The 72,089-nt window shown below is 37.4% G+C and overlaps 1 protein-coding gene and 1 long non-coding RNA gene across 2 annotated transcripts; one reads left to right on the forward strand and one right to left on the reverse strand.

Moving 5' to 3' along the window:
- Positions 1 to 10,588: 10,588 nt before the first annotated feature.
- Positions 10,589 to 29,676, forward strand: LOC137851805 (opsin-5-like). Its single transcript, XM_068672959.1, has 5 exons — positions 10,589 to 10,676; positions 11,712 to 11,874; positions 13,248 to 13,375; positions 14,305 to 14,639; positions 28,932 to 29,676. The coding sequence occupies exons 1-5, from the start codon at positions 10,589 to 10,591 to the stop codon at positions 29,541 to 29,543; spliced, it is 1,326 nt and encodes a 441-aa protein (XP_068529060.1). The 3' UTR covers positions 29,544 to 29,676.
- Positions 29,677 to 34,719: 5,043 nt separating this feature from the next.
- LOC137851048 (uncharacterized) lies at positions 34,720 to 37,013 on the reverse strand. Its single transcript, XR_011092971.1, has 3 exons — positions 36,776 to 37,013; positions 36,616 to 36,687; positions 34,720 to 35,398 (listed from the first exon to the last, which is right to left on the reverse strand). It is a non-coding gene; the product is annotated as an uncharacterized lncRNA (long non-coding RNA).
- Between the last annotated feature and the right edge of the window lie 35,076 nt (positions 37,014 to 72,089).

Here is a 72,089-nt window from a genome sequence, read left to right on the forward strand (position 1 = left end):
TCTGAATCCATTTATTTATTTATTTATTTATTTATTTTTAAGGGAAAAAATAAGAGTAAATTATATGATCACTTTGCAATGTCTTTCTTGTTCCAAGGGCACTTATTATTAGCAATGAACACAGCTCCCAGCAGCTATGCCTTTGGACTGTAGCATGCTTTAATGTGTCTGAAGTGAACCATATATTGTCTGTGCTCAGCAAAAGTTGAGTTTATTCTTGCTAGGGCTTTTCAAGATCAGCAATTTAGTTGATGTCAATGTTTTTCCTGGCAGTAAATTCCTGCAAATCATTCCCTTGCCAGCCCTCTAAATCTGTTTAAGATCCAAATTTCATGTTTTATGAAGATGGTCATATTCAGTAGCAGCTAACACAGTCTTGTTGATGATGAAACTCCTGACTTCCTTGCTGAAAGAAAAGTTTTAAATCCAGAAAGTCGTTAGTAGGCAGAAAAAAATAATAATTTAAGGAGTAAGTGAAATAAGCAGAATAGAGAACTCTGTGCAAACATTCCACTAGGCTAAAGATTATTATTCCTCGATAATTTTGTTCATGTCAGGCCTAAATACGTTCTTTTGAAATATTCATGTTAAGAGAGTTGAGTTAGTCTAATGACTAATGTATAATTACATTAGTTCCCTCCTGTTTTGGTATAAGAATTTAAATATCCAGAGCTTGTACTCTATCTTGTAGGTTTTGTTCTCCTGGCTCATACTTTGTAGAGCAGAAGGAATAGGTTGTTACTTGTTCCAATTCTTCTCTTTGCTGCTACATAAACTAGGATTGTAATTACAAACTGAAACACAAAAACAGTTGTAAGAGTACATCCCCTGTGTATATTGAAGGCATGGGTGGATGGTTACAGGAAAACATTCTAGTTTAGAATGAGGTGAGCATCCTGCAATATAATCAGAGCTGGACACCTCATTGATAGGCATGCAGTCTCCTACTGTGAGGAAAAAAAGATTAATTTTATCCTTCAAAGGATCTGAAGAGGGTTGGATTTTGTTGCTTGTAATCTCACTGTCTGCCTGCTTGCCATATGAGAAAAGGTAGAGGTAGGGTTCAATGATTTCCTGTTAATGAGTTTGGTGGTACTGATGAAGAGATGAAGTTGATGAATCTGTAACAATACTGCTTAGATTGGTAGAGATCTGAGAAGTACATAATTTTGTAAGAAATATTTGTTGGTTTTTACCTGTGAATATAAATACATCTGCATTCTTTCTAGTGCATCCTAGAAGTTTCTATATGTTCAGCTCCATGTGTTTGTAACCTTGTGTTTTAGACTGTTCAGCCTATTTTTTCTGACAACAAGTAAGGCATTTAAAAATAGAGCTGGTAGGAAATTTCCTTGGAAATTTTCTTGCAAACATGAATGAAACATTTTGATTTCTTGAAAAGCAAACTTCTTACCCTTTCAGATACATCTTCCCTGAATTGGTCATGCCTGAGTTTTTTTTTTTGTTTTTTTTTTTTTTTCCCCTAATTGTGGTATCTTGTGTTCCAAGCTGTTCATTTTGATCCATTTGATTCCTTTTGATTCTTCAGCTGTTTTCTGCACCCTATCTTTGCTACTGTAAATAATATCAATTTACGGAAGGTGGGATTTTACCTTAACAATGAACAGAGGTGAAAAAGTTGTTCTTTTGATTGTATGAATATTTTCTGTATTATTTCTGAATAAAAAGTTGCTCTAACAATGTGAAAAACAGGAAGTGAAAGTCTTCAAAATTTAGAAAGTGTCAGGAGAAAAACAACTCAGTGTTTTAGTGTTTGTTCCTTTATGATTATGATTAGGGTGCTTGAAACAAAATTTACCAAAACATCAACATTTTCACTATGTCTGTCCTGGAGGTTCTCAGTCCATCCCTTTTCAGCTGCTTTTCTATACTACACTGCTGGAGTGCCAAGGAGATATAAACCAATGTCATAATCTTAAACTGAAGACAGGCCTTTTGTGCTGATGTTTTATCTTATATTAATACTGTAAGTTCGTATTATTTTTGTTCCTTTATCTGCTGAATAAATTTGGTGTCAGTGAGCAGATGTCTCTGATGTAGCAATGAAGCAACTGCCATGCAATCCTGAGTTTTTATTTGTTCTTCTCTTCTTTCATTTCATCTCACTTTCAGACATGACAGATGACTAAATCAGCTTCAGCTTAATCTTTATAGATACTATTCCTCTAGTTAAAACATGCCCTTTCTTCATCCAGCTCCATTAGATCTCTGAGGGAGTGCTTTTACCTAAGGGTCTGTGCTTTGTTGTTCTGCTAGTCATAAGCACCATACATCCCCATCATATATCTCTTGCATGACGTGAAGTTCTGTGTGAATAAAATGGAAAAATATCCTACCTCAGGCAGAGTTCTTTCAGTGATTTTGTAAAGCATCTACATATATCTTTTAAGAGTCAATGATCTTCTGTAAATGCTACTAAACATTCACATCCTTTAATGAAACAAACACTTGATGATTAGAACAGAAAATCTTTCTAAAGAGTTCATGTGCTCTACGAATAAATTTGAGCATTATTTATTTGACAATTTTTCTGTTATTCCTCTTTTCCCCAAAGACCAATAGGAGAATTTAATTTCCCCGAGAGGAATCAATTGTTTTAGGCCTCAGTATCAAATTAATTGTTTCTGTCATTAATTACAATGCTCAGATGAACAGCTAAAATCATAATTTAATGATCTGACAAAGAGATTATAACAATGAGAATATATAAAGAGAAAGTATATATATATTTTCCCTTAAGTTCTAGTACTTTGTAATATAGCTATGTGCAAATAATTAGAAAGTAAAACTTGACATTTTTTCTCCCGTTTGCTAGGAGGCCCCAAGATATTCAAATAAAATCTCTACTTGAAATTAGTTCGGAGAGTTCTTCAGCTAATAGTTGTTGGTAAAAGTACAGTGGAAGTATTGTCCATATTGTGTTGGTTAAATATATAATCCATGAAATATTTTTCCTGTTTTTAATTGGGTATAGCTATTTTATGATATAAAATGGAAATTTATTAATTAAGTTGGCAATTCAAAATTCCCTTTGTACTGCTCATATAATGGCCAGGTCTGCCACTGATCCACTGCAAGCAGGTAAATGACTATAGAGTAATAGTCTACTGTAACTATAGAAATAATCACCTGAGGAAGCAGCTTGTTAACATCTCCTACAAATTTGTTTCAGGCACCATAGTGCTTTGAATTTTGTGGAAAGCAAAATAAAACACTCCAACAGAGATATACCTTGAATTTGGCCAGAATTTTTCAAGAACTTAGTGCACTGTTTCATTGGTGGTTGTAAGTACTACTGGCTTGGTTCTTTAGTAGTGTTATTTGGCATATGTATAGTTATTTTGCTAGAAAGAACAATAAAAAAAATCAGTGTGTAATATATCAGGTTTCTAAAATGCTTATCTGAAGGAACTTGAAAAGTAGCAGAGGGGGAAAAATATCTTTATAAACTGGATAATCCATAGGACTGCTCCTGTCTGACTTTATTTTATTTATTTATTTATTTTTCCAGTAGTGATTTAGAAGAAATCTTTGCTTTGTTATAAACAGAGACAGATCAAACAAATACAAAGGCATACACCTATGTTCATCAAACAGTCCACAGTATTAGGAAAAAAAAAAGCTTAACAGCAACAGTAATTTATGCTTGACCAATGAGTTCCCATTGCAACTCTGTGACTGAGAAGAAATATTAGTTTTGCATATCTAAATAGGGAAATATTAAATAGGAGAAGTTAGGTACTGCATTGATTAAGATTTTTTAGGGAGTTAGAATCCTTGTCCCACAGCAAGAGAAATACAGACTGTAGAAACGGGAAGGAGCCAGGAAAATCTTCAAGAGTGATTTAAAAAGTTCCCTCATAAGATAATTAAGAAACTCAATCTATTTAACCCAGGTGATGAAGACAACTGCAATATCCTATGCAACTGTGTATTTGGGGAGCAGATTTCTAATATCAGAGTTTTTTTTTTTTGTTTTGTTTTGTTGTTTTTTTTTCAGTGCTTAAGGGTAAAATATAAGTCAGTGTTTGGCAGCTGATGCTAGACAAATTCAGGTTAGTTATAAAAAAAGATGTAAAAAAATCCATATTGAGAATAATTAACCTTTAGAAAATGTTGACTAGGGATTTAGAAAAGTTGACTTAAAACTATAAGCTTCTGCAAAAAGAAATTATAATGTGCTCATGCTTTGTAATTCAGGGGGCTGGTCTGGAGGTTGATGGTTCCTTTGCTGATTACAGTATATGAGTTACAGAAGTGTAAATCAGTTGAAGACCTAGCTCCTATGTATAAACTGATATTTGAAGACCCTACTCTGAACATGGAACATACATTCTTATAGGTTCGTATAGGTTTGTATGTGGCTTTTTATTTTTATTTTTATTTTTCCATTTATTTGTTTTATCTGAGTGCTTTATCTTCAGATTCATAAAGGAGCAATACTGAAACAAAGCGTTTATTTCTCATTTCCTCCTGTTCTGCTCTGGCTGCATATACAAGCACGATTTATAAAGAAATTTTGAAATTGATAACTGCAAGAATATTAAAATGTGATTTTGCTAGTATATTTTACATTAAAAATTGATTGTGGGAAGAGAAAAGGCAGTGAAGAGAATAGATGATGAGGTTGAGGAGAAATAACCGTGATTTAGGGGGATGCTTTACTGGAAAAGAGAAAATGAGAAGAAATGGGACTCATCTAGATCAGACCTTCTTTGTCCCATCTTATCAGTTTATTACTTTGAGTATGAGAAATTATATAGAGAACATAAGATGCTTAAGACATAGCTTCTATACAAAGCCTACTTTTATCTCAAATGTAGACAATGCAGATTTCTGCCTTGAAATAAATAAAAGAATTTGTGCAAATGTAGACCAATTCATTAGTTGAATAATCACAAGAAACATCAATAGATGCACTGAACAGGCAAATGCAAATTTATTTAATTTATTTTGCATTTTACTTTTAAAGTGACTAGTAGTAAATCTAGGTAATTTTACTACCCTTTTGCCTATGAAATATTATGGAAGTGTCTGTAATTTCATTTATTTTTTCTTAATACTGCAAGGAATTGTTCACATTCACTATTTTGATGGTATGAGCAGCAGATCAACTTGTTTAATTTGTCTAGTCTATAGATATCTGGAAAAAAATGAGGGAAATTCTAAATGCACCTCTAAGTCCTAAGGCTTGGTGTTTTTTTTTTGGTGGACCCAGGAATTCATAGAATCATAGAATATCCCAAGTTGGAAGGTACCCATAAGGATCATTGAGTCCAACCCCTGGCACCACACAGGTCTACCCAAAAATTCAGACTATGTGACTCTTAAACTTCAACAGGCTTGGTGCTGTGACTACTATGTGAGTTGGTGGACCCAGGGCTTGATGATCCTTGTGGGTCAGTTCCAACTCAGATGTTTTATGATTCTGTTATTCTAAGACTTACTAAGAGGCTAATCAATTGAGATGCTGGCAGACTCACTGGGAAATGACTTCAAGTCATGGACCCCCTGCACAAAACACAGGGGTGACTGTTCCATCTACTTTAGAGCGATGACAGAAATGAACAGCTGTCCACTGCTACTGTAAGCACTTATTGCAGGAAGGGAAGAGACTTCTCAGGTAACCAAACTGCAAATATCTAGTCATTCACAGAGTATAAATCCATATGGAATACAATGGGTAACCTCCATGAATTGCAGGCATTGAGGTAAAAACTTGTAAATAAGTGGTTTTCCAGGTAATTTTGCAGTGTTGAAAAAAAAAAAAAAAGAAAAAATTTGGGTTGTGCAAAAATTTCAGTAAAGCAATCTGCTTTCAAATCTTTTGAAATAAAACCAAAGTAAATCTTGAAGTAATGTGTCAAGTACTATTAAATATAGCATTTCATTATTTTCCTTTTTTTTTTTTTTTTTTTTTTTTTTTTTAATCAGGACATGCCCAGTGTGGTGGGATCACGTAGAATCATAGAATGGTTTGGGTTGGAAGGGACTTTAAACATCTTAAAATTCCCTCCCACCACCATGGGCAGGGATACATCCCACTAGATCAGGTTGTTCAAAGCCCCATCCAGCCTGGCCTGAATATTCAACCTGGTCTTGAACATTAACAGGGAAGGGGCATCCACTGCTTCTCTGGGCAACCTGTTCCAGTGCTTCACCACGCTCTGAATAAAGATTTTTTTCCTTATTTTCTCATCAGCTTCTGCTTCTTTTTTCTCTTCCAGTATAGCCTAGTTTGCTAGGTCAAAGCATAAATGTTAACAGCAGCAGTGTGCATTTATGTAACTTATAATAACCATTTCACTAAGTGTGGATGAAAATAAATTCCGTTGGACCCAGTTGTTCCCTGGATAACTGTGACCTAGTCAAGATTGATGAGACTTTTTGTTGTGTGGACGAAATAAATACTGTTTCACTCTGTCAATTCTTTATTCTCAGTCAGTTCTTTTTCTAGCAAACAATAACCTTTCTCTTATATTGTACTGATAATTTATTTTTAAAACTTCAGAAAGGTGGTTTCAGCTTAGAAGACATGGCAGTATAGCAAGTAATCTTCTTTATCACCTTTTGAGAGACAAAACTAACATGTTTCTGTTGTAACTTGTCACTAAATTGTCTTTGTTTTGTTCTGTATCTGTACCATTTTAGAACCATAAAAAGGTTTGGGTTGGAAGGAACCTTAAAGATCATATACATGTAATTCCATCTCCCCTGCCATAAGCTGTGACATGTCACACTAGACCATGTTGCTCAAAGCCTCATCCAGTCTGGCCTTGGAACATTTCCAAGGATGGGGCATCACAACTCCTCTGGGCAACCTGTGCCAGTGTCTCAGCACCCTGTTAAATAAAAAAATTATTCCTAATATCTAATCTAAATCTACCCTCTTTTAGTTTAAAGCCATTCCCCATTGTTCTATCCCTACACTGCCTGATAAAAGTCCCTCCCCAGATTATCTGTAGGCCCCCTGTAGGTACTGGAAGGACACTACAAGGTCTCCCTGGAGCCTTCATAGGCTCCAGCCCCTTGATCATCCACCTTAATGGGTGCTTCAGCCCCTTAGTCATTTTCATGACCATCCTCCGGATTCATATCTATGTCTTTTTGTTGGGGGTCCCAGAGCTGAACACAACGCTCCACGTGGGGGACTCACAAGAGCAGAGAAGAAGGGGAGAATGACCTCCCTTGACCTGCTGTCCTCACTTCTCTTGATGCAGCCCCAGATACAGTTGGCCTTCTGGGCTGCAAATGCACATTGACATCTCATGTCAAGATTATCATCCACCAGCACCCCCAGGTCTTTCTCCTCAGGACTGTTCTCAATCCATTCTCTGCCCAGCCTCTATTTGTGCTTGCATTGCTCCATAACAGATGCAGGACTTTGCACTTGACCTTGTTGAACTTCATGAGTTTCACATAGGCCAACTTCTCAAGCCTGTCCAGGTCCCTCTGCCCACACCATATATCTTGGTGTCATCAGCAAACTTGCTGAGGGTGCACTCAGTTTTACTGTCCATATCACTGACAAAAGTGTTAAACATCGGTCCCAATACCGATCCCTGAGGAACACCACTCTACTGATCTCTACCTGGACATTGAGCTGTTGACCACAACTATTTGAGTGCAACCGTTCAACCAATTCCTTACCCACTGAGTGATCCATTTGTCAAACACATCTTGCTCCAATTTAAAGACCAGGATATCATGGGTGACAGTGTCAAATGCTTCGTACAAGTCCAGGTAGATGATGTCAGTTGCTCTTCCTTTATCCACCAATGTTGTAACCCATCATAGAAGGTAACCAGATTTGTCAGGTGAAGCCATGTAAGCTGTCACCAATCACCTCTTTATTTTCCATGTGCCATAGGATAGGATAGGATAGGACTATAGAATCCATACTTCATAAACATATCTTTACTCAATGTATTCTGCCCATAGCAGGCAGTTGGAACTATGTGATCTTTAAGGTCCATTCCAACCCAAGCCTTTCTATGATTCTATGATTTTAAGACCTAAAGGTAATTTATTGATTTGTCGCATCAGAGCCCTTGATATGTATCTTTGATTTTTCTTGCAGAAATAGCCCTTGCACATTCAAGGATAAGCTACTGCACACATGACACAATGCTCTTTGACTTCTAATTAGTCCTTCCAGCAAGCATTATTTATAGAAGGTGGAGTGACATGATGTTGGAGATGAGCATGATTTCAATCCTGTGCTCCAAAAATATGGCCATTTATAACCAGAATGAAAAACAAATTAATTTCTAAAAGAATTTTCCATAAGGCTGAACAATGATAGGATCTCAATGCATCCATGCATGCATGCATAGCCAACTTGCTTTATGATTGCATGCTGAAATGACAATGTAAGTGAACAAAATAAGCGAACAGAAATTTGTATATAAAAATGTTTATTCATACAAGTGAATGAGTAGTTGAAGTCTAATACATTTTTATGGCAGCTAATATCATGACTTCACTTTTATGGCCATGACAAAAAAAGAAAAATCTGTTGTTTATCAGTAAAGATTTCTGTCTGCTCCTTATTCTTTCATGTATTGTAAAATCATGCAAGTTTCTGTCTGTATGTTCTGATAGCTTTTTTTTTTTTTTTTTTTTTTTTTTTGTCAAAATTACAGATAGTAAACCTTTTTAAAAATGGAAAATGAGAAGATTTCTGAGATTTTTTTTTTTTTTTTTTTTAATTGGAACATAGTAATTTGCTTTATGTCACACATCTAATGGATACAGGTGATTAAAAAGTATGGAGAACCAATTTAAAAAAAAAAAAACAACTCATACAGAACTACGTATGATGCTTCTTTAGTAGAAAAAATAAATTATTATTTAAAGGTATTTGAAAATTATTATACTTCTAGTTCTGTCTTAACTTAACTAGGTTGCTTTTATTTGAATCTGATATCACTTCTATCTTTTTATATTTTGTTATTTTACTGACAAAAGAATTAACATGTTTTTATTATGGACAGAAATGCTGGATTTTTGGCAGTTCTTGGCCTTCACATAGTCTCTTCCAACTTGCGAAGAGATTGCCTCAGGGAGAAGGCAGATGAATGTCCTGTCATTATTTTTGTTATTTTCTCTTGAGGGCAGTCACATGCTGCAGCACTAGCCACTAGGAAAATGGTAAAGCTGAGGCTTCTAATACGAAATCTTGCTGTCGCTGCTTCTGCTTAATGAATAGAAGAAATATTGGGAAAAGGATTAGAGTATAAACATTATTGCTGTTATGCAGACGGCCTAAAATTTCTTCTGATGGAACTTCTGGTGAACAAACATGTAAACCCTTTGGTTTCTGTAGTGGTGTCCTGGATTTAGCAACTGAGGAAATAGGGATTGATGGACCACTGAGAGAATAAGCAGCCTATGGGAAGGTGGACATGATGAATTTAGGTAATCAGCTTTATTACACTGGAAGAATGTAATGCAGCTATGAGATCATTATTTAATGTGGATATACACTGGTTAAGTAAGAATCAGAGGGTTGTAGAGCTGTGTGAATTAGATGCTGTATTATTTTCTAAGGTGACTTCATGTCTCCAGATGCTTTTTTCTTTGACTTTTTTCATGCCCTCAAGCCAAAGGCCTAAAGCTGTCCTTCCTACTTCACTGGGAGCTGTTGTGCTGAGTGTGTGTTGAAAGAGTGTGGCTGGTTGCAGTGATCACACAAAAAAGACTTTCTTTTTGCAACAAGAAACTCAATGGGAGCTCAGAGAAAGTGAGATGTGACCAGCAGTGGAAATGTGTCATTATCCGACTAAGGTTTGTGAATATGTTTAGAAGATTTTGTTGAACTTTCATTGCCATATTTTTGTAATAACTTCAATTTGCCAAGAACAGCTCCAGATAATCTCTCCAATACTCCTAAAATAATACAGCAATGGCATCTGTGAGAAATGAAAAACAAACCAACAAAAGATTCACATCTGATGGACTTTTTATTTATTTATAGTTCTAGGAGAAAACTTCAACTTAGGTATTCTCCCTTAAATTAGATGATGTGTTAAACCCTTTGTGTGAGTGCATCTATGAGGTTAAGTATTGCAATATAAGCAGTTAGTGTCCTTACTTTGGTACTGCCGTTCTTCATATGGACAGTAAGGTCTGGACTGGGTCACAGGGCCGGCCCCATAGCAGACTCCTTGAATAAAGGAATGGCAGATGACAATAAATGGTAATTCTGGCATTTTTCTGAGTTACGCCAGTAACTCAGCTCAGACCAATATAAATACAGTTGGCAGAAGCTCTTTTTCATTAATGTAAATGTTTTCACAAAAGAATTTGCTAGGGAAAGCTGAGCAATATGGGCAGTTTGTGTCCATTGCCTCTGGCATATTCACAGGGAACCACTGAAAAGAACCTGGCTCTGTCTTCTTCACACCCTGTATTCAGATAAATTAACTCCTAATTCAAAAAATAAAATTAAATTCTCCCCATCTTTCCCCCAAAGAACACCTTGTAGCCCTGTAGAGAGCTTGCAGGTACAAGCTTAGATATTTAATTTTCAGTTTTTAATACTTTTTTTTTTCTTTTTTCCCAGATGGGCCCATTTTTTTCTAATTCAACATTCCAGTCCAAAATAACTGAAGAAGCTGATATTGTTGTTGGCATATGTTATATGGTATTTGGTAAGTATGATAATGATATTGTGTTTGGTGGTGACTGTTTGTCAGTGTTTGATGAGAATGAAGCAACATTAAAGGTCAAGTTTGTTTCCAACAAAGATGAACTTCTATGTTTTCATGAAAGGGGAAAAGAGTATACGGTAACATCATTAAAAAGTTGTAGCCTGTGTTTTGTGTTAAGAACAAAAACTTTAATTAATATTATAGGAAGATAACGCTGGACAGGAATGCTCGATTTCAAGGCCCTGGCAGTTCTTGGCATCCATAAAATCATCATTAAGTCTAAACAAGAGATTGTCTTTTTCCACATATCATTGCAAATCACTAAACAGCATATCCTAACTCCTTATAATACCTGAAGCACAACACCAAAAGCTGTAGTCATAAAGTGACTACACTTTATGGGAAAAGTGCCAGAAAAATCAGGGTTATAGCTGACATCCATAGACAACGCATTAAAAAGTGAGATTTCTGCGAAATGAGTTATGCTGTTATCTCCTCCCTAGTCTTGGTCTGACTGAGGAAAAAAAATTCAGATCCAATCCTAATTGTATCGGTCACTATAACCATAAGTCAGAGGAAAGGAAAGGCAACACTGGCACCTGGACAGCAATGGCCACCCTGGCTAAGCAAAGCTGATGACTGGTACTTCAGAAGATGGTGGAATGTCCTAACAGGAAAAAAGAACCCTCCCTGGATTTTTTCTTCTCTGAGGCAACCATCATTATTATCATTATCATTATCATTATCATTATCATTATCATTATCATTATCATTATCAATCATTATCATTATTATTATCATTATTACTACCACTACTACTACTACTACTACTATATAATATAATGTAATATGAAAAATAATGATAATAATAATAATAATGTAAAGAAGAAAAAAAATCACAAATATAAAAAGAGACAAGTTTATCTGATAAATATTACCATGATTGTAACACATTATTCCAGGGCAAGAAAAAAAAAAAAAAAAAAAAAGATGGCTAAAAGTAAATGTTTCTTCATATTGTGTGTTTCTCTGCAGGAATATGCTCTTTGTGTGGGAACAGTATTCTCCTATATGTCTCCTACAAGAAAAAGAATTTGTTGAAACCAGCAGAATACTTCATTATTAACCTTTCCATCAGTGACCTTGGTATGACTCTGACATTGTACCCTCTAGCTGTAACCTCCAGCCTTTCACACAGGTTTGTTCACTATGCACATGATATTTAACATCATCTGCAAGCTCTGGAGGTCTGTGTCAGTGGGGAAGACTGAATTACTCTGCCACTTTTCTTGTCATAACAGTGGAAAATAATAAGAAAGACTGAGAGGAGTATGCTATGTAACAGCAACTTTATAGACTGCTGGTATTAATTAGCATTCATGTCTATTTGAGGTCATTATCATCTTGATTTCTGCAGGACTGAGATTTTCCAAACACTCACTGTTTGTTCCACTAACTACTGCATTTATTCTTCATGGGCAGAATGATGGTGATTTTTTACTTTTATTTATTTATTTTTATTTTTATTTTTTTTAAAGTTAGGCAGTGAAATTTAGTAGCATAAAAAGAAAACCCTGAATTCTTGAATTTACTGATGATCCCCAAACGCAGTAGTAACAGTGGCAAAGAGAAATGTAATATTCTGGATTATTTTTTAAGCCAACTCTCTGAATTTAGAACTCTTTCATTCCTTTACCAATTCGGTCCACTTACATGAATTCAACCTATAATCACTGAGAAACGTTTGTTGTTGTGGTGGTTTTTTTTTTTTTTGTTTGTTTGTTTTGTTTTGTTTTGTTTTGTTTTTTTCCTTCTTTTCTTTTTAATCTTCTTTAAAGTTTGGTATGCTGACTAATTAATACTATGTCTTCAAAATCTAGAATGTGACTTTTGACAACTGCTACTACAAATCATGCATGTGTCTGAATAGAAAGTGAGGAGACATAGATTCAGTTCAAACTTCTATTCCTCTGGAGAACATTCACAAGAGAATCTGTTGATTTTGATGAAATTTAGCTTTCAAAAAACACCTAAAGTTAGTGGAGATAATAGTAAAGGGTATTAATTTATGACCTTGGCCTACTAGTGATAAGAATCACAGTCACACAGAATGGGCAGGGTTGGAAGGGACCTCTGAAGATCATCTAGTCCAATCCCTCTGCTGAGCAGGATCATGTTGTGCAGGATGGCGTCCAGGTGGGTCCTGAATATCTCTAGAGAAGGAGAGTCAACATCTCTGGGCAACCTGTTCCCCTGCTCTGTCACCCCCACAGTAAAGAAGCATTTTGATTTTTCTTTTCAAAATGTTTATCATTAAATATTATCATTGTTTTGTTTAAAAAAAAAAAAAAAAGATCAAACAAGAATCATAACAATAAAAGGACATGACTACTTTACTGGCTGTCCTTTCCACTGAGTATCTCTTCCGTAGTTGATCATTTTGCAACAAGTAGTTTGGTCATAAAGTTTATTATTATTTTTAAGGCTACAAGTATATATACTTCTACCATGTAGTATTACATTTAAGAAAGAGATATCATCAAAGTATTAAATTTCTTGGTTATTTACCAGGTGGTTGTATGGGAAACACATTTGCTTGTTCTACGCATTTTGTGGGGTACTGTTTGGGATCTGCAGTCTCTCAACACTGACTCTACTGAGCATTGTGTGCTGCCTCAAAATTTGTTTTCCAGCTTATGGTAAGCTACTGTTTCTGTCTTAGATTTTTTTTTTTTAATGTGAACATAGACTACCATTTCTGGGTTGCATATCCTAGTATGTTTTTATAGAAGAGATCTTTTGCATCCAGCCAAGTCTTTAATATTTCTTCTTATAGGAAAAGCAATTTTTCTCTTTTTCCAGGATTAGACATTACTAATAATCTTATCTCTAAGTCAGGAAATAAATATGTTTCCACTGAGTTTTTTTTTTTCTTTCCTGAACTACTGTTGTATGGATTTTGCTGTTCCTTTGTCCTGCTTCCCTATTAAAAAATAAAAAATAAAAATAAAAAAACCTGATGTGTACTTGTAAAGAATCCCCCATTTCAGGTGTTCTTTAGCCTAGAACTACTTTGAAAGTTGTGCCCAAAAAAATACCAAAACATATGTCATAGGCTTGGTTTCGTTGTCTTGTGATTATGCATTTTTCGGTGCTCAACACTTAGTCTATGTGAGCTCTACTTGCAGAACAAGGCTCTGCTGTACTGAGTGCTAATCTGTTCAGAGCAAAAAAAACTTTACAATCATCAAAATGCTTACAATTTGTGTTTAAAACAAAAGAAAACAAAAACAAACAAACAACAACAACAAAAACCAAATATCCTAATGTCTTGCTTGATTTCAAGAGGAATGAAATGTTTTTCAGTGTAATGACTGGTGAATTCAGCATATCAGTTGCCTGGGTGTAGTTAAGTTGCTTTGAAGCCAATACATGTATTTTGAGAAGCAAATCTCTAGAAGGTTATAGAGAGTTATTCTCAGGAAAAAATAAAAAGAGAACAGAAAAACAAACTTCCAGTGTGCAATACAAGAAGCCTATTAATAAACCTTTGAACTGTTCCAATTGTTAACTGGAGTTTACAGCATTCCTGTGTGATGTTCTTCCCTGATTATTTTGTGTCTTCCAGGAAACAGGTTCAGGAGAGAACATGGACAAATCTTGATAGCCTGTGCTTGGACCTATGCAGCAATTTTTGCCTGTTCACCCCTTGCTCACTGGGGAGAATATGGAGAGGAGCCCTACGGCACAGCTTGCTGCATTGACTGGCGTTCCACCAACATAGACGTCATGTCCATGTCTTACACTGTCGTTCTCTTTGTTTTCTGTTTTATTCTCCCTTGCGGAGTAATTATCACTTCCTACACACTCATTCTGATAACTGTGAAAGGATCCAGGAGAGCAGTGGAGCAGCATGTCTCTGGCCCCACCAGGATGAACAATGTGCAAACCATTACTGCCAAGGTATTTGGCAAGCTGTTTTGGCAAGTATTTGGTATTTGGCAAGTCTTCGGCAAAATGTTTTTGCCAAAATTGGGCAGCACCTTTCAAGACATTATAGAAATTAGAGTAAAAATTTTGAACATGAAGTGAAAATATAAATATTTTATAATATAAATATGCTTTTTAGATGCCAGTGACAGGTTTTGGAAATATTTCTTAACAGTGAGTCTCTGGTAAGTCTCTTGGTGTTCAGGTTATCTTTTTGTTATTCCAAAAATGTTTTCATTTCTTCATGTTCATGAGATCCCTTATCATCATATTTCTCTTAACTTCTACTACTTAACATCTCCTTTGAGCTCATTTTCTGAAACCTTTAAAAACAGCCAGTCCCTTGTATAGTATACATTCTAAAAGGCATTTCACATAGAAAAATATATATTTATGCTGTAAAAAATGAATGTCAGGAGGAACTCATTGAGGTGTTGTTGATGGCAAAGTGTGCATTGCCTCATTCAGTAAAAGCCTGGCAATCTTTGATCAAAAGGAAGGTTCAAATTTGGAACCCTATGTAGAAGTGAATTTGAGCCTCATGCTCAGGAATCATTGCTTATGAAAGACATTTTGACAGTCACTGAATTCCGTTTGCCCAGCTACAGACATCTGAGGGGATCCAGGCTGAAGTTTATATCATTAAAGGTTTTTAAAAATGACTTGGAAATCAAATTTGCTTGTACTTAACTTAAAACAGGACAAAACAAACAAACAAATGAAACAAACAAAAAAACCACCAGATAAGTGCATCTTTGTAAATACTTTTTGGACTGAAACCTTTTCAGGTTAGTGTTTTACTGGCTCACATAGTAAAACTAGTCCTGTGGCTACAGAATTTGTTGTGAAAATTGGTTCTTGCTGCTAAACTACATTCCCCTCCTTTTGATGAAAAAATCTTTATTTATTTTATTTATTTTTATGTTTTTAATATACCGAAATATAAGACAAACTTTGCAGCAGACATTAGTTAGGAGTGCTTCAGTCATTAGATGATATACCTCTTGAACATAGATTCTTATATATATGTGATATATATGAATATAACTTCTTGACTCTCAATTATCTCCACTGAGAAAATCTTTTTTCTTTATTTCAATGAATCCTTCTCTCTTTTCTCTAATTATTTGTTTATCTTCCTCATCAAGTATCTTCCTCATCAACTTCAACTTTCTGCTTCGAATCATTGGTCCTTTTCATTTCTCTCTTCAGGAATATGGATGCTCTCATCTGCAAATACAATTAAATATATCACAAATCTTCTGTATAAATGCTTTGCTTTCTCTGTTCCAAATCAAAAAGCTTGGTCGCTCTCTGATATCACTCTTCAGATTACCAAATACAGAGTAGCTACACTAGACATCTTGAGCATCATGTTTTTTCCTGTCACTGTGGGAAATACTGTCCTCCTACCTACTCTCTACAACCTAAATATTTTATTCAATTGAAGAAGTTTAAGGATGAAAGAGTATGCCCATGTCTTAACTGTTCCTTAGTTCCTAAACCTCAGATGGAACATTTCCCAGTTATACATTCTTAAGTGTATATCTCTGCCCCGCTTCTGAATTCAGTAGACATTAATATTCTTACATCTTTCATTTGACTACAATATATCATCCTTTAATTTTTTAACTTTTAATTAAGGACCTTTCATGCCTTGTTCTATTTGACCACTGTAGCCACACCAAACATTTCAATGTTGTGGTCTACTTGGAATGATTATTTGTTGAATTGTAGTTCTTTCTGCTGCATTTAAACAGTAAATTTGGTATAGCTTACCAAATAAGCAAAAAAGCTACCAAAGCTTACCAAAGCTACCAAAAAGCTACCAAAAAGTTTACCAAAGCTACCAAATGGTAGCTCCTATTAAATTAGAGATGACTTACAGCCCACTTTTCCTCTGGCCTTAACCATTCTGCTCTGAAATCAGTGCACTGTAACAGGAGTCCTGGTCACATCTGACCTCTGCAGTCTGATCTAGCTTCAACAGAAGGACTTGGGCATTGTTTCAGTCTAAAAAAACTAAATTCAGAAAATGACCTGGGCATTTATAACAGGACTTAGACACTTAGAGTCCATCTAAGCAAGGAAATATGATTCCAAAAGCTTGGCAGCTTCCTATGCCTTGAGACTCTAAGTAATTGCCACAGGTTCCCCTTATATTGCAGGTTCCTGCAGTTTGTTTTAATTTGTATTACCCTGTACACTAAGCAGATATCACTTTCCTAAACCATATTAACATAGCTAGGTCATAGCATTAATTTTACGTCCATTTCAGTGTTTTTTTTTTTTTTTTTGTTTGTTTGTTTGTTTGTTTGTTTTAGTAGTAATTGAATATTTTTATAAGAAATATCAATAAAATACAGATAACATTCATTATTACTAATCTACTTTCATTGTTAAAAGATCTGTCCGTAGTTTTTTTTTTTTTTTCTGTGCTACTTTAGAATGACAAAAGCAAAATTTTTAGAAAACATAATGGGATCTGTACAGTGCTATTTGTGTTTTTGTGTTTCTGAGTTTACAAGGTTGACTAACTACTGAAATTGCTTTTATTATTATAGAGTTCCATAAAAATCAATTATAACGCATACTGAAAATGCTGTTCTCATTTAATTTGTTCACAAGTGTATGGGTTTGCTAGCTTCTGAAGAAAACATGCTCTGGGCATGTACATAAGACAGATAAATATTTTGAATGTAAGCAGAGATGTAGAAAACTGCCTTTCCTCCAGGAATTCCTTGGGATTTAGCAATTTCAGAAACATACCCTAATTCCTCCTAGACATTGAAGGAGCAAAGCCACCGTGAACGTAACTCAACATTTCATCCAATATTTGTTGAAATATCATCTCTGAATTCTCTGCAGTACATTAAAATTAAAGTTATAGGAGGGTAAGCCTTTGTCCTGGGAAATTGTTTTTTGTTCAGGCTTTGTGTATGACCTTGAACAAATCTTGTTTTTTAACTTGTCTTTCTTTGTGTTTGTGATTTGCGATAGCTTTGAAGTACATGGTTTAAAACACCGAAGTATCATTTGGCTGAACAGGAGAAAGCTGAATAGTTCACATCTCTTTTCTAAAATTGTTTGTTGCGGAAATAGGGTATCTAATTTATTCTCAGCATAAAATGCAATGATTTGCATAGAAACAAGGCAAGTCTCACATCGTGGATGTTACCTGGGCTTAAATTGCTCTTCTACAATACATGGACACAGTGCTTTTTTGAAATCATTTTGTTGTTTTTGTTGTTGTTAAATTAATAAAAAAAATACCTCCAAAATTAATGGAGGTTTTTACACTCCTCTGAAACTGAAATTATTGTATAGCCATGGCTACAAGCAATCTTGAAAGCTGTGGCTAGTTACATGTGCAAAGACCTATAGACATAATGGGAAATAATATAGAAATAAAAATTGGAAAAAGGTTGCTCCTCAAAGAAGCCTTACAGTTTAGGATGTAAGATCCCAACCCTGAATACTTCATTGTAGTGCGTAAATCTACTCCTGAATATATAGAAGAGTTACAGGTGTTCATCGCCTCTCTTGATATTGTCCACCTTAAGTGGATGCTTTAGTTGTACAGTACAGGAATATGGCAATTTATTGTAGGCATTTCAAAGCCGTTTGGGGATTAGTGGTCATTGTGCTGTTTCAAAATGTTGGTTTTGCTTGCGTGAAGGGATATAATCTGTATGAAGGCACAAACAGCCTTAGTTCTAAATTTACAGTTGCTTTTATTATATTATAGGCTGTATAACATATATCGATTTGAGCTGGAGGCAATCAGCTTTTCAACAAGTGTAGAAGAATCTGGTTTACCTATAAAATACATGTTGAATGTGCCTTAGCTGCCAAGGCTTGCTATGGCAGAATGCAGACATTTCATTTGGAGAGAAGGTGAAATTGAGATTCTGTTACTGTAACATAGACATTCACATTTATGATTGTCTTTTATTAGCATAAGAATTTATAATTAATAGTGCAAAGTGAAAAAAAATAAAAGAGTATTTTAGATTCCTGTGTAAGCATGGTTCAAATAATAGAAAAAAAAAAACACAAAAAAACAAAAAAACAACTCCTCTGTAATGCTTTAGACCTCTCAGGAAAAGTTGGCTTCATTTTTATGTGCTCTCCTTCGACTCCTTCATTTATAGTGACCAGTAAAAACCGTAGGCTCTACGTTTTGTCCATGTCCTACAAAGCTGCCATTCATCTTGTACAAATATATATATATAATATATATATATCATTTGTTTTAAGTGTGCAAAAATTTTACTGAAGTAAAAGAAGACAGATCAAGTGTGTGAGATACTCTGTAGTCATCTCTAGTTCATCAAATGTCTATTACAGCTTGATGAATAACATGTTAAATCTCTTCCTCTTAGTGTACAAATAATAGTATGGGCTGTTCTTGTCAGTTACTTTCCAGACTTTGCTATCATTACTTTGGAATATTTTGAAGATACAATTGCAATATACCTTAGCTTTACAGGTCAATAAATTGCCAAACTGCAGAGTGTTTAGTTGGCTACTTTTATGATTCCTATGTATAGTAAAATTCTGCCAGATGGGAAATTATGGCCAATATTTCTCTTACTGATGAGAACTAAGCAAGGTTAAAATACCAAACCAAGACCATCAGGGCAGTCACAGTTAGCACAAGACTCAAATTCAGGAACCTCTCTTGCTTTGCCTGGTGTTTAGCCTGTTAGCTTTTTTTTTTTCCATACTCCAGGCTCTGATATAATATATTTACATTTTCTGAATGCTCAGCAAAGTTTGCACAGAGAGACAGTCTCCAATTTCCTACTGTAGGCTTCTGCTCTTGCGGGCTTTTGAATAAAAAAAGGAACCTAGCCATAGGCTGGTCTGTGAGACTGTGTGTGATACTTGCAGTCTTCGAGGACCCAGAGGCTGAGTTCAGGGTCCATGCTACCTGACCCTAACATAAATTCTGTCACCAGAGGGGACAGGTGATCTGTAGGAGACTGCCTTTATCACTATTCATCAGTGTGGAGCAGGCAGCATCTTGGCAGAGGCTGGTGAAAGAGCTGGCCAATCTGAGGTGATGAAGGGATAGCTGAAGGGTTGAGAGGCATTTCCTCCATCATGCTGCATGCCAACCAAGCTAGTTGGCTCAGGGGAGTAGCATCCTAGTCCTGCTCATACATTACTGTAGTGACTGTGCTTCTTAGAAACTTTGTAGTAGCAGTGGTTTCTATATGGCAAAGTGCTTATTAGACCTTGCTCTGAGGTGCACCACTCTCTGGTATTCTAGGGGGACACTAAAGGAATAAAATCATAACCTTTCAGTACTGCTTTCTATAATTTGATGTGAAGTGACTTTCAAAAAAGAGATTTAAACTACAGTATCAAAATAAAAAATGTAAAAATATCAAGCAATAGGAATGCTAATGATATATTTATATTTTCCTCTTGTCATCTGTAACATGGACCAATGAGAAGGCTCCAGCTTTCATAATTACACTAGGTGCTCCTTCAGTTCTGAAGATAAATCCGTATTAACACTTTGTACAGGTCTCTGGCCTGAGATACACTGCTGAGATCCAGTGAGATACTGGAACTCCCCCTGGCACTTGAGTGCATGAGAGGGGATGCTGGGCACTCTAGGGACAGACTGGCTCACATGGGGATGCCTGCTGAGATTTTGTCTAGTGTGCATGCATGCATACCTGTGGATTCTGACCGTGAACTGAACTTCGCTTTTGCAATTCATGAACTATAGAAAAAGTTGTGCTGAGGATACAAGGAAGAGCAGAATCCAGGTTTGGATAAGCTTTGTGGGTGTAAACAGCCATGAGGAGGTCTGGCCCTAAATCTAGAACTGGAATTCCCCTCTGAGGGAGACAGATCTTCCTCACTCTTGTGCTTTAGGTGGTCCTAGGACAGGGCAAGTAGAAACCGTGTTTATTGTTGTATATCATTCATAAGGATACATATAATGATCTATGTACATGATGGTCAAGTTAGTCCATGAGGCAAGGACTATAGATTTCACTGATGATGCAGTACTGTACACTTTTTAAATAAAATGTTTATGCCACGTTATCACATCATTTCTACTTAGAGCTTCAGGCAACATGTGTTAGTGCATGAGTACAAGAGAGGATATATACATTTATGTATACTTTTTGTAATCTGTGTGCTAACCACAGGACTCGGGGGAAAAAAAAAAGACAGAAAAAGACAGCTACCAAAAATTTTCAGCAGTAGGAATTAGATAAGATCAATATATATATATATTTTTTTTGCCAATTTTTTTAGCAAGAGAGTTGAAGATTTACCTTCATGAGTATTGCACAACTCATCACCGTTAAGTTGAGCAGATCTGTAAATCACTAAGTACAAAACAATAGGTGAACATAATAATGCTAGATTGCTTAAAAAACATGCTGGTAAGGGTCTGCTCTCAGGTCTTGTGAGCAGGGTAATCACTGGAAAGAGGTCTGTTGACTTTTTTGGAGAAGACTCCAACATAAATATATATATATATATATTTTTCCCAAATCATGGTACTGTAACAGCATTTTACTGTTTACCTTTTTTTTTACTCTTTTGTGCTTTGTTGGCTGAAGGGAGGAGGAAAACACATGACATGATTTTTCAAAGCTTAGTCTGTGAAATTCTAATTTCTTTTGCTGCTTCCTTTATTTTAGCAGTGCATTGGCTCAGTGGCTTATTATTTTTCAGAAAAACAAAGTAGAAGTTGTAATAGTCTCCCTTGAAGCATAAAAAAAAATTTGAATCAGAGGAATTAATTTGCTGCTTATAAGCATGCATTTAGACAAAGTCTCACAGACTCTGAAAATAGTTGCAGTTACCCTGTCAGAAACAATTTGCAGGAAAAACTTTTTATTCTCAGAAGAATAATTTCACCCATAGCAATTACTTTAAAAGTGAAAGGAAAGAAGAAAGTATCATTTTATTGGCTTTGACATAGCCTTATTTAATTACCTTCCTAGAGCCCATTGCTCCTTTTTTGCAGCTACTGAGAACTAGAAATCCTGTAGGTCTTTGCTGCAATACTGATGCCACGGAAATAAATTGAGAAAAACTAAGAACTTGCTGAAAATATTCTTGTCTGTTTTTCAAATGTGAGGGAATTTGGATGCCAAAGTAAGCAAAAGTTTCTACAGAGAAGACAAGTGACAGTGGACCAAGTATGATTCACAGGAAGGAAAACAAATGCAACAAATACTTTGTTTCACGCAATAAAAACACTAACTGAAAAAATGTACCCCAAGCCCCAGAAATGATGTCATACATTCACCAAGACACCACAAGAGTATGTTGTTGAGTACCAAGTCTGAGCACCATGCAGTGTGGATGTGACCAGTTTGTGTCTGATCCAGACAACGATCCCCAATCTTATTTCGTTTAACAGTTTAGTCTGATAGCCAATGAGACTACAAAAACTCGACCTAGTGTCCAGCATCTCCCACTATTGGGTATTACCTGCTAGGTGGAGCCCCTTTTCTAAGACAGCTGGAGTGCTGGGAAGGGGCTTTGGGAGGGGCTTTCTCAACCTGCTACACTGCTCCTAGCTGAGTAGCACTGTGCAGCACTTTAAGTCTGCATAGCTGTGGCCACCCCTTCCATCATAGCACCACATCCTGTCCTCACGTCTGCAATGCTCCTTTTGCTGCTGTCTGTTAGCAAGCGGATGACAATGAAAAATTTGACTTTTCTTATGCTGATACTTTTGCACCATATGTAGTATGAACTTTGCAGGTTCTAGTGATTGTAGATCTTAGTTTCTCTGCTCAGTGTCTGCAGTGGCAAATCTATTTGCCTTATTAGGGGCATAAATTGCTCACTGAGACTTCTGGCTTCTGTTTAAATCTGGGATAGTGGACTGCAGTTTGGACTGAAATGACAATTTTGAAAACTTCACAAGATTTCTAGATTTCATCTTATATAGCACAAGCAGTTTTGCCTGCTGAAACTCTTCCTTGGGAAACAAAAATGCATGAGGCTCAGGGTAACATTCACTGATGGCACTTTTGCAGTACCTGTGCTTCATATCTGCTTCTATTGGAAACTGGACCCAACTTGTGAAAGCTCTCTGAGAAAGACGGACAATGATTTAGACTTGCAGCACTGAGGACCAGATGGCTACTTGTTGATTCATTTTTACAAAATGCTGTTGAAGCATATAATATGCTTGTCTTTTTTGAACATGGCTGACCAAGTCATACTAGGACTACTTACAGGGCTTTTAAAATCCTTTCAGTCAAAATGATTTACTAGAAACCTGCTTGGACCATAACTCTGAAACAATGCTTCACATTTGTAATTAAACATATACACAGAGACATTCTGTGATGCATGTGCTTCCATTCTTCATGTACTTTATCTCTAAATATAATCAATAATGATTTAAAATATGTGTATGTTAATGCAAATTACCTTGGTGAGTTTGTTAAGGGAAATCTGAGAGCAAAAAATGATGAGAATAGTACATTTTGTGCTGGCTCTTGTACAGGTATAAGGGCAAGCCTGGAAATCTGTTTCAGTAATCCTAAGAGAGAAGCTGTGAAAGATTTATACATTTGCATAGTTTCCCCTTATTACATGGGAACAAGTAGCAAATCTGTATTCCTGGCAGGCTGACACAAGGAAAGGAAGGGATGCCTCCTTGTAACCTGGTGACTGGCTGACTGCAATTGCTTCAGAAAGGTTCTCAACACTGAGCGACTCCTGCTTGTTGTTTTCTCTGGTGTTTAAAGGTATGGCACACATTTCGGTATGGTCCCTGTAAGAAACTGCTTTCATTTTCACATCTCAGGCATCGCTTTTCATCTTTTGTACAGGGTGAAGGGTAAGACTCAATCACCTTTATCTTAGTGGGAGTAAATACATCGCTGGGACTCTACTGCCATGCCAGAAAAGGAAATTAATAACTTCCCAAATCATTCAATTTTCTGTAAAATAGAGAAATAAAAACCGTAGACAAACCTAATCCTATTTCACACTGGTTGGATGGAGGCTTACAGGTATTTCTGGAACAAAAATTGGAGCACGCAGAAGTTGTTACTAACCATGAAGCTCTCAGCAGCTCTCATGAAGCTCTCAGCAGCTGATTCTGTACTACCTCGACACGGTCTTAGCTGTGCTTTGTCATAAATTTACATCAGGAAATTTCTTGATACAATAGACATAAAACTGTGGAAAATGCTTTAGCTTCCAGAGAGGTCATGAAGTATCATTTACTTAAAAGTGTCAGCAAGCTGATTTCTCCTAGTAAGTACAATAGACATGGACTTTGAAATAGCTTAATTAGGTCCTTAGCTTGTGCCAGCAGTCTGCCTTGTTCCAACCTGTGTGACTGAACTGGCATACACCAGTTAAAGAGATAACTGCGAAGCCAAAGGCATGCTGCAAGTGTGGCACAACTGTTTTCTTCTTCTGCTTACCTGCAATGTAAGTTCTGTAGCTTATATTCTTTGTTGTTAACCTCTTACAAACCACAAAGTTCTCCCAAGTTCCAACTCAATCACAGGAGAGATTTTTGACTGTAAATTTCTCAGGAGTGTCAACTACCATTATATTTGGTATTTGAAAAATGCCCTTGTGGTTGCTTTACAGATTCAAAGGATATTTATTTATTTATTTATTTATTTATTTCCCAGTTGTAACTGTGTTTATTTGCTTCTTGGGGAGATATTTTTGGAAAGTATTTGTTTATGGGATTTGCTTATGCTCAAAGGCAAACTTCAAAAAGATTTTTGAAAATTCCTCTATGTACAATCATAGTGTTCACAAACTATGATAGAATCATAACTAGCCTAAAACGCAGAGCCAAGGTGAATCACTTATTTTCTTACCCTGGAAAACTAGTGTATTGCTGTACACTTATATTTTTAAGAATTAGTATGTTGTACAAGATAATCTATACTTGCCAAACCACCTAAGTTATAGTTCAAACATCCTAGTCCGAATAGGCCCTGGGTGTATAGGTGATGTGTTGTATCTTGTGAAGGTATTTTTCTTATCTGCCTGTATGACAGGACGTTAAGGATTTTCCTGGTCAGTGAAATCTCTGAGTGATAATACAAGTAATTAAAATAAAATTCTGGCTTTCAAGACATGAGAAGAAAGCATCACCTTTTATTCATACTGCTGCAGAACCACAACAGGACACTGTTGATAGATACTTTGATTAAAAATAAAAATAATAGTAATAATAAAAAAAAAAAAGCTAAAAATGTCCACAGATATGTGCAGGTATAAAAAGATAGCTCATAGGGCTGAAATTGTTTTTCTCTGTATTTCCATGATAAAATAAAGATATTACAGAAAGTTGATTATGGTTCATTAAAATATCTTCTCATTAACACTGAGGTGTTAATGATGTCACTTTCTACAAACTGTAGAGAATTGCTTAGTATTTCCTGGAATAGCCTCCATAACAGAACATTTTTTACACCTTTATTTGAGGTCTGCACATATTTTTCTAGGTCACATCTTCACATTGTTCCTCAGTGAGCCACATGTCTTCAAGTTGGATTTCCTCACGGTCTACAAAGGCTCAGTTTGCTGCTACTGCAATTTTAGCAGCTGTGTATTACAAGTTGATGGCAAAATCAGGCAATATGTCTCTTGCTCTCTTTAATGAGGAAATCTGGACTCTGGCCTAGAGTGAAATAATGAAAAGGCTTGTCTGTAGTCAAGCATGCCTGTTGTCCTCCCTGAGTTTCATTGTGTAGTGATGCCTCAGACCTTCACATCCAAGGAAATACAAGACCAGAACTATCATCTGTCCATCAAGTATAGCATAAAGAGGATTGGATCAATCACAGAGTGATGCAATGAAACGGTGTAGTTGACCTTTCTTATAGTGTGACAGTCATATTCATGTATGAACAGTTCTCTTCGGTGCAAGGAGTTGATAGGTAAACTTTGTGAGTTAATGAAATTTAAGAATGACTGTACAGATCATTTATTCTGAACAACCATTTCTGATTAAAATGAACTCACCTTTGGAAATAACCTAACTGCTACAGCAGTAAAGTTTTGTTCCTAACATATTCTAATTGGTTAGTGAGGCCTGAATTACAGAATCAATGTCTCTTTGTTTCTATTCTGACATTTAAGTTTTAGGTAACTTTTGGCCACTGTGTTGTGCACTGAGTTAAGACAGTATTTTGGAAGTCACCAGCAAAGTTAAAATATGAACCAGAACGGAAAAAAAAAAAAAAAAAAAAGAGATGCTCACAACTACTCTTTTCCTTATGGTGAAAACCTGTGGAAAAATAAATAAATAAATAAATAAATACATATATGAATATATATATATATATATTTTCCATTCAAAGCTTTTGTGTTATAATTTAGTTTATACGTTTATACAAGGATAATTGAAATTCTGCATTATGTCTCTATCCTTATGTTTGGCTGCCTCTCTAGTTTCACTGTAATGGTGTGCATTCAATATTTTTTCCTGGTCATTTAGGAAAACACTATTGCATCTTGCCTGCAAAAGATCTCAGAAGTAGCTGTGATACAGTTATACAAATATACCATATCTCCAAGAATGTGTACTGAAGGACATGTCTCTGACGGTGTAGTGTGTTTATGCAATGTTCCATCTTTGGTCATACTTCTGTATTTCAGCTGTTGGTTTTGTTTGCTCAGAAGAACACGAAGGTGTCCTTTAGTTTGTCACTTTTGTGAGTTTCCTGTGAATGCTCACAAGGTTGCTCCATATCTTCCTCACCAAAACTCTCCCCTTTTGTCATGTTTATGAAAATCTCAACATTCTTTGCCATCTCATGCTGACATCGTTGGTTAGCCCCCTCTACCTACTTCTTACCAGAGGCAGAATATTAAGTGTCATCCAAGCACTTTTCTATTAAAATCTAGACTTCTCAATATGTGACATGACAGTATAAATAATAATAACAAAGTCTCTTTTTTACACGCATGTATGTATAGCTGATAAGCTCAAGTGTCTCAAAGGGAGTTCCTTTTGCTTAGTTGCACTTCACTTAAAATTAGTTGTATTAAGTTCAGCCTCAAAATTGTCAACGACAAGGACCTTAGAGCAATCTGTCACATCTATTACAGGCATATATTTTTGGATGATATCAATTTCTTTCTGGAGATATGTCTCTCTTTCCTTTGACATTGTAAAGAACCTTGACTAGATTAAATCTAGGGTATAAGTTTTGGATAGCTGAGGTTATGTAAGATGAATGTTCTGTTTTTGCTGTAAAAATGGTACTGATGTAGCTCAGGAAGTAGGCTGAGAGCTCCTTGAAACTATGTGCCACATACCTTTTCACAGGAACAAAGTAAAACCTATCACAATCCCAAAGATTAATTGCTACCTAAAATAAGCCATCTGGGAAATGAACCAGTCAATTCTAATGTTCATTTCTTCTTGACGTGATTCTAAAGGGCCAAGGCACATTGCTTGCCACAAAAACTGCTCTTCATTTCAGCCTGGAATGCCATGGGCATGGAGAGTTTAGGATTACAAAACCCATGCCTGTGACATTAGCTTTTCCACAAGTAGAGCCAGATCTTCAGCTGATACAAATAAATAGAGCAAGGGGAGGAAGGGGAAGAGAGAAATTAAGGTCACTCTATCATAAGGATTTGTCTCTTTCCATCTTTTCTTAACTAGTTTCATTCTGCCAAAATAACTTGCTTCTTAATTATGCCAAATCACTGTAGCTTTGGACTTCAGGTGAACCAATGGATATTGCCCATAAATGGGAAATTTCTCCTGTGTCATTATTGTTATAGAAGATGGCTTTCTAGAGACATATGCAAATTTATAAACAGATTTTAACTTAATAGTAAAAACAGTTATACATGACAGACATTCCTCATAAAACTTGTTATATATTTCTTGGCAATCACCATGCATTTCTTCTTGCAAAATAAAGTTTGTGATACTATTAAACTTAGGGAGAAAATACTAGCATTTTGTGTAGATCTCTATGCCTTAAAGGAGTTTTATGTGTTTTCCTCTGATGTTAAGTGCTCAGGATCTCTCTCTCATTCTCACTTTGAATACAATAATATGATCTCTCACAATAAAAATAAAAATAAAAATAAAAAAAAATAACAACATGATTTTTGCAACCTTGAACCTACAGACAGAGCCTCACTGAGAAAAGTGTTGCATTTTCAGTTAACAAAGCTAGTTAGCAGCTCTGTACTCTGACTTGCAGAAGGTAGTTCAGGGAGGTGGCACAATTAGCAGCTGAAAACTAAAGTACTTTCAGTATGTCTTTTCCTCTCTTTGCTTGGATTCAGTATTACTTTAAAGGGAATGGATTCTCTACTGTCTTCTTTATTTGTAAATATATACTCTTGGCAAACACAGATTTTTGAAACTTCTACAGGAGCATGAATATTCTTGTTTCTGCTCTTAAAATATGCATGCACTTCATTTATAAATGAAAATAAAAAATGAAAAACCATGCTTAGAAGGATGCCCTGCAGATTAGTTTTTCTGTACAAGCTGATGCTTACAGTTTACTTTAGATTTCTCAGAGTTTATGTTTATTACTGGTTAAATATTTATTCTTGCATTTTACATATCTGTGTGATAATTTATACTAAAAGATCACTGATTTTTTTAAAGGTCTATTAAAGCTTTCTTGATAGATTTTATTAAGACAAGTTATTTGGGGGGGGGGGGGGGAGGGGAAGAGGGGAGAGAAGTTAATTTAAATTCATGAATTTAATTCACCTTCAGTATCAGTCTAGTTTTCTGTTGTCAGATACCTGTGCTCCAGATGAGCACAGAAAATAAAATTGTGGAAGACATTCCCTAGCCAGGAAAACCAGTATGACTCATGGATTAGAAAATAGATGGAAATGACTTTGCAATTCATATAAAAGCTTCCTCAGAAAAGTATCTTTTTCTTTTGTTTGGTTTCTTTTTTAGTGTAAAAAAAGTTTACGTGGCACTTCAGTATAAAGGAAGAGAAATGTAAGAGTTGATGTGTTTAAACTCTGAAAGTTACAAGTCTCACACAGAGTTAGGTTGCTAGACAAATATACATTTGGAGAGCAGCTGAGGTATAATGGAAGATTTGGGGAGACTTTTAACAAGACTTTTAACAAGGGGAATCAATTAGGTGCTATTTTTATGTATATACTATATGCTGTTTTCATCATGCATGCAGTTTTTTAATTGTTTTTCTTTTTTTTTTCTTCTCTCTTTCTTTTTTATTTTTATTATTTTTATTTATTTATTTATGTATTTATTTTTATTTCTGCAAGCTGAGTATTGCTGTGTGCATTGGCTTTTTTGCTGCCTGGAGCCCTTATGCCGTCATTGCCATGTGGGCAGCATTTGGATCAATAGACAAGATTCCTCCATTAGCCTTTGCTGTTCCAGCTGTTTTTTCAAAATCCTCCACACTCTACAATCCAGTTGTCTATCTTCTTCTGAAGCCCAATTTTCGAAGTACCATTGCCAAAGATTTCACAGTTCTTCAACAGTTGTGCATCGGGAGTTGTTTTTGTGTCAAGATACTGCAGACATTCAGATCAACTTTGAACACCAGCTTGAGAACATTTAAGGGCAAAAGTGAATCTAGCTGTAATGCTCTTCCAATTGTGGAAGGATGTTCTTATTTCCCCTCTGAAAAGCACGGTGATACTTTTGAATACTTTAAAAGCTGTCCAAAATGCTGCCAGGAGAAGATAAGTGCTATGGGAAGCCCTTCTCAAGAAATCACAGCCTTGGAGAACAGCCTCCAGGTAAAAATGAGGCAGGGCAGCAAGAAATCAGTAAAGGTGGTTGTGCAGGGAGAAAAAAGCACCGAACTTGAGAACTTAGAAATCACCTTAGAAGCAGTACCTGTGCATTGTGCATTTACAGACCTCTAGAACTGCTTATATGAAGCAATCAAAGAACAATGTTGTTATACTGGATTCATGAATGTAATTTCTTCTTTAGAGCCCTTCTATTATCCCAATTTCTACATTATTTTCCTGTTCTTTCTCATGTACGCTTTGATGGGATACATGCTACAGCATGGGCATGCTATAAATGCTTATGTGACTCTCTCCATGATAACTTAAGTATATTGTGATAAAAAAGCATCAGACAAATCTTCTCTGTTTTAACTTCCATCAACCCCATTTTCAAGAGAACACACTTAACTGTGGGGAGGTTTCCGTAAAGTGTTACCCTTTCTAGACTTTGTGTATTTTCCTTCCTGTATGTTCAAAGCAAATAACTCAATGTAGAGCTTCAAAAGAACAATCTTATGTTTTTCTAATTGTTATTACAACTGAAAAGTTAATTACCAGATTAAAAGCTTAGTTTCTAAGAAGCGATGCTGAGCAACCACATGTGTTATATTTCCTGGGAGTCATAGGTTTGTTCCCTGCTTTGAGATTATACAGGTTCTGACTATATTCCACATTAATGAAATAATAATATTTCAGGTAATTTGTAGATGGCATGCAGCCTTTATTTACCATTTTTGGTGTAATTTGAGAGGAACTTGACCTAGAACATAGTTTATCATTCCTGGTTTCCTCTATAGGACATTGGAATTAGGAGGGTGAAGACCTTGACAAGAAATAGCATAATAGGCAACAATCTCTGCTAGTTCAAACTACTGAAACCAATAATAATTCTCCCATGGCAAAACCACAGTCCTTCAGGAATTTTTGAACTTGGCTCACAAGGACAATATTGCAGAGCAAGAACACACACATCTCTTCTTTCCTGTGTTCTCCGCTCCTTTTTTTTTTTTTTTTTTTTTTTTTCTTTCCCCTCCCCTGAAAGAAGTAGGAAAAGCAAACACAGGCATATCTGAGACAGGACTCTGGAAATGGTGGCTTTTATTGGGGAGGGAAGATTGGGTTGAACTGCTGCTCTGTCTCAGAGCTTGCCAGCACAAAACATCACATCCTCTGCTGCTGCCTTGAGAGCAAGCACATGCTGAGGGCTTCAGGCTCTCATTTTGGCCATGACAAAGCCCTCTGATTAAGTTGTTAAAGCTTTGTGTTTCAGCTGGTGCTAGCTTGGGAGATAAGGCGGTCCTCCTCCCAAAGTGCCTCCAATCTGCAGGTCCAGTGAGTCCCAGGCTCCCCAGGAGGCACAAGGAGAATACCTGCATCTTTGTAACATCAATGATGCAGCAGCAGAGCGTTTCACTGCCATTTCTGTGGTGACTTAAAGAAAATGAACCTGGTTGCAAAAGGGACAGCCATGTTAAACTCCATGAAATAGTCTCCAAGCAGCCACTTTAAGGGAATTTCTATTGTTATAGAGCACATTTGGCATTTGCTTGGGACACAGAGTTTTCTGTCCTGCTTTTAAACTGCCCTCACTGTCTCCCCAGTTCCCCCTCCCCCACCCCCCAACTCCTTTTACTCTCTATGGTTTTGTATATGAACAATAATTAAGATGTATTTTATTGAATTTCCACAGATGAATATATATTTAAAACACATGACCAGCCACATGATAAATAATATAAGAGTTTTACAGGGCATTACACAAAAGACACCCACTTATGCTCAAAATTACCATGTCTCTTCAGGGCTACTGGAAAAGCAATCAGAAAAGACGGCAGGAATCTGAATGCTTAGACTTTCAGTGTGTGTTTTCTCCAAAACTTCCTAAGATACATGGGACAGCAACAAGGCCCAAATGGGATTCTGCTCCTGCAGGGCTGATTTCACTGCAGCTGTTGGTCCTACCTCAGATGAGGTAGGATCAGGCTTTAGAACCTTTAGGCAATGCTGACCTGATGGTGAATCAGTGGAAAACAGGTCTGGAAGCTATGTCTGGAGGTCATCTGGTCCTTCCCGCTAGAAGTCCCATTGACGTCAGCGCACAAAGTTGGGTATGCGAATAAGTCTCTGGAGGATTCACCAACAAAGACACATGCTTTAACTGGAAAAGCCTGAAAATATCACACTCTCAAAAGACAACAACTAAAAGAGTAATACACACTATGCAGAGGAGCTGCATGCTTGGCTTCCATGGTGTTGTTTGAGATCCCAGCTGTAATACGCAGCTCTTTAAAATAATCAGAAAAGCTTTGGGATATTTTTTGTGCTGTGACTGCACTTTGAGGTGTGGTGCTGGTTAGCTACATGGTGAGATAATATTTTGAGCTATTATCATAAACCACAAATATATTTTTTTCTAATAAATGTACATAGGAAAGTCAGGAAGGGAAGTTTGGAGTCTCCATGCCTGGATTTACAGTCACTTTCAATTGTGCATTCCCTGTAGTGGAAGCCGAGGCTGATTTGTGTGAGATGATATATTTATATATTTTTTAGCCTGGGAAATATGTGAATATATATTTACATAACGCCTTTTCATAATGTGAGGGGAAAAAAAAAAAAAAAGCTGTATCTTTTCAGGTTCCTTCCAATTGGCATTGGGCTTTCTGAATCTAGCTGTCAGCTCTGAGTACAGAGCAAAACATGTGCATAAAAGGTCACATTCAACTTTGACTAGAAAATGTAGTGTTTTAAAATTCATGATAGAATCCATGTCAGTTCCTTTTATAAGTTAACAGAAGGAACATTATGCCTTTGCAGTGAAATCTCCGTATGCTTAGACATTAGGAACAACAGTGCACTTAGATAATGGTCCCTCTACATGTGGGGGAAGGTTTCCCTCTTGTCTGAGCAGCTTTTTCTGTAGCAATCACAATGTCCAATAAACTTTTCAAACCTGCCAGTCTTTGGATTTTCCCACCCATTTTTCATCAGCGTTAGTCATCAGTTATTGCTAGCAAAGTGTGTGTAAATGAAATGCCACCAGCTTCAGGGGCTCTGTGTTACTATGTATTAAGGTCTGATGAAAGTGACAATGGATTATTGGAATTGAAAAAAAAAGTTTGTTTTTAAAGATTAAACAATAAAACTTATTCTCACCTAATGAATGAACTCATAATTTTTGTTGCTAGCAATGTATTTAAATATACTGAATACAACTAATTTTTATAGTGTCAGTGCAGAAATGGCAAGGCAAACCAGTGAGGTTTGTGCTGCAACATAGCATAGAAGATGTGGCATGTCCTGCCTGCCTGGTAAGGTTTTTGAAGGGGAAACATTGCATTTCTGGGAGAACTTGGTTGCTCAGGAAGGTTTAAGTCTGCTCCTGACCAGAGGGGACTGCAAGTCATTCCCACCTGGTAGGAAGGCCAGTGATGAAGAAAGGCAGAGCTCACACGTTAACAGAGTGAATTCATTGCATACACACAGTTTAGCAATGTCCTAGCAGTGAAAGCACCCATAAAATCCCTCTTTGCTTGGATTGAAGGGACAAGGGACTGCTCACCAGGGGGGGCTCAGCTGGCTGAGCTGAAGACAGCAGGGCAGAGGTGGTGGCTCTGGGCTGGGGACCGTTAGTCCTTCAGCCAGAAGAGCAGTAACCAGAAACCTGTGCACCTGCATTCCATGATCACAGCACCCTTTCTCCCCCTCTGTATTTGCCTCTTGCACTCATTTAAGGTTTTGTTTTATAGGAGATGGTGAGCTTTGGGTTAGGAACTGCTTTCTGTTCTGCACAGGAAGGATCTCTAAGCCATGTGGGGGACACCAAGCCCTGACTCACTGCCACAGAGGGCTCTTGCTGCTCCTGACTCTGCTCTATACCCACAGTGAGAAAGAAATATGTGCTGTAAGCAGGCAATATATCATGTTTTGGGAGCATCATACTTCCCTTTTAAGTCATTTCATGTGCTGAGCAGTGCTGTCCCTGCAGTGGAAGGAGCATCCATCAAAGGTTGTAGAAAACAAGTTAGCTACCCGGTTGCATCACATCTCCGTCAGAAGACACAGCCCTATCCATCTTTTTCTGCTGTACTCCCTCCATCCTCTCTGCTCTGCTTTCCATTAGCTTTATACTTTCCTTCCACTCAGTGTATCCCTGGAGAGATCTGTAGCAGGCACCTTGCTTTCTCAGTGCACTCAACATAGGAATAAAAACCTGTGAACTGCCCAGTTTCTTTGTGCAATTGTCGTGGTTCTGCTCGAGTGGGCAGCCGAGCTCCACCACAGCCGCTCTCTCACTCCCCCTCCTCAAAGAGGAATGGGGAGAAAATATGTGAAAGGGGCTCAAGGATTGAGATAAGGACGAGAAAATCACGCAATAATTAGTGTAACGGGCAAACCAGACTCAGCATAAGAAGACAGGTAGTAAGATTTATTGCTCATTACTAACAAGCTAGAGAAGTGAGAAACAAAGGAAAGAAACCAAAAGCACATCCCCCCCCATCCACCCTCTTCCACCTCCTCCCCCCGAGCGGCGCAGGGGAATGGGGAAATGGGGGTTATGGTCAGTCTACAGCACTTCTTCTCTGCCGCTCCTTCTCGGTCACTCTCGTCCCCTGTGCTGTGGGGTCCCACCCACGGGATGCAGTCCTTGACGAACTGATCCGGCGTGGGCTTCCCACAGGCAGCAGCTCTTCCAGAACTGCTCCAGATATGGGTCCGTACCACGGGGTCCATCCCTCAGGAGAAAACTGCTCCAACCTGGCTCCCCTACGGGCAGCAGCTCCTGCCAGGTCACCTGCTCCTGCGTGGTCTCCTCTCCATGGGCTGCAGGTCCGGCCCGGAATCTGCTCCGGCAGGGGTCTTCCACAGGCGGCAGCCTCCGTTGGTGCAGGGCCACCTGCTCCACTGTGGTCTCCTCCACGGGCTGCAGCGTGAAACCCTGCTCCACCGTGGTACTCCATGGGCTGCAGGGGGACATCCTGCTTCACCATGGTCCTCACCACAGGCCGCAGGGGACTTCTGCTCCGGCGCCTGGAGCACCTCTCCCCCTCCTTCTACACTGACCTTAGCACCTGCAAGGCTGTTTCTCACTCCCTTGACTCTCCCGGTTGCTGTGTGGCGCAGCGTTTTTTTCTCTGTCTTAAATATGCTCTCACAGAGGCGCAAAACAACATCGCTTATTGGCTCAGATCTGGAAAACAACAGGGCCCTTCCCAAACATGGGGTGGCTTCTAGATCTTTCTCACAGAAACCACCCCTATGGCCCCCTGCTACCAAAACCTTGCCACGTAAACCCACTACAGCAATGTTAAAGCTTTGTGATTGAAGGCTTATATTTTCAACCATTGCCTGAATTGAAATGGTATGTGGAGGTCAGAAGCACCTTCACAGCGCTGGCTCATGCTATATGTTTCTTTATGTGTTTTTTCTTTTTTTTTTTAAACTTGTTGTCTTCATTTTAGCAAGGTACTGTGAAAGCTTTTCTCTAGCACATCTGCCAAGATCTGACACTTTCTTGTAATGGGATTGGAAAGGAGGCTGGGCAGTCCCCATTATTTTTTCCCTTTGTGAGAAAAACATTATCTTCAGAGAGAAAAGAGAAGCAGTGGAGGCATTACTGCAACACATGCTTTTCTTGCTACTGTCGCTTTTTAGAGAAATATGCCTTCTCCTAGAGATGGGCTTTTACCAAAGAATTTGGTGACATTCATCATGTCACAGCATAGATGCAATTAGATAAAGGACAACTGGAAATAAAAACTAAGCAGAAGGGCTCTTAACAGGAAAGCGATGGCTGGCATGCTACTGATGTAGTGTCCCTAGGAAGGCTAGAAATAGGCTTTTTAGGCACAATCCAGTGCATAAGCAAGAAGGAGCTGTGGAACTGTAATATGGACAAGTTCTGCATCTTCAGCAGTGCAAACAGTGATCCAAGACATAAATCCAAATGTTACATCCCTGAAGGGAACCGCACGAAGGCACTTCACCTACAAAAAAAAAAAGAGAGAAAAGATTAAAAAAGAAAGAAAAAGAGAGAGAAAAAGAGACCACAGTGTGTAGATATGTTTTTCAGTGGATTTTAAATTGCAACTGTGATTGTGAGTGGTGTGAAAAAAGCAGTCAGAAATGTCAAAAAATGTTCAATACAAAAATTTGGAAGAGCAAGGCTTGAATTTTCTGAGTCATTTTAAACTTATAAGGGTATTTTAGCATCACCTGTGATGCGTCAGAACAGGCAAACCCTTTGTCCTTGGGACATGCTCTGGAGGTGCAAAAGTGTTGTCAGAGTGCAGGGCAGCAGCTGGGTGGCTGCACTGCCCCAATAATAGCATGGACCCTGAATCACTCTAGGGTGTGCTGAAGAGTGTAAAACTGCTTTATCTACTGCACAACCCCCTCCTCTGCAGGACACCTCACAGGCCCATAATGCAGAGGTGATGTTTCTGTGATGGTGCTGCAGCCTCTACAGGACGGGGGACTGGGACTAAACCTCACGTGCATTCAGGAGACATACTGAGAAGGACGATCTCATCTTAACATCCCAAGTAGAGTTGAAGCTTTGGAAAGCTACCAGAACTCTCCTGGAGAATGAAGGGAGAGTGAACAAGTGGGAAAACACATCTTCCCCTGACCCTACCTCAGAAACTATTAACAATGACACCTTTCACACTTTTTTCTCGGGGTGCCTGTCTATGGGTCATAGGGAGATGGCCAACTATAATTTCTTTCTTTCAAGTTATCTCCCTGAAACTTTAACTTCTAGGAGTTTAAAATCTTTTGACTCACACAGCAAGTCAAATCAGCATTTGTGAAAGTAGTATTTCTTTTATAAACAGCACATTCTCACAAATTGACACTTTGCAAAGGTGACAATAACGCCACCAGTACGTACCTAAATATGTTTCTTCTTACCATAAAGCAAGGCCTAAATTCACAGTAAGGCACCTTTTTCATACAGCCCGTTGTTCAATCTTAACAAATACTTAAAAACATTTTTCAAAGTCAGCCTTACCTAAATGCACTTGAGCTTCTGAGGTTGGTTTTCTTAATTTATTTAATAATTATTATATAAGAAAAAAAATAAGTTTTATGGCTGGGAAGGAAGCTTAGAATCCATGTAAGCAGCTTCACTGAAAGCAGACAAGGTGAAGGAAGTACTCAAACTCCCCAACATGAAAAAACTGTAGAACCCAGGAACACTTACCTGCCAGCTTCTGAACTTGAGTCACTGCCAAACTACTTCACAGGGAAGTAGCACCACCAGGGTTTTCCTGTACTGAGAAAGCACCATCAACGTAACTAACTCAGAGTCTCTAAACCTATTTCACAGAGATGGTAGAAAACATGAAGAAAAAGCAGCCTACTGGGGAACAGAGCACCCTATGTAACCTCCACCTCAAACTCCCCTGGGGAAGCAAATCCTCCTGTAGCTCCTCATGCTTCCTATATAGCAACAGTCAAATGATCCCCACCTGGCAGATTTCACTTCACAAGGGTGGATCCAAGAGACCTTGTGGAATAGGCTCATCTACCTGGCTTCAATGTTTTAAGGTCAATTGCTCCTTATCGCTAATAGCAATAACCTGATAAGGGGCTTAGTGGTTAGAGTTGACCTAATGAATTAACTACAAATGGTGCATAAGGGTCATATTTCTGTTAGTCATTCTGTGAGGAAAATCAGTACGGAGCCTGTTAAAATAAGATAAATAAACATAAATAAAATAAAAAAGAAAATGACCTTAAAGGCCAAATTGCTGTCATAGATTTTCATCTGTCTAGTCACGACTGATAAAGGCTATAGCAATCAGAATGACTTTTCTTGACATTATTGTTATTTAAATTCCTAGCTGACACCTGGAGAGCTGTTTTCTGGAAGGTCATGGGAAGAAGGTTGGCTGGCTTGAGGGAGCTTCTGTACACATGGCTTTTAGGCTGCAGCCAAAGTATTCCTCTAGATCTGGAAGTTTGAAGATGGTTGAGTGGTTAGAAAGCTGCCTGGCTTTCTAACTGGACTGAGAGTATTGGTTGATAGTTGGCTGAATATGAGCCAGCAGTGTGCTCAGGTGGCCAAGAAGGCCAACAGCATCCTGGCTTGCATAATAAGCAGTGTGGCCAGCAGGACTAGGGAAGTGATTGTCCCCCTGTACTTGGCTCTGGTGAGGCTGCACCTCAAGAACTGTGTTCAGTTTTGGGCCCCTCGCTACAAGAAGGACATCGAGGTGCTTGAGCAGGTCCAGAGAAGGGCGACGAAGCTGGTGAGGGGCCTGGAGAACAAGTCTTATGAGGAGCGGCTGAGGGAGATGGGCTTGTTCAGCCTGGAGAAAAGGAGGCTCAGGGGCAACCTTATCGCTGTCTACAGATACCTTAAAGGAGGCTGTAGTGAGGTGGGGGTTGGTCTATTCTCCCATGTGCCTGGTGACAGGATGAGGGGGAACAGGCTAAAGTTGCACCAGGGGTGTTTTAGGTTGGATATTAGGAAGAACAACTTTACTGAGAGGGTTGTTAGGCATTGGAATAGGCTGCCCAGGGAAGTGCTTAAGCCACCATCCCTGGAGGTCTTTAAAAGACGTTTAGATGTAGAGCATAGTGAAATGGTTTAGTGGAGGACTTGTTAGTGTTAGGTCAGAGGTTGGACTCGATGATCTTGAGGTCTCTTCCAACCTAGACAATTCTGTGCTTCTGTGAAAAAATATATTTTGCTCCAGGCGTGACATAGCTGGGACCAGTCCTGTCCTTCTTGCACTGTGGTGATTGCATCGTTATTGCCAATTGCACTTTGCAGTTACTCATGGATTTTAATCTTATTGTTTTATGAAGTGCAACTAATTAATCCTCTCATTCCACTCAGCTCAACAGTTGCTATTGAGGATCATCTACATTTTCGTTTCAGATGAAGAACCACAGCAGAGATTTCAGGAGACTTGTCAGTGTAATTAGAGGAGTCAAGGTGCTGGAAACTGGTCCCCATCACTTGGAATCCAGGAACAGTTCTGGCTACACATCTGTTATTTGGAGGAGCCACACCGGAAAATTAATAGCTGTGAGCTGAAATGAGGATGAGTCTTGTTGTCTTTTGTTTGACATGTCTCACTTTCTGAAGAGGGTCAGGGCCAACCTATTCCTTTGACAGAGAGACACTGGCAGACACTGTCTGCCAGTCAGTTGTAGAGATTTAGTTCAGAGAGACTGGCAGAAGAATTCTTGGGTACTAAAACATTTTCCTTTTCAATTATCTTATTTTTCCGCTATGACACTCTGTTTCCTATCAGGCTTCATGCCGAGACAAGGTTGTTACTGAATGCTGATTACCTGCTGTTCAGGGAAAATCACATTTTTTTGACAGGTAGTTTTTCCAATTCTGCATGCATGAACACAGACAACTTCTCTATGGACTGTGGTCACAGTCAGCGTACTGGCTGACAGACAGAAGTGTCGTGGTTTAACCTGGCCGGCAGCTAAACACCACACAGCCATTCACTCACCCTCCCCCCTCCCTTTCTGGGATGGGGGAGAGAAATGGGAAAGTGAAACCCATGAGTTGAGATAAAGACGGTTTATTAAGACAGGAAAATAATAATAACAATAATGATGATAATAGTACTACTACTAATAATATGTACAGAATAAGTGATGCACAATGCAATTGCTCACCACCCGCTGACTGATGCCCAGCCTAACCCTGAGAAGTCCAGCCCCCCTCCCCTGGCTAACCACTCCTATATATTGTTTAGCATGACATCGGATGATATGGAATTTGGCCAGTTTGGGTCAGCTGTCCTGGCTCTGTCCCCTCCCAGCTCCTGCTGTACCCCCCAGCCTGCCCATTGGCAGGACAGAGTGAGAAGCTGAGAAGTCCTTGGCTTCGTGTAAACACTGCTCTGAAACAATTAAAACATCGGAGTGTTATCTGCACTCTTCTCATCCTAAGCCAAAACATAGCATTCCACCAGCTCCTAGGAGGAAAATTAACTCTGTCCTAACTGAAACCAGAAGTGTACAACAGAAATGACTATGCTGTTTTAAAATACTAGATAAGTCCACGGTTTAAAAATGCCTTTCTTTTCATTCACTGCCCAGTCCATAGTTCATCCACTCCAACTCACCACATTTGGATTTTAAATTGGTGGGTGGGGGGCAGGATCCTTCAATAAGCCCCGGCTGCTCCTCCAGGTTATCTCCAGTAGAGAGGCAGAGCCTGTAAGTCAGAAGACTAACTTAAATATTTGTGCAAGAAAATCTTGGTCCAGCCCATTTTTCAGAAGTGTTTTGCACAGTTTGATGTAGTGACATTTCTTTGCTGATTTCTCTTCCCAAAATATTTTATTCATTTCAATTCGTACTTGTGTTGGATTAAGTTCCACTCCTGACTGAAAGTGGATCTTCTCCCATGATTTTTTCCTACAAAAGCCACAGTTCTAAGCCAGGATATCCGTGGTAGTAAGTCTGTGTGATATTTTTGATTCTGAAGGAGTGAGACTCCAAGGTCTGCTCTGAATGTAGACTTCCCTGGTGAATTTTACCTGCCCTGCCAGCTGGCCACTTTGCAAGGCGGGGGTGAATCTGACAGCAGCTTATGCTCCCATGGGCAAAATCCAGATAAACAGCATTCTTACCTAGATCCCAATACACCAAGCCCATAAAACCAAAGTGGTAACCAAACCACAAGGCTGAGTGATTTCCTCCAAAATATACTATTAACTCCTATTTTATTTTTAGCCTGGCTCCTGCCCACTCCAGCTGAATAGGACTTGGTTTTCTACTTTTCTCAATTATCAACTCCAAACCTATGTCTGAGGTCTTGCTCTTTGCAACTTCACAATAGCAGATTGCTTTGCTGGCCCAAATACATTTACCAGTGCCAGGTTTCTGAAATTTGCATTTAATGGATTTGGCTAAAAAAAGTAAAGCAGAACTGAAGTAAAGGAAAAATGTTCTCCCTATACAGGCTATGCTGTCTGACATAGAAGAGGCTTATTTTGGTGTAATGAAAATGTTATTTCCCTTTGTTTTAATGCTGTACATCCTCTTGCTGTTCCCAGTGAACATTTCCATAGTGAATTATCATCTAATTTTAAACAGCTAAAGGCTTTATAGGCTGCAATATACGAGGGTAGTAACAACTGACTAGAAGTGTGAAGCTGCTGAGTGATCTATGCAATACACCAAAAACTGAAACAAGACAGAAAAGAGCAAACCCACCATAGTTATGTATTCACTATTTAGCTAGTATTAAAAACAAAAGGTAGAAGAATATCTTTTTCCCAAGGGAAACATGACTTTGAATTTAGTATTTCTTAGAGAAATGGAGATAATGGAGATAATGTCTTTTCTTTCAGCATGGATGGAAGATATAAAACCAAAGTTAGGTGGGCTCCGATGTGTAAAGAAGGGATATGTGAGATTTCAAGGAGATCAACAGGAATATTGTCTTGGCAAAGACTGCAGACTTTGTTGAAGCTGAGGATCAAAACCCTCTACCTTTACATTCTGCCACAAAAGGCTTGATTTAACTCTTGTCTTTCTTAAATTGTCAATAGCGCATTTCTGATTTGAAAGCCCAGGGATTTTATGTGCTCAGAAAATTCTAATCCTCGTATGCCAAGAAGACAAAAAGACTTGGCTAGCTCACTTTAGTGATAAAGAAGACAGGAAATTTTCTTCATTCACTTCTCAGGTCTTACAGAGTTCAAACAAGAGGTGCATTTTATCTGTATCTTGATGTTTCTATATTTGTCTTGCCTCTGACACAAGTTTCAGATTTGTTTATCTCTGCGTGCAGTGACTGTTTCAGGTTGTTGCATTCAATAAGCATGGATTCAGTGTGCAGTTCTATGTAAGTGAGCAGACTGTATGTATGGGGTGACTTACTTTGGAGATTTTGAAGGTTATCATATGCCCATTTGAAATTAAATCACCTGCACAGTTCAGACCTCTGTGGAACCATATTTTCCACATCATTTTGCTTCTTTTTAATTTTAATTGATGGTTATACTGTACGAAATCTGAAGGGGCTGAATTATAAGTTATTAGTAATGCCTATTATTTTTGTTTCCACTAAAAAACAAATAATATATCAATGTTTTAGAAGCGATGAAAGAGACCTTTTCCTCCATTGCTCTTTACTGGCTTTAGGCCATCATAATTGCCCTGGCAGAAAAGCTGGGTGGAAAAGGGGTCTCAGAGATGTGCATTTCACTCATAATGGATTCGTTGTGAGTTTTTAGTCTGGTACACAGGAATGGTGCAAGGCTCTAGAATCAGAAGCAACTCAGCATGAGAAAGGATGGCTGCCCTCCTTTTTATCCCTCTGATGGTACTGCTCCTCCCTAGTCTAGAGAGAACTTGGAGAATCTTAGGAGTCTGAATAATGCTGGTTGGCTCTGCCCCTTGCAGGGCTCCTGGACACTTGAAGATAGTTGGCCAACTCGAGTTGGCCAACATTTAAACCAACAAGGTTATTTTGAAAACATATGGGAAAACATGCAGTACATTTTCAAACATTGGTATCTTCACTCATAATTTCCAATTGATATATGGAAGTTAAAAAAAAAAAAGAACTTTCCAATTTCTAGTTGCGTGTCTTTTTCCTTTGGCAAAAATGAGAAACAGGCAAAAGGAGGAGTGAAGAAGAATAGAAAGTGCAGAAAAGAAAAGGAAATCAGTAATCAAAAATATTTAAGCATTTTGTAACATGGAAGGAAAAATACATGATTTTTTTTTTCAAATACTATTTTCCAGTATAAATATTTTAATAAAAATATTATACACATTGTTGCCAACAGAAGAAAACATCATTCTCAAAATTTTAATTTTTTCAGAAGTTAGGAAATTTTCCCTTTGACTATTTATGCAGCTTTATGGAGGGCACTGTATAAGTGGACTCTGGAATCTTTCTTTTCTGTAAGAGCAGTCTCTAGCAAGTGCATCAAATGAGCCTGATGCCAGAGAGGAACTGCAGTAATTCCACACACAATGTAGCTTACATGATGCAAGACAAGAATTTCTCCAATGATTTCTGGAGCTTGGAAATGGATTTACACCAGATGGGCTATTACTCTATGTAGGATAGCTGAAGACTAGCTGCTCTGAAAAATTATGTTTGCATAAGTCTGTGCTTGGGAAGGCTGGTGGTTTCCCTCTACCCCTGCAGCGTGCCCCGAAGTACCAGGTTTTAATTGCCCTAGGCAAATAAAAGCAACTACAATTATCTAATCATAAGTATCATTTTCAAATTTCTTTGTACCCACTACTATCAGGTAGAATTGAAATAATAACAAAAATACATGTTAAAGTTCCTAAACTTACTGCCTATATGAAATTGTTCACAGAACATACAGATATATGCATCTTCTGGGAAAACACACAGAGGGATAAGGAGTAAAAAGTTACAAGACCTGAGGTGATGTAGTAGGATGCTTCATGCACTGTAAGGGGTGGCGTACCTAAGTTTGCTGAAACTGGAGCTGATGAATCACTTCTGCTGAATGGACAATGTGTAACTCCATCCTTTTACTTCCTTGTAACCTTAATTTGGAAACCACATGTGCTAAGTTACATTTACCTCTCTAAAAACCCTTTGAAAAGATTATTTTCTGTTGGATGTCATGGAATGGTTTTGCCAATACAAAATTCAGCTTTGCTGGTATAGCAATGCCTGCTCCAGAAATGTTTTGAATTCTGATACCACTGCACAAGGAAAGTGCCTGTAGCAACAGATACGGTCTCTGGCTTAAGGTCCAGAGAGCACTTCTCCACTGCTCTTCAGTGGCAGCCTTGAGCGTGCAAAGTGTCAAAATATGCTTGGAGATACATCTGTCATTTGCCCTTTTTTCTTTGATGGTTACTCACAGAAACACCTAGGGGGATCATTCCCAGGGGCACTGATTTTTGTGCAAAGTGCAGTTTTCACAGAATCATAAAATCATAAAATATGCATGTTGGAGGGGACTCACAAGGATCACCGAGTCCGACGCCTGGGTCTCAAAAAAAAACACACAAAAAGCAGATCATGTGTCTGAGAGCATTGTCCAAATGCTTCTTGAACTCTTGTCAGGCTTCGTGTCAAGACCTCTTCCCTGGGGAGCCTGTTCTAGTGTCCAAGTACACTTTACTCAGTATACCTTTAAGTATACATTTTTCAGTATACCTTTAAATGTGGAAGTTAGAAGTTAATGGATAACAAAATTACTTTGAATGTTTAAAATATTGAACTTTGGGTATTCTCATGTAGTGAAACAATACTTCCTCAGGCATGCTTTTTTTAAATGTAAATTTGAATCTTGGCAAAAACACTGAGGGAAGGCTGCAGTGGGGAGGTGCACACAGCTGCCTGCATTCCCTCATAGGACATCCCTCATTGCTCTGAGTGTCAGGAAGAAAACAACAAGGCAGTGAGATGCCTCCAAACACACATAGGAAATGAGAAGAAACTGGAATGAAAGCTATGACACAACTGAATCACAAAAAGGTGGTAAAAACAATCTGCAGGACTAGATTATTAGCATTAAAAAGTGCTGCTCTTTGGGGAAGGAACTCCAGAAAAAAAAAAAAAAAAGGGAGAGGGTTCTGTGTCCAGATTGAAAATATCTGTTTCTTTATCTCAAAATCAAAAAGTTTGTTGAGTGACAATGAATGAAGGTAAAGGGGAAATGGACACCTATGAGGTTGTGGTAAGAAATCTGTTATAAATCACCTACTTGGGAAGAAGTGGAAAGTGTTTGAAATGGTTTGAATGCACAAAACCACAACAATGAATGAATTAAAGGACTTGAATTACTTGAATAACTACTGGGAGATAAAAAGAGACCTATATGGTACATGTTCAAATATATAATAGAACACAGATAGTATGCAAAAGAAGCTAGGCATAAAGTCTTCTTGACATTATGGAGGATATTGCATGATGTTGAGCTATTTTCTGAGTCATCTTGACTCATAAGGAGGAATTAATTAAAATATCACCACAGAAAGAAGTGTGGTTAAAGAGAATGAAAAAGCTTGTAGTTGTTGATTTTGCTGTTTTACAAAATTTTAATGAGAAGTAGCAGAACTGGTTTCAGAAAAACAATGTATCTATGATACTTGGCTGTGTGGGAATTTTGGGGATAAGTTTGAATTTGGCATATAAAGGGAGGCAGGATAATTTAGAATTATAAAACAGTTAGCAAAATTAATGGTAACCTCAAGAAAAAAAATAGTGAGACAGTACCTGGAATCTTTCAGTGACCACAAAATCACAAAGATATTGTATCAGATGTGAAAACAAGCTGTATGCATTAAATAATAATTTAAGAATGTAAAGAAAGCAGAGATGCATACTCAACCTCACATACTGAAAGGGGAAAAATATCTTTTAGAAGTAAAAAGGAAACAAAGAAAGTACTGGTCCTTAGCATATAAAGAACAAATAAGAGAGAAAACAGAATACTGAAGAATTAAATTATTTCTTTGCTTCAATCTTCAGAAAAAAAAAAGTGTAATAAGATACATTTTACTAAATTATACTTAACATAAATATGTAAGAAACCAACAGATGGTTTATTCAAGAGCAGATATTCATATCAGAGATGAAAATAACAAACGGAGTAACTCAGATCAGCCAGAAAACATTAATTTTCCTTCATGGTGGTTTTCCAGAATGCATTCCCAATAACTGTGTAATTCTCAGTAAAATAAAATCACTCAGCTCTCCTGGAATTGGGGACTAGGGAATTATGAGGGTTTCAGGTTCAATGCCATTCACATGGTTGGTTTACCTGGAAAGAAAAAGTCAGAAAGCTTCCAGACTCTCAAAAATTCATTACACTGCCACACACATGGACAGAAAAGAAGGTGGATTATAAGAGATATCTGGAAAGCACTTTTTCACTAGTAAACTGCCTGATTTATAACCCTGAAGTTAACTGAAGTTGACAGCCCTCCATAGGGGTACTATGATTTAAAAAACACACAGCTGATAGGATATCAAATTTTAATTTTTCAAAAGAGAGGTAGTTGGCAAAGAACATAGAAAGTCTTTTAATTTCTTTTGTGTTCACTGCACTTTGCCTTTGGCTTAGATTTCTGAACCTGAAGTGAATAGAGAATCATTTCTGTTCAAAGTCCCATTGTCTTTTTCCCGTGGTTAAAATAGCTAGGACTCAGCCTAAGCCTATGCTAGTAGCATAATAGGCAGATACAGTATGAAGAGAACAGCTCAAAAAAAAAAAAAAAAAAAGTATAAAAGTGAGGTTATCACAGCAAGGAGAATTAATGAGTTGGTTGGTGTAAGAATACAAGAGAAGGTGGATTCTCTGGAACAAGTCAGACTTTATTTTATATGGATAAACCAAGCATCTGGGTACTGGAGAGGAGAGGGAATGAATTGTTCAGGTTCATTTACATTCATTTACACATCTTATCAGTAAAGAGATTTTATTATGTCACCCTGAAATACTCCTAATGCTGAGGCTGAGTGACCTAGAGGAAGTGCATTTGAGGAAAAAAAATGGTAATTCCAGGCACAAACCTATCATAATTAATCAAAATACTTGCAAGTGATCTGGAAGATTATATGTGTAGAGTTTGGTGAGGCAATATTTTGTACAACTACAGTAAAATAAAAAGGACAAGTGTAACCAACTCTGTTGGCACACTAAGTCTTGCCAAACTCCAATTTATCTGATCTAAATAATAGATAAAAAAGGATAGTGGTGTTATTCATGAAAGCTTACTTTCATCCTATTTTTTCCCTTTTCTTCTATTTGACTCAAGAGCTAAATGTCATCATAAACAACAACAGCAAAAACAAACATCCACACACACACACTTTGAGATATACTCTGCACAAGAGATGTGCTATGTTAGCTCAGGTTTAAACGTCCAGTGCTAAAATTTGACTGTTCTGTCTCATGACTAAACATGGCATGACAGGAGACACCCAATAATCTCAATTCTTTTATACTTCCTCAGAAACTCTATCCTACATTTTTCCTCTCAGGATTAAAGTAGCAACTTCCAGGCTGTCTTGGCCTCCATTCTTTGATGACTAATAGGAAAAAAAAAAAAAAGTATCCGTTCTTCTAAACAGTGGCTGTTGACAGCAGGCTCTGCTTTTCCAGAGGTTATGGCATTTTGAGTGGCTGTTACCTGTGGGTATTTCCCGGTGTCCGGTATTGTAAAAAAATCACTACTGACCAGTGTTTCTTAGTGTTTCTTTCCAGGAGTTTAGACTCTAGTTGATCATTAGCTTCATTAGCTGATATTTGATGGATGATATCTCTAGCAGAAATTGAGGCTGGAAAAAATGGTACAACTATTTAGATGGAGGAATATTTCTTGTAAAATATTTCAGAACTACCTATTTTAAATATCTTTTATTTATTTATTTATTTATTGATTGATAACAACATTTCTCTCCTTAGAAGAAAATAGTGTTGGCCTTAGAAGGTCAACAGTGTTCTGGCTTGTATCAGGAATAGTGTAGTCAGCAGGACCAGGGAGTTAATCATCCCCCTGTACTCTGCTCTGGTGAGACCATACCTTGAGTGCCGTGTAATGTAATTTCTCTAATAAAAATCCAGAGAAAAAATACCTGAAAGTACTTATAGCCTAACCAATTTGATATATTTTCCATTTTATTATATGGCCATGAGGCACATTCAATATAAATTAGGATATTTGTAGAACAGGATCAAATGTTGGCAGATCATGCTTGCATTTTTGATGCTTCCTTTCTGAGATTTTGGAAAACTTTCTTGCTTATAGTACCCTGTGATGGACACATATAGCGGCTGTAGGAAGACTGGATCTGTGAGTGGCTGTATCCTGGTTTTATGCTGCAAGCTCTTTAGGAAAGAATGAAATAGCAGTGGATAGTTAGTGAGTAAAGGGATCTGGATAAAGAAGTGGAATTTATGAACCTTAGATGGGAGATTTTATGATGTCTACTAAGCAATGGTTAACAGGGAGCAACAGAAAACTTCATGGGTAGGTTTCTTGCACCATATGTGAAGGAACACTTGGCTCATAGTTTTGCCCTAGAATAAATATATTCCTGGCTTGAAATACAGGCCTCTTTCCTTAATGTCAGCAAGTATTTGTAAATGCAGGCAAATGACTTCTGTCAGATCCCCAGTACTGCTGTATTTGTATGATTCTGTCACTTCTCACTATTTTGCTATGCATACTCTCTGCAAAAATTACCTCCATTGTCTTGTGTTTAAATTGTTCCTTATTGGATTCTGGTGGTGTAATATTTGCTCAATGGCTCAAGTTTGAGAATATATTTAAAGCTAAGCTTTTAATAATTAACCTTTAAATCTTCCAAGTTGCAGGGACAAGCCTACAGGAAGTTATACTTTCACAGACAAGTCTTCTGTTGCAGTACGCATACCTGGGAGCAAGGGACATACTTTTTGATTTTACTGCCATAACATTTATCATGTGATGTATCATACTTAGTGTCAGTGAGTTCTCAGAGTTAAAATAAATCACCAGTATTTGTTACTCACTTGTCAGTGTTGCCTGTCATTCATGCTGAAGACAAACAAGGTCTTTTTTTGTCTCTTTAAACCTTAAAATTATTCAAAAATATTCAAAAGAATTTGTAGGGCAGAGCTCACTAAGGAATTACTTGGGAGACTTCAGTTTCTAATTAAGTACAAGACTTCACAGATCCTCTTAAATATGTCTTAATTGTGCTATAAAAGAATATGTTTGTATAAGCAAAATAGAGTAATTAGGCATGATTTCCCCAGTGCCCTGTTGCCTATAAACACAGTAACACATTTTGCTCAAGCAAATTCATAGAGTCAAGTCTAAGAGTAGCTTCTGGAGGCCAGGACATAAGCTATCACAGTAAAATTTGACCTAGGGGCCTTGGAGACTTTTCTAGGTTAAGGGAAATGAGCAGTGAGAGGAAGGGTTGCTGGCAGAGACAAGTGAGGTGTTGGTGTCAGACACAGCAGAGGTGGGGAGGTTGGGGGGGGAAGGAGTGTCCTTTCACAAAAGAACCAAGCATCACAGTCTTTTTTTTTTTTATGTTTAATGCATCACAAGTCTGGTGATAAATTATTTTCCCTATTTCCCTTGAGCATCTGCTTAAGGGCTCTGATATAATCAGCACTGTCATGTTTCACTGTGCTGATCTAAAATGTTATCCTCTCTACTTGCCCACCCTCTCCTGGCAGGAACTTCTGCAAAGGTGTAGAGAAGGTGCACTGAAATGAGCTCCAGCAGAAAGTCTTGTACAAACCTATTGAAGTTAGCAATTAAGGTAAACAATTTTCAGCATCTACAGATGAAATACCCAAGGATCTTTTTACTTTACTTTTACCTGGCTACATCTAGTAAGTAATGGCTAGCTACTTGATACTAGCCATTAGGTACATAATCTAGATACTTAGCATGAGGAATATTTAGGCATGTATACAATGCAAACAAGATAACAACCACAGAATTTTGAGGATCTCTCTGGTAACATCTAGCTGGCATTAGGTATTGTGGTATCATCAGTTCGGCACTATTCTGCGCTATTCACATGTCCATCACTAACCCAGACTGCAAGGATACCACAAATGTACCCTCAAGGCACACAGCCTTGATTTCCTAACTGGAACAGCACAGGAGGCATTACACATCACTGTCATTTTAAATTGTCAAGGATTTCTTTCCTAGTAGTTTTACATTCAAATGGTGATACGTTTATAGATAACATTGTCAAGAAGGGAAGGACTACTTTAAGAATGGCTCTTCTGTTGGTATTTTGGAACTGAAAACATGAGAAAATTACTTCTCAGCAGACCTGGTCCATCTGCCTGAAGCCTGAGTGGGGTTAGCAATGGGCTTTAGCTGCCTAATGCACGCACTGATCTGCTGAGAATGGAAATTTAAATGTTCAGCCTTTCTAATCTTTTCCATATAATGAGTTTAGTCACCTTAACAGACAGGTGCAGTAATGTAGTTAGTAATTAAAAAAAAAAGTGAAATAGTGTGGGAAGTCTGCCTGGGACATTGCGTAAGCATTTCCATGTGTAAGCAAATATACATTTCTGAGAACGAAGATTCATATGGATGTTCATATACCAGAAGGCATGCTGAAAATACTTTTCTGTCACTTGAACTTGTATTCACTATTGTCTATGTAGATTTGCATGTGAAATTTGAATTCTGGCATTTTAAAAGTTAAATTAATTTATTGATTTTGGACAGCAGTGAGGAGAAGAAGGAAAAAGATATGGGAGAGAAGATACCCAGGAGGAATGTGTCTTGGTCCACATCTATGTTTGTTGATGTGAAGTAGCTTTAGTCTGATGTTGAGTTCAATACTCTGAAACTAGATGAGGTGGTTCTAGTATCCCCAGTATTTGACAACTGTGTATCAGGTATGTATGACACAGCTGTTTCATGGTTATGTTAACATACCATACTAGCAAGCCAATTATGATGATGTATTGACATTGATAACATCATGCCTACCAAAACCAACATATTAAGGCTAAGGCTCCAACCCAGAGCAAGCATCCATGTGTGTAATGACTTCTTATAATGACAGTCATCCTGAAATAAAGAGTTTATTCAACTATCATTCATGTGGAAGCTGGCAGAGATGAACGGCTGAGATACTCTCTTGCTTGCAGACAGAGACACTGCTGCAATCTTAGTTTCAGTTAAAGGTGACCGAATGAACTGTAATGCATTGCTCCTGACCAAAAGAGCTAGTCTGTGAAAACCACACTTGAAACAAGTCAAGTTAGTCCAGACAGAATGTTCTGATGTTGCTAACTATACAGTGCCTAGAGATCCTAGTGACCTGTGCTTGGTCAACAGGGAATTCTGGAATATTTTTCTCTGGGAAATACTGTGCTATCCTGAGAAGAAAATCTGCCTGGCACATTCATCAAAAGCTACAGTGACTGATTAAGAAAGGGGGTTGGTGTGGAAAGGATCCTGCCTTATTTATCTTTACCACATGAAACTCAACTCAGAAAAGAAAGAGTGTTTATTATTATTATTATTATTATTATTATTATTATTATTATTATTATTTATTATTCCCCCATCCTCTCTCCCCCATCAATGTATAGTCATTTCCACAGCTTCAGAAAAAAAAATATTGGAGCTACAAAAGCCAACACTTTGGTTCTTCTTCATTTCGCTGTTTCTCAGAGAGTGATTCCAACCTGAATTGCTACAATTTCTTTCAGAAACTAGCAAGTCTTTGTACACAAAATAGTGGAGTGGCAGAAACTCTATAAAGAATGCCAGAACACAGAAGTGTAGTATTTCCATTGAATTAAGTAAACCAGAAATAAAATGTATGGTTAAAATTATACCTAACACCCTTAAAAATTTAAAAAAAAAAAGCCTGCTGTAGGGATATGATTAAAAAAGTGATGGGAAAATCAAATGACATAGTTTGTTGCTACTGAAATTTTAAAATTAGACTAAATCTGCTGAATGAAAGGTGAGGAGTTACATGTCCTGTTTAATTGCTTGTATTAGTAACAATTACAAGTCAAGTAGGATGCTATCTGTTTTGTCCTGCAGCAATAATAACCCTTTACTTCAGCAACAGCAAAAGCTAGCTAGTCTCCCTGGCAAACAGAAACTTGTTCTGTAATATTGTCAAGGTACTCTTGTCACATCAGTTTCAGTATTTTATAGCACATTGACCTTTCTCTTCAAGGAAGATGAGCTTGTATATTTTCTTCTCATTTATAACAGATTTTTTTTTAGAACACAGAGTACTTGTAAGGTGTTCGATCAGGGACTTTTTATTATGTGCTTGTTTGGCCTTTTCCTAAAGCAAGGGGAATCCAGCAGCAACATGAATACAGATCCATAATAATAGTAACAGGCTCTTTATTTTCTCTAGTGTTACAAAGATTCATAGTAGATCTTTTTAAGATCTAAGGCTTGCAAAGCATCATCTCTTGCTTTAGTATCTAACTTGCATGAGGGTCACAAAAGGCAGGAAGTGAAATGCAGTGGAGCACTGTCATCCTCTTTGAAGACCTAAAAGAGAAGAGTGATGAGAGGGTGAGGGTCATCAAAGATGTTGCTCTGCTTTCCCCAAAATGTGTTAGAGAATGCTGCTCATCTTAAATAATGTCTGACCAGACATTATTAATATCTGACTAGACAGGATATTCTTTTTTTTTTTATTATTTTTATTTTTTCAGCAAAATGCATTCATGAATTAATTTTTAAAATAACTATGTATTGTATGTCACTTATTCCCAGAACTACTGACAAAACATCTTGTAGAAACAGAGAAAAGAAGCTTCACAAAGGAGGCAAAAAAGTTAATGTTTTTGACAAGTACTATAAAAGCATTAAGAGGAATCATAGGAATTATTTTTTTTTCTGTAGTTGTTATTTTTGCTTAAATTTTTGTTAGCTATTTGTTTTTCTCAATGACTTCAACATCTGAAATTGAAACAGTCTACAGTTTTTGTTCTTATCTGAACCTTTATGGACACTTTTTGTACATACAATGTCAGCTGACTGCAATGAAAAAAGAGATACAGAAACCTATTCACGAGTTGGTGATTTAGAAATCCCTTTACCTTTGTCAATACAGGTTCAAAAATCAAGGACCTCATGATGAAAGCAAGCCTGTTTTATTTAATTAATTATTTTTTTAAGAGATGATAAAGGTCAGAGAGTGTTATGGGTTAAAAACTTCTGAGAGTCTGGGGCTTTGTTTTCTGATGTACAAAAATACAGTAAAATCAAATATATTAATAATCATGTTCTTTCATGACTTTGGAATGAGGGTCAGAAATTTATCAACCAAAAATAATGCAGTCATAATTTACAACGACTAATGTATACTGATTTCCATAGACTAAAATAATGAATGTATAAGCATGCTCCCAGGGGAAGCAGGGGCAGCCAAGTACAATGGTTACTGCTGTTTTACTTGCCAAATTGATATTTAGCCATTGTCAGAAGACATTGGTCCTTTATAGAGCCAGAGCCAGAGCAATTAATGGTAAGACTTCATTTAATCTCAGTGTTTTGGATACAGACCTATGAATTCTGTGATTCATTTGGCATTTTAAAGAATTATGTCAATATTTGGCATTGTCATTTCCATTCACCTAAGAGTATAAAACTGATCTGACTTCCAGTTCTTTTTGTCTTGAGACTTCTTATATATCCGTACTGTAACAATAAATTAACTAACACAGCAGTCGTGTCTCAAAGCCTTTGCAATCTGGGAGTGGTGAAGAATATGCATTTTACTTGATGCTTGGTCCTAGACAGTTTTCAGAATGGCAAAATCACTGATGAACGCAATGTTGATCTTGATACCTCAAACACAATATGTTTGAACAATATGAACCACCCACCTTTGCATCTTTAGGAAGTGTATCTGCATCTTTTAGGAAGTCTATCTGTATTTCTGCAGTGTACCAGTTCTTGGTTTTGAACTCTCAACGAAGACTTTGGGTACCGCCTGTAGCATTAGAGCACTGGCTGGTAGTGAAGATAAATCCTTGAAAGTAAGTGGTATCCCTTTCAGTGCACAGATCCACTTTTTCCAATAAGCATATTTAGATTTCTTGGAGCCATTTTTATCTCTCAATCATGCTTGACTTCTTTTGCTCTGCCTTCATCAGCATACTGTGAAAATAATTCCTTTCTATCTTTTCTCTATCTCTCTCTTTTTTTTTTTTTTTTTTTTAATTTCACTTCCATCCCCCTTCAGTTGGTTAATTTACTACTGTGACAATGATTTCACTGCAATATGACACATATGAGCTTCATCCAACAAGCTGGTTGATGATATCACAGAAAATAACTCCTGTAGGTGTCTCACAAGTACTGAAATGTTGCATCTGTCCCAAAGAATTTTAAAACTTGGATGGGATGAAGAGTGAATTGGTCTAATACTAAGCCCGTATCTTTGGAAATTTCTTATTTTACACAGAGGATATTCCCAAAAGGCTTTTGACTGTGAAAAACCCTCTTGGTAGGTATGTGACTCCATTACTTCACAGAATCACAGAATTTCTAGGTTGGAAGAGACCTCAAGATCATCGAGTCCAACCTCTGACCTAACACTAACAGTCCCCACTAAACCATATCCCTAAGCTCTACATCTAAACATCTTTTAAAGACCTCCAGGGATGGTGACTCCACCACTTCCCTGGACTTTATCAATGTGCAGAGAAAATCCCCATGGTTGAAAATCTTTGTCTAAGCTTATTATTATTATTATTATTATTATTATTATTATTTTATTTTATTTTATTTTATTTTATTTTATTTTATTTTATTTTATTTTATTTTATTTTATTTTATTTTTTTTATAGAACCTGCGTACCTCTGTGAGCAGAGTGGGACTTTCCCTGTATCTTACCTGAATGGTCAAAATTTAAACAATAATTGCTTTTCTCTGGCAGGATAAACATGCCTGAAATGGCCTGAAACACTTTCTCATCCTAGACTAACACCAATAAAGATTTCAGATTGTAATCTAATGTTATATATTCTTCCTCTAAGTATATCACCAGCTATGATTACATTTCAATCAGCATAAAACATCTCTATAAACATATACACACAGAAAAAGATGTGGATGTATACAAATGCTCTGTGCTCCTCTTTTAGAGGAACACGTTTTAACCATTACTTGTAATGAGGTTTGAGCAATCTCTTTTCAGATCTGAAAAGACCCATCTTGCTTTCTCCAAACATTAATTACATAGACTAATAAATATTCATTTATTTCTGTGTCCCTTTTTCCTTGTCATTGTTATGTGCAAGTCTGTTGGTATTTTAGTGCAGAAACTGTGGCCTGCATCAACATACTTATGAAAAAGAGCTGGAGACCCATGCAGAAAGTGAACAGAAGACAAATAAACAGAGACGTCAAATTCTGCCCTTTAAATTTAATCTTCCTGTAAAACTTCTAATTTAAATCCAAGTTAATGAAGAAAAATTTTGTGTTCTGTGTTTGGAGGCAACAACATTTGTTTTGTGCAGTGTAGAATTCATGCAGCTAGCTCCAAGAGCTTGAGTGTGCTGGAATAACCATGCTGTACAAGACCATATGGAGAGAATATCACAGGTCCTGAGAGAGGTATATTTAGACTAATTAACTCATGACTGTACTTCTTGTGCTACAACTGGTGATATTTGCCTTGTGCTCAGATGGAAAGCAAATGCTGTTAAGAGGTTGCATCTTATCCAAAGGATCACAGATGAAAATTATTTATCTATGCTTGTCTTTAGTCAATAGCAAAATATATGATGAGAACAGGGCTCAAACCACAAATCAGTATGTTCTTCAGTTTCATCTAAAGCCAAGGATTAATCTGAGTCTGCTATTCTGTTGTCAACAAGATAAAGGCCTTTTATCTAAAACTCTGTCATATTAAAATGAACAAATTTATTAAGATCTCAGACAGACGTTATCCAAAAGTCAGTATGAATATTTACATTGATTTCAATGGACTTTTCACAAAGTCAGCCAAGAAACATTTATCTAATAGTCTTATGAGTCTTCCTCATCTGAAATAACCTTCTTTTTCCTGCCAACTTAACTGATCATTATCAATAAAACATCTGTGGTGGGCAGCCGAGCTCCACAACAACCACTCTCCCACTCCCCCTCTCCTCAAAGAGGAAGGGGGAGAAAATACAACACAGAGAACTTGAGGTTTGAGATGAGAAAGGTTTAATTAAAGGGAAAGGGAATGGGGAGAAAAAGAAACCACAGAAACAGTAAGTCCGTGCAGAAGCACAAAGAGAAGGGAAAAAAATTATTCTCTACTTCCCATCAATGAGCAATGTTAGGCCATGTCCTGGGAAGAAGGGCCTCAAAACATGTAGTGGTTGTTCAGGAGGAACAGCCCCCTCCCCCATGAGAGCCCCCCTTTTTACTGTTGAGTGTGACATCAGGTGTTATTGAATATCCCTTTGGTTGGTTTAGGTCAGCTGCCCTGGCGATGTTCCCTCCCCATCACTTGCCCACCCCCAGCCTGCTGGCTCTTGGGGGCTTGGAAGGAGTCCTGATACTGTGCCAGCACTATGCAGCAATAGACACAACACTGGAGTGATATCAGTGCTGTTCCAGCTACGAGTGCAGAGCACAGCACTGTGTGGGCTGCTGCAGGGAAAAGGTGACTCCAGCTCAGACAGACCCAACACAATGTCAGACAATAAGCACAATAAAGACAATTGGAGCACAGCTACGTTAATTTCTAAGTAACATTTTTTTTTTTCTTGCTATCTTTCCATGCAAAATGTTTTCTTTTTAAGACATTTGTCATTTACAACACATATTTTATAAACTGCATTAGATGCTGTTGGCTTGCCTTGCAAGAAATCTTATTTAGTTACATAAGGGAAGGGAGGAGGGAGGTAAGGAGGTAGTTGTGAAAGGGAAATAAAGAGAAGCAGCAGTAGATCCCACGGATAATAAAATTTGGATATGTGATTGTATAAGTTCCTGTTCTGCTATAAACCACAAAATTGTGGTCTGTAGTGGTAAACTCAAATTCCCAGAAAGGTATCAAGTCCTGCACTTGTTTTATTACTGATCTAGTTAAAGGCTTCAATCTTTTCCCAGACTGGGCTCTTGGAGTTGGCTTGGATCTGATCCAAGAAAACATCTTGCCTCTGTGCTTCTGAGTGGTTTATGTCTCTTCCCAGTGACTGTGCTATGCTATTACACGATGTTATATTAAACAAGTGATGCAATTCAAAATCTGCACCTTTCAGTGGGCTTTTATAACTTTTACATGTATTTTTTAATACGCCAGAATTGTAAATAAGCACTCTGTGTGGATGTAAATTAGATTAAGCCAAAGTAATCTGACAAGCATATTTTAAAAGGACTTTGAGACACTGCATTTACAGACTTTATGCTGTATTGATTTGTAATTTGATGTGGAAAATGAAGAGAAAAATCACTAACTTTCTGCTTTCTCGTATTCACAGTGAGATGCAAGTTAAGAACTTTAGTAAGTTCTCCCAAATTGGTTTAAGAGAACTGAAGAAGTTACTGTTCCCCACTCTCAGCTCTTTCTCTGGTTACCACTTGTAACCTGATATTGCCTTAATGTAATTTAATGCATTCTCTTAAAATGCTGAGATTTTCAAAATTTCTTGTTAGATTTTAGAGGTTTCCGGAATGAGAACAATTATGCAAGCCTCAGATCACTTATACTTGAGAGAAATGCTTGAACTCAGCATTAGATGGACTTTCTATTGACAGAAGGTGGTATTGATTCTTTATACTTCCATTCTTTCATGAAATTAGCCTCCAACCTGTGGACCATTTCTGTTCTCCTTTTGAGTCTCTACTCTAAGAGACAGAAATGGCCAATACGAGTCTAAAAATTCCATTGTGCCTCTGAGAACTTGAGATCATTTTTCTAAACATGCTTTTAAACTACTCCTAAGTTGCTTGTCTCAGTCTTTGTGTATGGCTGCAACACAATTATATTATGACATCTTATGGCTATGTAGGACCAGGTCAGTGCTTGTACATGCTGTATTCCTTCTGAATTTCATAAGAATGCTTGCATTACAACGCATCTCAGTGAAGTAATTATGTGTAATTGCATAATTACCTGTTACAGTTGTTTGACTTACTGGAGTTTATGCTAATTAATTTAATGTGATGTACAACTGCAAGTTATTTTAAAACAAGGAAACCCTATTGTGGGTATGTACACAGGCAGCGATAATATGGTTGAACAGAAAGTGAAATGTTGATCCTACACTTTTTCTTGGACCTCTTACATAGTTCACTTTTAACAGGTGGAAAGATACAAAATTAAATAACAAACTGTGTAATAATCCTAAATAAAACAAGATCCAAGGATCTGGAATGAAAATAAACTATTTTGTTCAAGAACACTTGCTATACTCTGACTAGTTGGAAGTAACATTTCTTGCAGACAAATAATTATACATTCATTGCTTACAAATATTTCTCAGTGGTGGCCAAAGCTAAACTTGGATTTTGCCCAGTCTCTGCTTGTATGTTTTATGTTCGTCTAGATTAAAAATCAGTATTTGAGTTTTGCACCCAGTCTACAATTCTGATATGCAAATAACTTTAATGAATTGTCTTTTTACTTATACAATGAACACCTAAATCGTGTTGACAGGAATAAGATTCTGAATATGAACTTAAAGAAAACTGAAGGATTAACATAATGAATAGCAAACAGAGTTCTGTCTTTAAATCTATGTTTTTGGAGACATCCATAATCCTACAACTGCTTTCCTGAAAAGAATGTGCTTCTTAGTTTTGACTTAGAAAAACACAATTTATGTACTTACCTTCTTCATTTGAAATTTGGCCTATGTAATTCTTCAAAGAAAAAAAATGTCAAAAGTCATTCTAGCTGCCTTCACTATGCTTTTTCCCTCAGTATTTGCATACTATTGAATTTCATGACTATAAATAGAGGCGTTGGCTGCTGTGATGAATTTTACCTGTAATAGGGATAAGCAGAAAATGAGATGTCTGATGTTTACTCCGAAAATATGCAGTGAACTATCCTGGAAGTCTAAATCTTCCTCTAAGTTCTGAGTTCTTACAAATCTATAGAGTTGAGTCTGGTGTACATTATCACTTTATAATTGTCAGGGTAGAAGACAGTTTTTTTGAGATACCTATGCAATACAAGCAGAAGCACTTGATATCCTCAGGGGAGAAACTCTATGACCTCTAGCAATATTGTCTGTGCTTTACAAGCCACACTTTACTTGAAAAGGAAAATAAGTAAATACAATTTGAAGTTCTTGAGAGTGAAGTTTGTGGCACAGCTTCCTATGCGAACTGCGAGTTCCTTTGAGACAAAGCCAGACAGAAAACAGAGGAACGGTTTATGATTTTATGATACTGCACATCCAACCCTGGATGACTAGAAGGTTTCAGTGTTCCCTTTGGTAGCAAAAAGTAAAAATTTTAATAAACCACTTCAATTTGCTGTTTAAAGCTGAGAAATTGGAAGATGTATACCAATGTCTTTTGACAGTTATCTAGCAAATGCTCTGTTGATAAGACTTTTTATTGACTAGATGCTGAAGGCCCTGTTCTTTTACTTTTTTTTTTTTTTTCAATTTCCTTGAAAAAAATGAATGGCACTGGTCCTGATAGAATCATAGTTAAAGGTTCCTGAGGTAGCAAAAGGAGTCAACACTGCTGACATCTGAAAAAGAGATCAGTAAATGAGAATAGCAAAAACATTCTACCTTATGCAACAATAGAAACCAGAGGAACAAGAATCAAAAGTCATTCAATGACTTAAATGTGGATGAATCTAACATTTTTTAGTTTCCTTGATGAGGCACTTAGATATTTGGATGTTCCTTGTAGACTATGAATAGAACAATGGTTATTAATATAATATTTTTTACTCTGAGTTTCTGCCAAAGTAAATCTCCAGTGAGTTAACCAGTAACTTCAAATTAACCAGAAAATTGTGATTTATTCACCTGGAAGATAAGGCTTTATCTGCTAGGAAGCGGATAAGATAATTCTAGGTTAGTGCATAGAAATGCCTAAAACTCATTTAGAGATCAGAATTTTCTCCTCAGATCAACGTTTTCTACTGCCAAAATAACTGAATTGATTAGATTTGCTTATAAAATTCTAGAATTTGTAAAGTGTTATTTCAAAAACACTATTTCATAAGCCTGGTTTTCAAATATCTTGAACTGTTTTTAAACCACCCCATCATAGAGCTCTTAAAAAAAATTATAGAATATCTGGTTCTTGTGCCTGTAAGAAGAAGCACATATTAGCATTTACTGAATGGTTTTTGGGTAATGTTTTCTGATATGATTGCAACCAACCTGCTAGTTAGGGATCCATGTCCAAAGAGGAGAGTTCAGCCGCTTCCAACCATAGTGGAAAGGATTATTCCTTTTACAGAATATCCTTCTGAAATTTAATACCAATGGGTTTTGACCACAAGTACTGAATGCTCTCCAGGGAAAGGGAATTGGTCTTTTCAGCAAATCAACTCACAAAATAGCTAGGGATTTTGTGTTTGGTATCAAACCTTTTAGGTTACTGTGAGTGACCAGTGTAGGCTGCAGACTTCTACTGCAATGTACAGTGCTTGCTACGTGGAACAAATGGCCGCATTTGATATTGCTCCTTCTTCAAGCTCTACTTAAAATACTCTTGAGATGGCAAAGTGTAACTAGGGAGAAGGCACTAGTCTCATCTGAGACAAAAATAATTATTTTTCTGTACAAGACTATCAAAACCAGCAAAAAATCCTACCTAAGGGGGTAAATAATCAGGTTATATCTTCAAACAAGGGAGTATATGTCTCTCAATTCCTTCCTGTATTATTCCATATTGTCAATATGATTTAATCTTAATCTAGATTTTATTTTAATTCTAACTCAATCTCCGGTGTCTTCCAAATGCTGGGATTTTTACCTGAGCTGACAGATATGAAAGAATAAATTGATGGCTATTTGGGAATGGCATTAATCTCATCTTTCCATGAGATGTCCTCTTGTCTCTTTCACAAAGAAAAATGATGGAAGACCAGCATGCTGCTTAAAGCTGCCACACAAAGGACAGGTTTTAGCCCTCTGAATAGAGTTTCAGTGCTTGTGCTGGAGGGAATAGAGCAATAAAGCACAACAATGGTCAACCAGAGGCATGATCCAGCTCCCGAACAAAGTTGTAAACCCAAAGGTTGGGGAATACTGCATGTCCAAAAATGTCAGTCATCAAATGGAAAATATGATGCTCATATAGCAGACAGCCCTCTGGTAGGGAAGGGAAAATTGATTGAAGAATAAGATTGTCATATACTCTGAGTTGTAAAAGTGAATGTTGCTTTTCTCTCCGAGGAAAGCTGTCTTGTTTTGTCAGTGGAATTACAGAAAGGCACCTAAATTACTGCTATTCGTTTATAATGTGTTTCTACCAGCTGACCACATGAGGTGGGGGTGTGTATTCTTTACTTGTCCCTCGCTTCATGCAGTCACTAGATGAATATTACAGCCTGTAACAAAATGGCATAGATTTGACCTCCTCTTCCTGCTACAGGCATTTTTTGGACAAGGAGTTATTTTAACCAGTTTCTCACTTCCTTTTTGTTGAAAACTTATGTGCAGGCCACAATCACCACCGTTGGAAGCAGTGACAGAGGAGCTCTTGGGGAAAATCTGTCACTTGTGAGTCCTTCAGGATCAGTTCTTTTGCTTCCTCTTTTAAGCACTTTTGGGTTGCCTGGTGAAACCCAAAGGTCTTGTGATGCTGCAGGGAAGGGGAAATTTGTAGGCCAGAGACTTCTTCAGAGACAAGCCTGATACAGATCTGCCTTCCCACAGCGTGCAAATCAGACTGTGTTTGAAGTTGCCCAATGTTAGGAGGGGTGGGTAGTCTGGGTCTTTTGTCTCTCCCTCTGCTTCTCTCTCTTTGTCTCTTTAACCCTCCTTAGACCCAGAGCAAATTTGGATGGGGACCAGTAACAGCTTACTGATGCCGAAATGGGGATCTTTTGTACAGCATCATCCCTCTTCATATCTGCTCTGAAACTCATCTGGCCACATCTTGAACAAACCAAACTCACTGAACTGGCAGAAAACTGTTTTTCCCCTTGAAGACAGTTTTCTATCTATCTGCATGTACCCCCTGGTTATATTAACAGAGACTATCCAATATTTTGCCAGTGAACAGAATGCTTTTGGAACAGTTAAGATAGAGCACAAGGCATGAACTGGCAGCCTGCTGGTGAAGGCATTCAGTGTAATTTGCAGTTCCAATCTCAGGTACGACTTCTGGGTGTCTGCTCCTAGAAAAGCACACCATCAGTGAGAGTGGGATACATCTTACATGTTACATACATTTCCTCTTCTTCTGTCTCTATCTGTTAGAAATTTGTTTGTGTTGGTAACATATCTATGTTTTGTTACAGTATGAGAGCAGACTACCACCCTAACCCTCAGGGAAATAAACTAGGGAAGAAAAAAATGACCTTGATCCTCCTGCTACATCACAACATTTTGAGCTGTACAGCAAAATAATAAATGGGACTGCTCTGTTGTACCTAGGGCATAGAAGAAGGAGGACTTGAAGCTGGTACAAAGATAAACTGCTTCACATATCTTGTTCTTCTCACAATGCTAATAGTTGTTCAGGCATTAGTTTCCCTGTGCAAATATAAAACTGTTTTCTTTGGCTATAATCAAGATGAGCAGTTGGTCCCCACAGATAGGAGGATTTTGTCTTTCCCTAATAGGACTGTATGGTTTCTTTTCTCTATTATGTGTGGTAGATAAACCAGTTACACTCTTTGGATCTTTCCTCTTCCACCTAATGCAAGTTATATACATGTAGATGCAGTTTCAGTTATGCTAACAGGACTAGACTTACCTGGGCTAACAGGACTGGAGAAGCACTAGAGTAACACAGCAGACGTCTGAGTCCCAGACTTCTCCCAGAAAATTGTTTGTTCATCTAATACATGCAAAAAGAGGAATTACAAAAAAGAGTTGTGCCAGCTCTGGAACTCCCTTATACGAAACTGTCTGCGAGACATTTGCTAACACTCACATATTAGGCTGTTCTTGCTTCAGGTCTGGATGTAATAGCATGGTTTAGGGTGTCAGCATTTGCTCAGCAGACCACTATTTGTTCCTTAGGCTGCACTAACTTGTTTGCAATAAGGACACAACAGGAGGATGATAATTTTGGACTAACATGCCATTTTCCTAATACAGGGATTGTACACAGCATAAAATAACCTGAATTAGTAGTGGAACTGGAAGCTGGCGGTTGCCTAGGAAGCAGCAATTGCATTTAGTGTGACCAAGCTGAGCTGAATCCATTTAGATAACACGGTGTGAAGCAAGCACTGGGCTGTTTCAGAGAAGTTAATTCCTCAAAGCTGATGGACACAGTTATCATGGTCACATATTCAAACAAAATGTGATTTCAAATTGAGTTATTGTTAAAGTATTGCAAATTATCATGAAAAAGCAACTTGCTGAATAAGAAAGAGTAACTTCAATCCTATTCTTTTTCTGTGGCGAGGGGATGCAGCAATTAGAAATAAACATACTTAAAATAAGTGGTGAAGAAAAGGGATATAAAAAGTAGACTGCAGAACATGAAAGTATGGAGTGTAGGAAACTTATTCTTGAATATAAGAAAAGCAGGGGAGAGACCATGAACTCTTGGGTCAGCATGGATCACATGGGCCTTTTTGTTTGGTGATTTATTTTTGAAGTATACTAGGAGTAAAAGTAAATCAAGAAATGGTACACTATCAGCTGAAGAAGGTAAAATGCCTTTTCTCATTATTACTAACTGAGGCACTCAAGTACTTCACTTTCTTTTGGGAAAGGAGCAGGATGATATAACACTTGAGAGAGGCAGTTGAAAGAGATATTAAATGTCCTTAAGTCTAAAGACACACAACTTCACCACCAAAGAGTCCTCAGATTTGACTTAATACAGTGCAAGTGTTATGATAATGTGGTCAAAACTGCTGTAAATACAGCCATATTTATATGCATATTTATGTATATACTGGACAGAAGATGCCAAAAATCCAGTCTGAGTTTTACTTATGGTAAAAGAGATGGGTCAAGACCATCCATGATCTCATCACAGTATGCATAAACCATTGAAGAAATCAGCCAAAACAGAATAAGAAAAAACAGAGATTTCAGCCTCACAATGGCTTTTTTTTTTTTTTCTGCTCCTGCTCCTATATTAAGAATTCAGTGTCTGAGATATTTCTGCCACATTCTCCTATTCAAATATATTTACTAAATATATATGCTGCCCCAGGCATGTGTTAAATTGTAAATTGGCCTTGTTTGTTTGAATCTTTTATGGTTTACTATTTATTTTACCATTGATTTTTATCAACATATTTTCCCTTTTGTAGAAAACTCTTCTTCCTGATAAAAGATCTATCTGATTAGTCAATGTATTTTGGAAAGATAATTATCATGTTCTGTTTTATTTCTTTTTACCCCAATAAATGGTTGTTAACGTGTATATGATTTTGTTAAAGATTATGGGTCAATCTCCCTAGCTGTTTAAAACAGTAGGATAACAATAATCATAACCACATCACTGCCTTTTGGTCTACTTGTTGACAGCTTCTTAAGGATTTGTTGAATATTGTTAGAAAGCAAAAGGGTCATCACTTCAGCATGAAAAAAACATGATAAAATATAGTGGCTAACAATTTAAAGCAGCAAAAGTTAAACAAAACAAATATAAAAACTGAAAACAAATATAAAAACTGAATGGGGAAAAAGAACAAATAAGTAACTAGTAGGCTTTCTTAGATAAAATCCACAATCGTGTATTTTTGTGCACTATACAAAAATCTAATGATGCTAGAATCTCCAGCTGAAGATTTGGATCCATATTAAACTAGATGGGAATATGATATTAGTTGGCACTAATTCTGAATAAATAAATCTTGATAGCATATTCTAATTCTAAAACTCTGCATGAGAATTTCTTTGAGAAGAGTCAGTGATTTTGATCTTTGTCATACCTCATTTTCATTGACATTGTGGGCACCTCTCGCATTCAGATGGCTTCTGTCAGTGCTCCTGACCTCTTCCCTTACTGTCTCCCATGGTCTGTATTCTTTCATTAGCTACTGGCTTTATCATTCATTCATCAACTAGGAAGACTTTTCATGCTCTTTTATAAACCTTTTCCTGCCCCTTAACTTGCAATAATGAGGTCAAGCAGAGGAAAATCTAGGTGAAAAGTTGTTTTTCTTTTTGTTTCTTTTTTGCTGTCTCATTTTCTCTCTTTCACTTTCTGTCTCATTCTCCCTTCTCTCCTTCCCCCCCCCCCCCCCCCCCCCCTTTTGTTCTCACTTGTGTAACGTTAAGGTCTGTGTTCCTCATTTGCTTCCCTCTACACTTGTGTGGCTCTATCAGGTTCAAGCAGGCATACAGTGATGCACAGTTAAGTCCACAGAATAAATCCTGCCCATAATTCATGTCCTTATGTCCTTTTCTGGATTGTACAGCTAACATGGTCAAAACAACACAAAAATGATAGTGAGTCCAGCTACATACATTGTTTTTAATAATACCCATTCAGTGTGTTCCATGATGCAATATCAAAATATTTTACACAGTTGGGTCATGATTTTGTCTAGGCAGTGTGTTGTAATTTGCAGAGTACTGATCAAAGGTCAGTACATTTCTAGTATGCTGCTTACTTTCACACAGTCAGGGTTAACACTACACATGGTAATTAGCATTAAGCTGTCAATTTATTCACATTAAAACCCTTATTACAGCCAGGTATTAGCAATTCATTCTCATGTAAGATAGGAATTTCCTTCTTGTAATTAAATTTCAAGTCACTGGTATCCTTTTATATTTTTCCTTAAATGATGTGGAACATAGTTTTAACAGGACTATATTTAGCCATTCTTACATGGATTGAATTTAGTCATACATACTGAGAATGAATCTCGTCTATGGATGTACATGTATAACTGCATAGTTTGACCATAAATCTATTTTCCTTGAAGAACTAATAGCCACTGACTTTTTAACATTACTTCATACTTTTTTGAGTGCTAGATTTACTTCTCAGAGTGCTTCATTTGGAATACAATGTTTAAGAATGAGAATCATTCTATTAAAGTCATCACCTAACTTAGCATATGCTCCAGTGTTTATCTGAATGGCATTTTATTTAGGAGAGTGGTATATACAAGAGTTGGGTGACAGATGTAGATTTCCTTGCTGATTTCCTCCTCGTTTCTTCCTCATTTCCACACTAAGGACAGGACATAGAATTAGCACATGGATCTTTAAAACATCTGACATTGCCTGAGTGTAATAGTGACAACACTGATGCGGAAAGGAGGGAAGGGGAGAGAAGGGGAGAGAAGAAGAAGGAATGGGAGAGTTGAAAGGAACCTACAAAGATCATCTAGTTCAGCTGTCTGACCACTTCAGGGCTAACCAAAAGTAAAAGCATATCATTGAAGTAATTATCCAAAAGCCTCTTGAACACTAACAGGAATGGAGCACCTCTCTAGAAAGCCAGTGTCTGACCTCCCTCACGATAAGGACATTTACCCTGATCCTCCTCTGATGCAGCTTTGTGCTGTTCTCATGTCCTGTCATTGCTTACCAGGGAACTGAGGCCGGCACCTCCCTCTCCACTCCCCCTCCTTAGGAAGCTGCAGAGAGCGGTGGGGTCACCTCTCAGCCTTCTTTTCTCCAAATCAGACAACCCAAGTGTCCTTAGCCTCTCCTCACAAAACATGCCTTCTGGTCCTTTTACCAGCTTTGTTGCCCTCCCTTGGACACTCTTAAGGACCTTAGCAACCTTTTTATATCATGGCGCCCAGAACTGCACACAATATTCAAGGCAAGGCCACAACAACACTAAATGTAGTGGGAGAATTGCCTCTTTTGACCATCTGGCCATGGAATTTTCCTTTGTTGAACTTCATGCCATCGATGATTGTCCAATTCTCCAAGATATCTAGATGACACTTCATCATCTAGCAACTCCCAGTTTAATATAATCAGTGAACTAGCTAAAGATGAAGTCATCTCCTGCATCTGATAAAAATGTTGAACTGAACTGGCTCTAGAATTGAGCCCTGGGGAACCTACTTTTCCTTTTTCATATGTGAAACTTCACTTATTTCTTGGAAATTAAATACTTTTAAGTGCTGCAGAGTTAATTCTTCTTTCATCTGTCCTTTCTAGGTTTAACAAAAACCTGAATATGCATATGTAGGATCGCATTCTGGTGCTCCTACAAATAGTGGGAGATAGGTTAATGACTTCAAAAGTGCCACAATCTCACCTGTTCTACATACAGTTCTTTTCAAACTGAAATACTTCTATACTTGAATGTTCCAACTGTTGAAAATAGATTTCAGTATTAGCACTTTAAAATAAAAATTAACCTATTATTACCTCCATTTTAGTCCTCTGTAGAAGGAATTCACTTAATCAGAAAAATATGAGTCTTTATTTTTTAATACACAATGTCATGTCGGTGGGAATCATAAAAATATCTTTTTTTCATATTTGCAGATGCCCTCAGAGCATGTGCTTTTCACAAAGGTCTACACTGGTTATGGATTTTTTAGTAGATACATTTTTGTGTGGGACTTAGTCACGAAGTTTTAATGTATTACCAAACATATTTTTCCTCATGAAAATGTCTTCAAGCTCCAGATGTCATGTGTGCCTATTGGCAAGCGTTTCTTTTGTTATGCCCACCAACTGTAACAGACTTATGTGTGGATTAGCCGTCTCAGCTGTAAAATTAAATCAGGAGCACAGCCTGCTGTTCCAAGTGAAATTGCAACAGAAGGAAATGTTTCTCTGAGTTTGTCTTTTAGAGATTTGTATAATTGGCTAATGCTATTTTGTCTTTTTGTCTTTTGGAGACAATTAATCAATACTTTGTCATGTGTAACTTTTATTTTCTGTTTTCAGTACATTGCGGTATTCAAACAGCAAATTCAGATGATCGTGTCCTCTAGTGCTCATGGAACCAAAGAGCCCTAATTAACTGATCTTATTGTGGTAGCAGTTTTAGCAATTAATTTTGAGCTACAGACCCCTGAACCAAAGCCTTTAGTTTTCAGCTTTCTGGATTTTTAAAAATTCAAATCAGTTTTTACAGAATAAATGTATATTTTCACTCTTCTTCCACTCAGTCAAAGAGAAGACAACTGGCTTGATGTTTAAAGCATGGCATTTGCACTCAGGTACTTTGCTCCAGGCTTAGCTCTCTAATCATCCTTTCTACCTGTCTGTAAAGAGACCCCACAAGACCTGGGGAGACAGTGGAGTCTTCATTTAGATGTAGCCTCTTAATCCACCACATAAGGCTTTTTGGACATGGGAAGTCTGCCTCTGGTTAGGTATTGCTCTTAGCTGGGAAACTGTAGCTCTTTGCCAAAAGATAGTGTGGAACCATTCAGCCATATCTGACTGTGTCAAACCTTGAGTCGATTTCAGTGCAAAATCCAAGGGATGAGTTTAAAGCACTTTCAGCTGATGTAGTTGAACAATTTGGTGCTCTGTGGACACCAACAGACTGAAGAAATTTATTATAGTTGCAGTGTTGATAGCCTGTGCAGCCTGGAGGCCTACGCAGTGAGTTAGGCTGTGTGCATGCAGAGCTTTGCCTTCAGCTGGGTGAGATCAGGTTGCTCAGCTCACAGTGTGGAGACACAGCAAACCCTCTCCTCCAGCTGCAACAGTGAAAAGCTATGCTTTTAAGATAAATAGGACTGATTTTTGTCTCTGGTGTCAGAGCTGATTTAGTGCTGGGTGGGAGCAACTGAAGTTGTCTTTATGTGACCAAAGACTGCTGTAGGGGAAAATGCTTCCATCCTTTTACGTCTGCCAGTGGTCAGGCAGGTTCTACATGGAAGTTTCTATGAAATTAGAAAACATCTACTTTTCAAAGGAACATACCTGCACTATAACAGGTCTTAATTTCTATTTGTTATGATAGGGACATTTTTACATACACAGAAGCCAAGTGTATGATAATTGGTTTAAAAGGTACTTCCCCAGCTATCAAATAATTTTTTCTTTGCCTTCTTAATAAGTGTTGCAATTCTTCCTATGATTCCTCCTCTATTTGTCATATAGCCTGTACTATGACAGGAGACCTGTACCAGCATGCTCCTGGAGTGAATTTCTCTATCTAATTGCTGCCCTGTTTTGTTGTGGCAAGGTTTTTCCTAGCATACTTTGTGTTTAGCTTAAGCCAAAGAATTTCCCCAATTTTTGGGAAAAGCTGCTTGCCTGTCTAAGCAAACCAGCCTGAAAATTTTGATGTCTGCATAACCTTGCACAGTAACCATACCTTAGTTAGGAGTAATTCATACTTTTTTGTTTGTTTGTTTGTTTGTTTGTTTGTTTCTGATAATATACGAAAGGGAAAAGACACTCCGTAGCTATTCTATACTTTCTTTCCCTGAGTTGCTACAAATAATCACTTGCAAATGAGCAGATGAACCTACAGTTTACCTTCCAGAAACAGCTGGAAGCATATGCAAGTAAAGCATGGAACTGGGGAAGAAAGCATGGTAGACAGGGCATATGGACAGCTTCTGTCTAATGTGTGTTTGTGGGGGCTATCAATCAGGGGGAGTTGAGGAGATGGAGGATTATTAAAGACATGGGACACTCAAAGCTCCTCACATGAGGAATAAGTTGAGGTAGGATGCAGGTTAGTGGTGGAAGGATGAGATAAGGGACTTCCAGGAAGGTGCAAAGGAGTGGAATGAACTGTGGAGTTTATTTTTGTATAAAATAAAATAAAATAAAAACAAAATTAAAAAAAGAAGTGCATGTCTGTTCAGATAGTTCAGGAAAACTAGCAATTTCATGAAAACATATGAGGATCCAAGCCAAACTATGGGGTAAGCTTTCTCCCTGTCCTTGGCATTTTGTGCTGTCTTGAAATTTCCTCTTAGATGCATTTATTTCAATCTCCTCATGTTCAACTAGGTTGCATATATTGCTGTAAATCAATGAAATGAAGCATGGTTCAGGTTCCTGATACTCAAGCATGCCCCAGTCCCTTGGGCTGCAGCAATTATGTAATGATTATTATCAACAAGGCTAAAGGTAATTTAGCAACAGAACAAGATACTCCAAGGTGAGCTATTATAACCAGCTATCTTTTCATGTGCTCATTAATGAGGAGTAATAATAATTTTGGCAATTATGCATGTAACCCAAGAGGCTGACTGGGTCCCATATGCATAGCAGGAACCTCAGAAGTCCTAAAGCTTTCATGTACGTGCACCGAGGCATACTTTATGAAAAATAAATGAGTTAAAATTGATTTATAATTTCATGAAATCTCCCTCAAGCCCTGTCCAAGCCTTCAAATCACCTTGCACAAATAAACTTGTCTTGTCACAAATAAACACTGATAATTTGGGAAATTCTTGCTTATGTTAAAGGCTGGAAATTCTGTTCTCAGGATGAGGTTTCTGGTGACGCAAATATGTCTGCCAGGAGTGGAAAGAAAATTCACTTCTTTCTCAAACTGTGTGGTGTTGGTCTAAAGCCTAGACTTCCTAGCTGGCCAGCAAAATAACGTCATTACCTGCTGTGTTTATAGCAAGGCTGAGCTGCTTATAGACCTGAGTGAGGTAGAATGGCTAAACGGGTGGAAAGTCTCTCTCTCTCTCTCTTTTTTTTTTTTTTTTCTTTTTCCCCCACAATTGCATCTGCCGAACACAATTGTGTTAATACAGCTATTCCAGAAGCATCTGTCTAAAAGGATTTAAGAATGACTTAAAGCAGAGAAACCTGGACATGTTGAAGAATCCCATGTGTATGCCATAAATTCAATTAAACCCTTAGTTAGCTTTAACTGTGTGTAGGTGGACCGAGAAAAAATATTTTCTACACTTCTAAAATTGCTAGCTGAAGTCCTTAATTACATTAACAGAGAGTTTCTCTTCCACAAAGAATGAAGCTTTTTTTCTGCCAGTTGGTCACAATTATTGCTTAAAATGATAATCATCTTTTTAAATGGCTCCACACTGGTGCATTTTGTCAGTTCAACACATGATATTTCTGCAATATTTTTTATAAATTGCTGAGATTGAAGTGTCCAGGCTGTAATCATGTTGTTGCCAACATTAAAATGACAAAAGATGGCAGATAGAAATGTAAAATGATGCAACAATTTTACTATCTTTCACAGGAAAATTATGTAATGAATCTCACTGATTCTTGTTTAGCTTCTGATAACTGCCTTTAAGACGATAATTTCATCCCAGGATTTTTTCAATAATGTTATCGATGCTTTACAAAACAGAAGCTATGACTTAAAAAAGAATAATTTAATATATTTAAATTTCCTGGTTTCAGATTATATTGCTATGAGTCAATCAGGTTAGGACAATGGCTCTGTACTGTCTTACTAAGAGGTTGGAGATAAAAACATTTCACTGTATTTGAAGGACATGGATCTATTTGCAGTTCTTGCATTCAGACTTTCTGTTCCTTTGTCCCCTTTACAAACAGCATGAGAAATGTATTTATATAATGGTATGTCACATCTGTATTTTTGAGGTCCTTTTCCATCTGCAACCCTGAAATATTTCTGTGGCTCAACTGAGAATATTGAATGCAGCACTGGATGTGGACTATTCCTTGCCAGTTTGCTTTCTGAAATACACAGCAAAAATCATAATGAAGCTTTTAGGATTGTTCTATACTTCCCCCACACAAAGGACTGTTCCACTTTTTCTTTGCCCCACACTAGTTTAAGACAAATCTACAAGTTCTAAAAAAGTTGCACATATGAGTTATCTGACATTAAAATAAATAAATAAATAAAATCCTATAATACTGTTTTCACAGACTTGAGCTCATTTATCAATACTAAATTTGTACTAATTTTAGTTGTAAAAATAATGCTTGAAGAACAAGTAGTGAGTTTCTGTTTGAAATACGAGTAGCCTAGAAATTAACCTTCCATTACTGTAACAGAATTTTCCCCTTCCCCACCTTTATTTTATATATCCTTGTTAACAACATAATTCTCATTTAGAAAAGGGTGGTCACACAAATTAAGAACTGGATAGAAATGCAAAGCTTTTAGGTTTCTGCTATATCTCCCATTTAAAAATATATGAATTAATTAAAAGTAACTTGCAGTGTAGAAATTGTTCTACAGCAAACTGACTTCATGAATCTTCTAGGTGGCTGTAAGTCATTGGGTGTCACACTGTAGGTTTGCAAAGTTTTACAATTGTGTGTTTACATGTATCTATATGGACCTACATGAGTTTTCTATTAAAAGTCAGACTGATTTAGAGATATTATATAGACCAGCATAAGCTTAGTTCCCCTTATTAGGCATTCTTTTAAATTGCTGTGAAATTCATTTTATGGTCACAATCATTTATGGGACTCTATCCACAGTTTTCTACCACTCTTTCTTGCCACAATAAGTCATGCATTGCCAGAAAGAATGTTTAATCTTTCATAAGACTGGACAGAAGTTAAATATGAAGGGAAGAGCAACCTGTCAATGTCTGAATTTTTCACATTGCTTCATTAAGTACATTTTTGGTTTATGTAACAACACTGTTGTTTTTTTTTCTCTAGATGAAATTGTATTTTATACACTTAAAAAAAACAAACAACAAAACAAACACATTAATATTTCCTCTAAAAGATATTTTTTCCTTCAGATTTGCTATGGTCAGCTGTTTCCTTCTTGTTCTATATCAAACAGAGCCTTTACTGTCCTCAGCTGCTCTTCACTTTCCCATGCTCTACTAAAGAGCTCCTGGGATTCCAGCCTAGTTTATTTCAATCAAAATCAACTTCGTGAGCATAGACTTTTTTCATTGGTTAGTTGACTTCAGCTAACTGATTTTGATCATTATGGACTGAGGATTCATGGTTCCTTCTACTGAATGGGGTAGTAGGGAAAAATTTCTAGTAGTAGGGAAAAATTTCTAGTAAGGAGTCAAGAATCTATAAGGGTGGGGATTTCTTCAGCAAATGTTCCAGCTACTGTTCTGTGAAGAGAGTATCTAGTTACATGCAGGAGCTTAAGGTAACATTTCTGTGGGAGGAAAATCTGAGGAATTTAATAAATGCAATATTGTATAGATCTAACCAGAAAACAGATATATTACATCAGAGAAACTTTAAATGGAAATGAATGTAGAA

Source organism: Anas acuta, chromosome 2 (genome assembly GCF_963932015.1).
Source record: "Anas acuta chromosome 2, bAnaAcu1.1, whole genome shotgun sequence".
Classification (NCBI taxonomy): domain Eukaryota; kingdom Metazoa; phylum Chordata; class Aves; order Anseriformes; family Anatidae; genus Anas; species Anas acuta.

What these genes read in the sequence shown, in the direction of transcription:
- LOC137851805 (XM_068672959.1), top strand. Translation starts at nt 10,589, where the DNA reads ATGGGCCCATTTTTTTCTAATTCAACATTCCAGTCCAAAATAACTGAA. An exon ending in CATATGTTATATGGTATTTG is followed by an intron (nt 10,677 to 11,711) that starts GTAAGTATGATA and finishes GTTTCTCTGCAG; the next exon opens with GAATATGCTCTTTGTGTGGG. An exon ending in ACCTCCAGCCTTTCACACAG is followed by an intron (nt 11,875 to 13,247) that starts GTTTGTTCACTA and finishes GTTATTTACCAG; the next exon opens with GTGGTTGTATGGGAAACACA.